This window comes from Tamandua tetradactyla, chromosome 10 (assembly GCF_023851605.1).
Source record: "Tamandua tetradactyla isolate mTamTet1 chromosome 10, mTamTet1.pri, whole genome shotgun sequence".
NCBI classification, from domain to species: domain Eukaryota; kingdom Metazoa; phylum Chordata; class Mammalia; order Pilosa; family Myrmecophagidae; genus Tamandua; species Tamandua tetradactyla.
Window position 1 is genome coordinate 37616408 of NC_135336.1, and position 72089 is coordinate 37688496.

At 37.2% G+C, this 72089-nt stretch overlaps 1 long non-coding RNA gene and 2 pseudogenes across 4 annotated transcripts; 2 read left to right on the forward strand and 1 right to left on the reverse strand.

The window, feature by feature from the left end:
* The first annotated feature begins 5499 nt into the window (after positions 1 to 5499).
* LOC143647876 (uncharacterized) lies at positions 5500 to 58854 on the forward strand. Of its 4 annotated transcripts, XR_013158233.1 has the most exons (5): positions 5515 to 5568; positions 14753 to 14820; positions 14900 to 14989; positions 54171 to 54334; positions 58480 to 58854. It is a non-coding gene; the product is annotated as an uncharacterized LOC143647876 (long non-coding RNA). The 4 variants fall into 4 exon arrangements; XR_013158232.1 differs by lacking the exon at positions 14753 to 14820 and having other exon boundaries at positions 5506 to 5568; XR_013158235.1 differs by lacking the exon at positions 14900 to 14989.
* On the reverse strand, positions 25767 to 26335 carry LOC143648840 (ubiquitin-conjugating enzyme E2 C pseudogene; annotated as a pseudogene).
* LOC143648841 (transcription factor Dp-1 pseudogene) lies at positions 28410 to 29131 on the forward strand (annotated as a pseudogene).
* Positions 58855 to 72089: the final 13235 nt, after the last annotated feature.

The window sequence follows — 72089 nt, forward strand, 5'->3', positions numbered from 1 at the left end:
TTTTTTTTTTTGAGAACCCTGACTGATACACGAGTCTAGGATTAGAGTTGTTGTATTTTAATCTAGAGTAATAAGTGCATACTCATTCAGGAAGGAGATTTACAATCTCATGAAAACAAAATATGACTGCTCTCTGTCATCTATTATATGGAGTCTTCTTAATGGATATTTGGCCCACATTATTTCAAAGTAATTTTAGATTTAAGAAGAGAGTCTTTCTAAAGAAGCCCTCAGGCATTTTCCTGTTAGCAAAATATATTTCCAACCTTCAAATATAACTACTAAATGTTCCATAGAGTTAAGGTTTATTCCTTTTTTTTTTTTTCTTAATTGAATTTACTCTTCAAGTTAGACAATGGTGTACAATTTTTTAAAATGTTTAGTGCATGTGAGGTAATGAAACATAAAGTTGTTTACACCTTTATTTGAATTTCATTGGCATATCTCATAAGCCTTTTCCATCTTTGCTGTGGATATTAATCTCCCCCATGGCTAGCAAATAGTGGCTACTCAACAATTTCTTTAATGAGTGAATAAATAGCCTAGAAATAAAAAAATCAAAGGTGGTGCTTAAGGAGGCTAGATCTCTTAGCTTTCATTTCCACATTCACCAGATATAACTGAACAGTGAAAGAAGTGGGTATCAGGAAGAAGCTCAACACTGAAATGTATCCATTCATAGACTACTCACAAGTCGCCAAATTCCAGAAAAGCAAAGCTCTTAAAATCACTTGTCTCCTTCAGTCTCCCTTAACTTTTAAGTAATGGTGAAAAGTATATTGACCTTAAATAGCTAAATAGAGAAGAGGTTAAAATCCCTTAAGAGCTAGAACAAACAGAAGTGCTCTTTACCTTTCCTGAGCCTTTTTGCTTGTCATTAAAAGGACAGTGCTATTTTTTACCAGACTGGGTGATTTTTTTTTGTGATGCAGTCTGTAATCTCCTAGGAGAAAACAGGTCCTTAGTAATGCTAGCTATTATTGTTATTATCAGTAGACAGGTGCAAATGTGGGAAAGGCAGGAGATATTATCCCAATATGAGGCTGGAACTTTGGAAAATTATGAAAGACTTATGGGAGGAGCTGAGATAACACTTTGTCTCATATCTCCAGTAGTAATTTCCTCCAATCTATCCTGCACGCCGATCGTTCTCCGCCTGCCAGAAGCCTGGGAGCACTGAAGCGATGGGGCACCAGACCCTCCCTGGGCTTCCCTGACCCTGCGTTGTCATCACCGCCGCGGCGGCCGGGGTTTGGGTCTTGGGCGAGTCCTGAGGCTCAGCTCCCCTCGCGCGGTCCCTGCCCCTGGCTGACTGCTGCAGACCTTTGTGACGCAGGGGATGACGTCCCTGTGGTGTTGGAGAAGGTCTCATACTCATCCACTTCTAAGCTTAGTTCCAGCTGCCCTCCCACTTTGCCCTATTCTCTCCACTCACCTATCCCTCTCCTACCTTTTCAAATAAAATGACCAAGAAGCAAGAGTATGAAAAGTTGGGAAAATGGATATTGGCGATAGTAGTGCAATATTGTGAATACGATTAATACCACTAAATTGCACACTTGAAGGTGGCTGAAATAGGAAATTTTGAGTTGTATGCATGTTACTACAATAAAAAGATTTGAAAAATTACCAGGTATAGATAGATAGATGAATGGGTAGATACAGCAAATATGGCAAAATGTTAAAAGATGGTGAATCTAGATATGGGGGGTAGGGCAGTGTTATGTTCTCTGTATGGGTTTTGTATTATTTTTGCAACTTGTAAGTTTAAAATTAATTCAAAATAATTTTTTTTTTGTAAAGAATGAACCTTCTGGTCCTCCCCCATATCAGTTGAGAGCTGCTTTCCTTGCTTTTTAATTCTTATTGTATCTACTATTTTATGTTGTTATTAGGAGTATTATTTGTCTTTTCAATAGTGTTTCCTTAAGACCAAGGTCCAACAAAGATACCAGCATCTGTAATGCATATTCTTTAGGGCATTCTACAGAAGGGTTCTGTGTGTCTGATTACTTCTGCGCTGGTAATTATCATAATCCATCTAAGTAATTAGGGCTTTCTTTTCCAAAAACTACTTGGGTCTGCGCTATTTCTGCCTAAAGTACCATTTTTTCCAAGTGATTATTCCACTGTAAAGAATCCTATTTCAGGAGTGCCCCCTATTGGGAAAGCAGCTTCTAGGTTATGTATGCCACCTGAAATTTAGGAATCACACATGTTTTTTGTACCAAAGTTTGAGCCGACAAGCAAATGCAGGATGCTTGAGGCAAATGGTGCAACTATAATGTAAATTAGTGTTTTGTTTTTCTTTTAATCCCACTGTGTCCTGATGGCTCGTGATGATTTTTAAATAGAACACTATTCAAATGATATCTTTAAAATCCATGCGTTCCTATACTTGTTTAATTTTCTTGGCTTCACAAGTTGACTAAAGTAAAACCAGGATTCCATTCATTTGCTACTTCTCTTAATCCCCTAGGGCTCTAGACTCAAATTAAGATTCTAAAAATGCTAAATATTCATTAACATTATTAATCATTTTTAAAGTAGCACTATTCTTAGTTCCTCTAGAATATGCTTTCGAGTGTTACTCATACCAAGTCTACTACATAAACATTTGCTCAGCCAATATCCTTTAGCTCTATTGCCAAATGTGCCAAATCTCAAACTTTACTATTGACAAAATGATGACCTTATGTTTTAGATAAAGTTTTGTGACTTTATAAATAACTTGAGATTCAACATCTGATTAAGGTTTCTCTTCAAATAAAATTATTTCAATTATAGCTGAGCATAAAAATATTCAGTCACTAGAAACAGATTGTCTGAAAATGATATACTATTTCTAATAGCAGCATATACTCATAATAGTCCTTCATGTGCATTAACTAATTTGATATTCACAACAATCTTATAAGGTAAGTATTATTCTGACCCTCATTTTACTGAAAAGGAAACTGAGGTTTGGAGAAGTTACAGAGTTTACCTTAAGTCACCCAGCCATAAATGGCAGAGCAATATTTCAACCTCTAAGTGCTGTAGACTCAGGATTATTTTTTTAAATGTTATATTACTACAAGGTTAGAATATGTTACTTCAAGGCAAATTCTTGAAATTAAGATACTTCTGTGATTTAGTGTATACCACACAAAGGTTGAAGCTATAGGTACCTTCTCATCTGCTGAGCAGCTATTTTGGAGTAGTTATTTCTCTAAGGGAACTATTCTAATTCAAAAATCTCTTTTGCTACTCTGAAATCTCTGCAAATAGATCCTTTTGGATATGCAGTCAACTGTGTTAGGTGTAAAAATTTCTTGAACTTACACTTAGCCAAAGACGAAGTTGGTAATTGCATAACTCTTTCCCCTCCTCTTCATTTAACCTCAAGTTAACGTAAGCTTCTCAGTTCTCACTCTAATGTTCTTATTCACATTTTTGGACATATGGAGTTTCATAGTTAATTTGTTCTTTGCTGCATCTATTTCTGTGGCTTTTTAAAAAAATTTTTTAAACATAACAACATACAAAAACGAACATTCTTACCACATCATCATTCCATTCTTGGTATATAATCAATAACTCACAATATCATCACATAGTTGTATATTTGTCACCATGATCATTTCTTAGAACATTCACATCAATTCAGAAAAATAAATAAAAAGAAAAAAGAAAAAAGAAAAAACCTCATACATACCATACCCCTTACCCTTCCCTCTCATTGATTGCTAGTATTTTCATCTATGCAATATATTTTAGCCTTTGTTTCCCCTATTTTTCTATACCTCTTATCATTTCTTTGTCACTAATATTTCAATCTACTAAATTTATTTTAACATTTGTTCCCCCTATTATTTATTTATTTATTTTTAATCCCTATGTTTTACTCAACTGTCCATACCATAGATAAAAGGAGCATCAGACATAAGGTTTTCACAATCACACAGTCACATTACAAAAGCTATATTAATTTCTGTGTTTTTAAAATTACATTATTTTATGGGACTATGGTATCTTTAAGTTATTTATTGTTCCTTCCATAAGGGAATGTTTTAAAAATATGCTACACTGTAATAATATGATACAATTGTGTTATTCAGAGTTTTTCAGAAAAACAGAACTGAAAGAATATATACATATGTAAATACTAAGAGATTTAATATAGGAATTGGTTCATGCATCCATAGGGGTGGGCAGATCCAAATTTCTTAGGGTAGGTTGCAAATTGAAAACTCCAAAGAAGGTGATGTTGAATACTCCAGGAGAAGGTGATTGGCTGAAGTAGAGACAAGAATTTTTCTTTCTAATTTCTGATATTCTCAGTTCTGGATTTAAGACCTACAACTGATTGAATACGGATACTTTCATCATTGCTAAGAGTAATCTAATTTGTTGATTGTAGCTGCAATCAGTTGTAGATGCATGAATTGTTGATGCAAACCTATCTAAGAAATATCCTCACAGTAACAATCAGACCAATGCTTATTTGACAAATAACAAGAACACTATAACCTAGCCAAGTTGACACATTAACTTAACTAATCATCACAGTCATACAATCATCAAAAAACATTGAAGTAGATATATACTACTGTTACTACTATTACTACTACTGCTGCTAGTACCCCCAGCACTACTACCACTGCTACTGCTACATCATTATTAATAAGAACACTTATATGGCATTTGGTATGAGTCAGTTAATGTTCTATGCACTTTGCATATATTAACTCATTTAATCTATAGGCATATCTCTGAAAGGATATCTAAGAAACTGATAATTGTGGTGGCCTCTGGAAAGGGAGTATAATGCCAATGGAGTCTAGCCTAGAGACATTAGTTTTCACTTTATCCATTTAAATTATTTTGAAATCATTAACATACACATGAATTCCTTCTAAAATAGTAAAATAATATGAAAATAAAAATCAAGTTTAGGTAAGTGTGAAATAACAAAGAATACATCTTCATTCTGCAAATTTATTAGAAAGAGAGAGAAAGAGAAGGCAGGACGGCAGGAAGGTAGTAAGCAGGAAGGTAGAAGCAAAAAGAAAGAAAGAAAGGAAGGAAGGATAGAAGGAAGGAAGGAAGGAATGAACAAAGGAAGGTAGGAAAAAAGGAAGGAAGGCAGTAAGGAAGGTAGGAAGGAAGGAAGGAAGGGAGGGAGGGAGGGAGGAAAGGAACGGAGGGAGGAAGAAATGATACTGTGGGCAATACTGAGAGGTGCAGCTCAAATCCCACTTCAATATAGGACTCATTTCCCTACTGCAAAGAGTTCCAGCTCTTAGCTTCTACAGGGTTCCTCTCAACATTCAAGTCAAGCCTATTCTCAGACTCTATTGGCTTAGCCAGTTACCACCACTACCCCACCCCCACTCACACCCACACCCACAACTTTAATCTTTACTCCAGAGCTTCCCACTGGGTTGGAGAGACAATTGTGAGGTCAGTAGCTACCCCTGTCCAATCCTGTGTCTTCCCTTTTCCTTATCTCTGTCTCAGTTTCTGCTTTCCAAAGAACTGAACCAGCACATACATTTGTGAAGACAGGACTGGAAACAAATATTGGTGATTCCCCCATCCTTAAAATTTCTTTAAAATTTTCTTTTCTTCTATTTTGATTTTAATCATGCATCTTTAAAGTAAATGCATGTCTATTCTTTAACAGTGTATACGTAGTTCAAAAGGTCAGACAGTTCCTAAAGACTGAAAAACAGAAATTCTTAGTCTCTCTACTCATTTTTCTTTCCCCAGAGCCCAACACTTTCAGTACTTCATCAGTTTTGATTTTTATCTTTATTTTGCTAGTTAAAATATTCATATCGCTATTTATTGATTTTTTCATTTTAGACTTTATTGATTTTCTATAAGGAAAGATACGGATTTAGCTGTCTTTACTTTCCCTATCCAGGCTGTGTATGAGAACCCCTTAAATCTCCCTATATATTTTTTTATTTTATTTTATTTTTTATTTTTATTAATTAAAAAAAGAATTAATAAAACAATTAGAAATCATTCCAATCTACATGTACAATCAGTAATTCTTAATAACATCACATAGTTGCATATTCATCATTTCTTAGTACATTTGCATCGATTTAGAAAAAGAAATAAAAAGACAACAGAATAAGAATTAAAACAATAATAGAAAGAAAAAAAAATCTAAACATCCAGAGGTGAAAGTCTCCCTGGCGATGTGGGAGATGACTCCCAGGATGAATCCAGACCTGGCACCATGGGATCAACAATTCCATCCTATCAGTGACAGAGATAGTTCAAATAGAGTCAAGAGGCTACTTTGGAGGTTGGTCTTATGCAAGCTTCAAGTAGACCTTGCTACCTATCAAAACCTGCCAACCCCCAATGGGACCATTCCAGACAATCTTAAGGCATGATATAAGATTCCACAAGGTTTCCAGACACTAGAATGAATTTCCAGAAACCTACAACCTCCAGATGGGTCCCTGGTCCAGATAAGTCCTGAAACCTAGCCCAGCTTCTCCAGAACATCAGATAGTTCCATCTCCCTGCCCTATATTAGTGACAGACCCTTCTAATAGCAAACATTTAGAATCGTCATAGCCCAAATAACCCCAAATAGAAGTATGGAAAGATTAAAGGTGATGGTGGAATTATACATAGAAGATAGGACTTAACAAATGAGTACGAATGTTAAATCATTAAATTGATAAATTCTTTTAGTCTCCAATATTTTAGAGTAGCTAGAAATAAAAACCTAAAATTGTGAAATTGTAACCCATGTCAAAGATTGAAATATGTTCTACAATTAATTGTGGTGCTGTGCTTGGAAATTTATAGCTTGTTTGTGTATGGTATTATTCATAAAAAAAGAAGGAAAAACAGTCGATTGTGATGATAAAAAAGTATTTAAGTCCTCTAGTCTCCTATATTCTGGGGCAGCTAGAAGGAAAAATAGGAAAAGATTGTATGATAGCCCATGACAAACTCTGGGATCTATCCTGTAACCACTTTTTGAAGAGTGCTTTGCAAACTATTTCTTTGTTTAGTATATATCTTATACTATACAATAAAAAATGTTAAACTAAAAAATATTTTAAAAAAAGAGATTCAGGGGAGGTGCCAAGATGGTGGTTTAGCAAGGTGTGCAATTCAGTTCATCCTCCAGAATAGCTATTAAATAACCAGAAACAGTACAGAACAGCTCCTCGGGCCACATCAGAGACCGGACACACAGCGTACCCCAGTGTGAACCAACTGGACCAGCTGCGAGTTCCCCCAGAAACGTGAGTTCCCTAAGCCATGGCGGGCAGTGCCCCTCCCCCACAGGCTGCTTCCCAGTGGGGAAAGGAAAGAGATTTACCAGCAGTAGGGGCTGAGTGCAACCAAATGCCAATTGTGTAATTAATTAACAAATTCTGACAATTAAAAATAGGCCCCCAGCTCAGGTGAACCTGGTAAAAGCAGAGGTCACTCATTTTTGCCCCAGCACCAAGGGGTTAGGGGGCTGACAGAAAAAGAAAAAAAAAAAAGAAACAGAGGTTTTTGTGGCTGTATTTCTACAAAGGCTTGACTGCCTTTGGATACAGTGGCAGGACTTCTCAGGCTGCAACTGCCAGGCATACAAGAAATAAGCTTGTTTGAGACCTTGTCTGGAGCTTGTGCCTTCCCAGGGGAGGGGTGAAGCCTAACTCAGGTGGAATACCTCCCTTAAGAAATTCAGACACCAGGGTTTAGTAATTTGAAACCATTAAAACCAGCCTACAGATAGAAATAGGGTAAGATACTGGGTAACTGGAGCTGAAGGGATACAGACTGTGCAACAGGACTGAATACAAAAACTCAGAAATGGACAGCACAATACTACCTAACTGTAATACAATTATGTTAAAACACTGAATGAAGCTGCATGTGAGAATGATAGAGGGAGGAGGGCTGGGGACATAAATGAAATGAGAAAGAAAGATAGAGGTTAAAGATTGAGATGGTATAATCTAGGAATGCCTAGAGTGTATAACAATAGTGACTAAATGTACAAATTTTAAAAATATTTTTGCATGAGGAAGAACAAAGGAATGTCATTATTGCAGGGTGCTGAAAATAGATGGTAATTAATATTTTAAAATGTCACCTTATGTGTGAGACTAAAGCAAAAAATGTTTGTTACAAAATTTATGTTTTGACTAGTGCATTTCCTAATATAACTTATGTAGATAGTTTGACTGAACACCATAAGTACTTGAAATCTCAGGTAGGGCATGAGATTTTGTTGGTTTGTCCAGAGTGATTCGATCAGTGAGTGGAAAAGTATTTGCAAATGTTTATAGCGGCATTATTTACAATTGCCAAGAGATGGAAACAGCCAAAATGTCCATCAACAGATGAGTGACTAGACAAACTGTGGTATATACAAATGATGGAATATTATACAGCTGTAAAACAAAATAAAGTTATGAAGTATGTAACAACATGGATGGACCATAAGGACATTATACTGAGTGAGATTAGTCAGAAACAAAAGGACAAATACTGTATGGCCTCACTGATATGAACTGACATTAGGAAATAAACTTGCAATATTTCATTGGTAGCAGAGACCATCAGGAGATAGAAATAGGGTAGGATATTGGGTGATTGGAACTGAAGGGATAGATTGTGCAACAGAACTGAATGTAAAAACTCAGATATGGACAGCACAATACTACCTAACTGTAATACAATTATGTTAAAACACTGAATGAAGCTGAATGTGAGAACATAGAAGGAGGAGGGCTGGGGGTACAAATGAAATCAGAAAGGAAGATAGACATTAAATATTGAGATGGTATAATCTAGGAATGCCTAGAGTGTATAATGAAAATGACTAAATGTACAAATTTAAAAAATTTTTTTGCATGAGGAAGACTATAGGAATGCCATTACCACAGGGTGCTGAAAATAGATGGTAATTAATATTTTAAAATTTCAACTTATGTGTGAGATTAAAGCAAAAAATGTTTATTTGGTACAAAATTTATATTTTGACTAGTGCATTTCCTAATATAATTAATGTAGACAGCTTAATTGAACACAGTGAGTACATGGAACTTTGAGTAGGACATGAGATTTTGTTGGCTTGTCCAGAGGGATGACCCAATAAATCCCAGAGTGATTTGAACAATGAATAAAAAAATATTTGCAAAGTCCCCTTAGGGGAATGGTGAGAACGGGGGAAAATTCATCTTCCCCAAGTTGAATTCTTGATATTCTCACAAGCAGTGGGGACAACCAGAGCTATTGGCTGAGCCCCCAGTCTTGGGGTTTTTTCATATGAAACAACCCCACAAAGGATAGGTCAAGCCTACTTAAAATTAGGCCTAAGAGTCATTCCCAAGAGAACTTCTTTTGTTGCTCAGATGTGGTCTCTCTCTCTAGCCAACACAACTAGCAAACTCACCACCCTACCCCTGTCTATGTGGGACATGACTCCCAAGGGTGTAGACCTTCCTGGCAACCTGGGACAGAAATCCTAGAATGAGCTGAGACTGTGCATCAAGGGATTGAGAAAACCTTCTCGACTAAAAGGGGAATGAGGGAAATGAGACAAAATGTCAATGGCTGAGAGATTCCAAATAGAGTCGAGAAGTTATCGTGGAGGTTCTTCTTACGCATTAAGTAGATATCACCTTGTTTATTCAAGATGTAATGGAGAGGCTGGAGGGAACAGGCTGAAAATGTAGAGCTGTGTTCCAGTAGCCATGTTTCTTGATGATGATTGAATAATGATACAGCTTTCACAATGTGACTGTGTGATTATGAAAACCTTGTGTCTGATGCTCCTTTTATCTACCTTGTCAACAGATGAGTAGAACATATGGAATAAAAATAAATAATAGGGGGAACAAATGTTAAAATAAATTTAGTTTGAAATGCTAGTGATTAATGAAAGGGAGGTGTAAGGGATACGATATGTATAAATTTTTTTTCTGTTTTTGTTTTATTTCTTTTTCTGAACAGATGCAAATGTTCCTTAAGACATGATCATGATGATGAATTGCAACCATGTGATGATATTGTGAATTACTGATTATATATGTAGAACGGAATGATCATAATAGGAATGTTTGCTTTTGTTTGGTGTTTTCTGGTATTTAAAAAAAATAATTAATTAAAAAAAGAGATTCAGACAATTGATGGAGGACTTGGTTTGACTTACTGATCAGTAATAAAAAATAGTTATGATTCACTTATTTTTCACCATTCTTTTTTAATTTTAATTGAGAAATCTTCACATACGCATACATTGTATACATGGTGTACAGTCATAGTTCACGATATCATCATATAGCTGTGTGTTCATCACCATGATTATTTTTTAGAACATTTACATCATTCTAGAAAAGGAAATAAAAAGAAATAACTCATGCATACCATGCACCTTACCCCTCCCTCTTCATTGACCACTAGTGTTCCCATGTACCCAATTTATTTTACCACTTATCCCCCCTATTATTTATTTATTTATTTGTTAGTCATATTTTTCACTCATCTGACCATACCCTGGATATAAGGAACATCAGACACAAGGTTTTTATAGACACACAGTCACCTTGTAAAAGCTATATACTTATACAATCGTCTTCAAGAATCAAGGCTACAGGACTACTGTTTGGTTGTTTCAGGTACTTACCTCTAGCCACTCCAATACACCATAAACTAAAGAGGGATATCTATATAATGCATAAGAACAACCTCCAGGATATCCTCTCAACTCTGGAATCTCTCAGCCACTGAAACTTAATTTTGTCTCATTTTTCTCTTCCCCTTTTGGTCAAGAAGGCTTTCTCAATCCCTTGATTCCAGGAACTGGTTCATCCCAGAATTTCTGTCCCATGTTTCCAGGGAGATTTACACCCCTGGGAGTCATATCACATGAAGGAGGGAGGGCAGTGAGTTCATTTGCTGAGTTTCCCAGACATTCTTCTAAGCACTCTACATATAACCCTTATGCAGTGGTTGTATTCATTACCTCTATTTAACAGATAAAAAAAATGGAAGGAAAAGAAGATTAACCAGCTAGCCCAAGATCACACAAGTAAGGTATTACACTAAGGCTCAAACCCAGGTAATCTGATTGCAGAGGCTTTCTTGTAATACTTATTCTGCACCGCCTCCCTGTGGACATAGAAATGCAGGCAATTGAGGGGGAAAAAAAGTTAAGAGCAATTAACTTTAGGAAAACAGAAAATTATGTAGGGAAGGAAAGCAATCTTAATTTTCTACATGGTTATGCTGTGAATGGCATTTTCATAGTCATAATATGAATATGAAATATTGCTCTAACCAATATCACAGAAAAGCAATCTTAAAAATATAGGGAACAACTTATTTTTCAGAAATAGAAAAACCAATAAGCAAATTTATCTGGAAGGGCAGGGTGCCCCGAATTGCTAAAAACATCTTGAGGAAAAAAAACGAAGCTGGAGGTCTCGTGCTGCCTGACTTTAAGGCATATTATGAAGCCACAGTGGTCAAAACAGCATGGTATTGGCATAAAGATAGATATATCGACCAATGGAATCGAATAGAGTGCTCAGATATAGACCCTCTCATCTATGGACATTTGATCTTTGATAAGGCAGTCAAGCCAACTCACCTGGGACAGAGCAGTCTCTTCAATAAATGGTGCCTAGAGAACTGGATATCCATATGCAAAAGAATGAAAGAAGACCCATCTCTCACACCCTATACAAAAGTTAACTCAAAATGGATCAAAGATCTGAACATTAGGTCTAAGACCATAAAACAGTTAGAGGAAAATGTTGGGAGATATCTTATGGATCTTACAACTGGAGGCGGTTTTATGGACCTTAAACCTAAAGCAAGAGCACTGAAGAAGGAAATAAATAAATGGGAACTGCTCAAAATTAAACACTTTTGTGCATCAAAGAACTTCATCAAGAAAGTAGAAAGACAGCCTTCACAATGGGAGACAATATTTGGAAATGATATATCAGATAAAGGTCTAGTATCCAGAATTTATAAAGAGATTGTTCATCTCAACAACAAAAAGACAGCCAACCCAATTACAAAATGGGAAAAAGACTTGAACAGACACCTCTCAGAAGAGGAAATACGGATGGCCAAGAGGCACATGAAGAGATGCTCAATGTCCCTGGCCATTAGAGAAATGCAAATCAAAACCACAATGAGATATCATCTCACACCCACCAGAATGGCCATTATCAACAAAACAGAAAATGACAAGTGCTGGAGAGGATGCGGAGAAAGAGGCACACTTATCCACTGTTGGTGGGAATGTCAAAGGGTGCAACCACTGTGGAAGGCAGTTTGGCGGTTCCTCAAAAAGCTGAATATAGAATTGCCATACGACCCAGCAATACCATTGCTAGGTATCTACTCAAAGGACTTAAGGGCAAAGACACAAACGGACATTTGCACACCAATGTTTATAGCAGCATTATTTACAATTGCAAAGAGATGGAAACAGCCAAAATCTCCATCAACAGAAGAGTGGCTAAACAAACTGTGGTATATACATACGATGGAATATTATGCAGCTTTAAGACAAGATAAACTTATGAACCATGTAATAACATGGATGGACCTAGAGAATATTATGCTGAGTGAATCCAGCCAAAAACTAAAGGACAAATACTGTATGGTCCCACTGATGTGAACGGACATTCGAGAATAAACTTGAAATATGTCATTGGTAACAGAGTTCAGCAGGAGTTAGAAACAGGGTAAGACAATGGGTAATTGAAGCTGAAGGGATACAGACTGTGCAACAGGACTAGATACAAAAACTCAAAAATGGACAGCACAATAATACCTAATTGTAAAGTAATCATGTTAAAACACTGAATGAAGCTGCATCTGAGCTATAGGTTTTTGTTTTGTTTTGTTTTGATTTTACTATTATTACTTTTATTTTTTTCTCTATATTAACATTCTATATCTTTTTCGGTTATGTTGCTAGTTCTTCTAAACCAATGCAAATGTACTAAGAAATGATGATCATGCATCTATGTGATGATGTTAAGAATTAATGATTGCATGTGTAGAATGGTATGATCTCTAAATGTTGGGTTAATTTCTTTTTTTCCGTTAATTAAAAAAAAAAAAAAGAGAAGGGATAATTGGAGATGAAGGGATACAGACTGTACAACGGGACTGGATATAAAAACTCAGAAATGGACAGCACAATACTACCCAATTGTAATGCAATTATGTTAAAACACTGAATGAAGCTGCATGTGAGGTATAGGTTTTTTGTTTTTGTTTTTTTTGTTTTTTTTTCTTTCTATTATTGTTTTAATTCTTATTCTGTTGTCTTTTTATTTCTTTTTCTAAATCGATGCAAATGTACTAAGAAATGATGAATATGCAACTATGTGATGTTATTAAGAATTACTGATTGTACATGTAGATTGGAATGATTTCTAATTGTTTTGTTAATTACTGTGTAGTGGGAAGGGCAATGATTTCACTTGCAGAGTTGAGCTTAGAGAGAGTGAGGCCACATCTGAACAACAAAAGAGGTTCTCCAGATGTAACTCTTAGGCATGCCTATAGGTAGTCTAAACTTCTCCACTACCTACATAAGCTTTACAAGAGTAAGTCTCATGATCAAGGGCATGGCCTATTGATTTGTGTATCCCTAAGATTTGATACAGTATTAGAGAATTCCCTGATGGTAAGGTTTAATAGTTTCATAGTCTTTCTCCCCTCCTTCAGGGGGCTTTGACAACATTTTTTGATTATCTGCTTCATCTGCTTTTGATTATCTGCTTAATTTTTGACTATCTATTCTAGGATGTTTCCAAGCATTACAATAATCTATACAGGATTAAAGGACCTCTTTCTTAGTCTGTGCTTCCTGTGCTTCAGTTGTTCAAATGAGCAATCCAGATAGGTTGAATTAGATTATGCACTACAGAAAATTTCAGTTCCAGATCAAGCAAACCTTTCTTTCATTGGTTTCAAAGAGTATGGGTGGTTCTAAAATATAGACATGTCTTCCTTACCCCTATGTTCTGAATTACTTTAGCCCCACCCTGTTCAGCTTCATTCTTAACTCTATCAGATTATATATAAAAAGCAGCCTCCCAAAATCCAGAAACATTAATCACCATTCCAGACAATGTGTCTGCTCTAAAAGCTTACAATCTAGGCCCCTGTTTTCTTATAAGCTTGCCTGCATCTCTTAATATGATCATTCACATCATAGTTCTGTCAATTTCACCTTTGAGGAAATATTTCTAACTTGCCCCACTCTGGAAAGTTCACCCACTGTACGTAGTACAAAATCCTCATCCAGTATTTTCTTCTATGTTCATCCTTGTGAATACTTTTCCTTATTCCTGGTTTTGATCACTGTTTTCTGGAATCCTTGTCTTCCACTTTGTTGGTTTATACCTTCATTTCTTTCTTTCTTTCTTTTTTTTTTTTTTACATGGGCAGGCATCGGGAATAGAACCCAGGTCCTCTGGCATTGCAGGCAAGCATTCCTGCCTGCTGAGCCACTGTGGCCCACCCTATACCTTCATTTTAATGAAGTATATCTGTAACTTCCTGAGAGAGAGTATTTAGGGAAGTAATTTTTTTATTTTTTGAGAACTAAATATCTAAAAATGCCTGCAGTCTATCCTTACACTAATTAATAGAATGGTAGAATTCTAGAAAAGAAAATTGCTTTCAGGATTACGTTTTTATTTATAGTTGTTTTAACTCTTGATCCTTAAATATTGATATTTTTCATTTTCTCTAGATGTTTGCAGGTCCTTCTCTCTGACCCCAGTGTTCTGAAAGTTCATGATGATATGTCTTCTAAAAAATGTGAGTTCCTTTCTTCTATTAAATAAAATTCACTTTATGCACTGACTGTCTTTACTTTGTTCATTAAATATATCCTCAGCTCTCAGCATATCGCTTGTTCTTGTTGGAAGATCTGCCTCAAAGAGCACACTATGGAGAGATGGCAGCATACACTCAGGGCAAGTTCATTGTGGGTGATTTTTATTTTCTTTTTTGGTAGCTTTATATAAGAAAAATAATTTTAAGAATATTTTTAAAAAGATACAATAATGAAAATATTCATATATTTATAGCGAATATGAATCCTTCTTTCAAGTAAACTTCCAATCATTTAGATATTTTGGTCTTACTTCAGGTCAGACTTGATTTGGTCATCACTGCTTTTGTCTTGAATGTGACCATCAAAGCCTGTACAGGACTAGAGGTGTCCATCATTTTGCCTTTTTGTTGGTGTTGCTCTCCGGTCCTATACTTGGATTATCTTTAACCTGCATTTTCCTTTCAAGAATCTTTTGAAGTATTTGTACATTTAGTAACATTCACTTAAGAAGCCACATGCAAACCGAAGAAAATTGCAATAAGCTCAGAGTGTTACTACTAATCACATGGACTCTAAAGCATGACTGAGTGTAGATATCAATGTAAATATTAATATTAAATATTAGCATATCTTTTTTGTAGGAGATAGGATTAAAATAAGAACTGCGGAACTAGCTGGGAGTAGATGGCATTAGGGTGGTGTCGGCAGTAAACTGTGGAGATTGTAATCTGCTTTATGTTATCTGATTTGTGTTAAACAGTCTGGGAGGAAGAGAATGTTTGTTTACCCCAAATAGTTATCCTAAGTATAAAGGAAGGGCACTGAAAGATAACTACTCTGTTCCCTTAGGAAATGCATGCATGCCTTCTGTCATTCTGCAGTATATAAGCAGGATCTTGTTGTCTGTTATTGCTGATCTTCAGACCCACTGATCCCATCTCTTTCTCATCGTTCCTTAGTATCCTTTGAGCTCTGGTCCCGTAGGAGGCAACATCTGGCACCCAACTAGTTCCACAGGTCTTATTTTAATCCTATCTCCTACATTTTTTATCTATTAAAAAAATTAGAATGCAAATAAAAATTCCAATGTTTTCCCCCTGTAATCCATAGACTTGTCTTACATGCATCCATAGATATACACCTTACTTTGAAGAAAGTTGCTCTAATATAACCCATTCTTTGGCACAAATGATAATTGGATTCCAAAAGTAAATTCAGTATCCCTGATGGTGTGTGTTACTAGTGTGCCTGCTCCACTCCCAATCCCCTTTGCTTTACAGGTTATTAATATATTTTTTATCTCCCCAGCCTATACACCTGGCTTGTTCACAATTTATTAAGTCTTGGCTTTTCAAGTGTAATCAACACATTTATTAAATCCTCTTGTGCAAAAGGCACTATACCAGCACTGTAGAGTAATAATTTTTAAACTTTAATTTGCATTCAGATCACTTGGAGATTTGTCAAGCTATAGATTTGTATTCAGTATGTCTGGGGTAAGGTTTGTGATTCTGCATTTCTAATAAGTTCCTAAGTGATAAGGATACTGTTGCGCAGTGAAGTGTTCTTTAAGCTGAAAGACTGTGTTATAAAGGTATATGCAACTTGATCTCTGCCCCTAAGGGAATAAACACGAACTTCAATAATAAACACCTCAAAATTATGTAATTGTGTTATAGCTTCTTTTTTAAAGTGCTTCTATGGCTCCATTCCACACACCACTGTGCTCTTGAACAGTTGCAACATTAGCCATGTGTTTTAAAACTCACTTGCACTCCCTTGGTCCTCTGTTCTTTGAGATTTATTACATTAGCTTATTGCTTTCCAATGGGTTAATGCCTACTAATGCCTTATCCCTTTCAGATATAATATTGAAAGTTGTATTAAGTTTTTTCTGATGACACAAGATAAAGTATGTCTCTAATAGGATAAATTATGAGGACAGGGTACATACTGGAAGGTAGCAGAGTTTTCAGAGTTAGGACAAATCTACCATGCAGTTAGAAGATAAAATACTCAGGGGCTATATACATAAGAGAGCCCTAGAAAGTGAGTATTTCCTGAATGAACAAGACTGTGGTTCTCTGATATGCAAAGGATGCAAGAAAAGAACTCCATTAACCTCAAAATGGACTCATGAAAGTATTAATCATCAGTGATAAATGTTCCTGGTCCCCAAAGAGCTGAATGTGTTGTGCTATTTTAGGCAAATCCTATCCATCACTGCTGATCCATAATAGCTATTAATCTATTATGCTGACTGGTGAGACTGTGCACCTGATGAAGTCAGCTTTATGACTTGCTTGGTTCCAAATTACCACAGTGGCTATTGCACTCCTTGCTATCACCATTCAACCGTCCTTTCTCCATAACTGCTAACACACACCAACATACACTCACCTCTTTATTCTAAAGCAAGAAAAAGAAATACAGTGCCATGGTCCTTTCTCTACAAATCTGGCTGCCTTTAACTGACTAAAAAACATCAGCTTTCAAGCCAAACAAATTTTTAAAAATAGATTACTAACTTTGCAAATGCCCTCCATTAGGCCCTTTGGGTACTATAAAGAGCTGTTTCCCATTTTACATTCCAGTTGTTCTGATAACACATAACCCTTTTAAAACTTTAATATTCACGATTAACCATGTCTTATTCACCGACATAATCTTGGTACATAGGAAAAGAGACTGGCATATAGTAGGTGACCAACATGTTTACTGAGAAATAACTTTTTAAAACTTTTTATTGTATAGCATAACATACATACAAAACAAAGAAATAAAAAAGCAATGGTTTTCAAAGCATTCTTCAACAAGTAGTTACAGGACAGATCCCAGAATTTGTCATGGACCACTATATGATCCTCTCACATTTTTCCTTCTAGCTGCTCTGAAATATAGGAGGCTAGAAGGCTTAAATATTTTTTTATCACCAAAATCGACTTTTTTGTGAAAAATAACATATATACAAAAAAGCAATAAATTTCAAAGCACAGCACCACAATTAGCTGTAGAACATATTTCAGATTTTGACATGGGCTACAATTCCACAATTTTTTTTTTAATTTTTTTATTAATCAAAAAAAAGAAAAGAAATTAACACAACATTTAGAAATCATTCCATTCTACAAATGCACTCAGTAATTCTTAGTATCATCACATAGATGTATGATCATCATTTCTTAGTACATTTGCATCGATTTAGGAAAAGAACTAGCAAAACAGCAGAAAAAAATATAGAATGTTAATATAGAGAAGAGAATTAAAATAATAATACTAATAATATATATATATATATAAAAAGGAAAAAGAAAAAAAACAAAAACAAAAGATACAAACACACAAACAAACAAACAAAAAACCATATTTCAGGTGCAGCTTCATTCAGTGTTCCAACCTAGTTACATTACACTTAGGTATTATTGTGCTGTCCATTTTTGAGTTTTTGTATCTAGTCCTGTTGCACAGTCTGTATCCCTTCAGCTCCAATTGCCCATTATCTTACCCTGTTTCTAACTCCTGCTGGTCTCTGTTACCAATGATATATTCCAAGCTGATTCTCGAATGTCGGTTCACATCAGTGGGACCTTACAGTATTTGTCCTTTAGTTTTGGGCTAGACTCACTCAGCATAATGTTCTCTAGTCCATCCATGTTATTACATGCTTCATAAGTTTAGTCTGTCTTAAAGCTGCATAATATTCCATCGTAGGTATACGCCACAGTTTGTTTAGCCACTCGTCTGTTGATGAACATTTTGGCTGTTTCCATCTCTTTGCAATTGTAGATAATGCTGCTATAAACACTGGTGTGCAAATGTCCGTCTGTGTCTTTGCCCTTAAGTCCCTTGAGTAGATACCTAGCAGTGCTATTGCTGGGTCATAATCCATTCTGCCATTCTATGTCTTTTGATTGGGAAATTCAGTCCATTAACTTTTAGTATTATTACTGTTTGGATAATATTTTCCTCTACCATTTTGGCTTTTGTATTATATATATCATATCTGATTTTCCTTCTTTCTACACTTTACTCCATACCTCTCTCTTCTGTCTTTTCATATCTGACTCTAGTGCTCCCTTTAGTATTTCTTGCAGAGCTGGTCTCTTGGTCACAAATTCTCTCAGTGACTTTTTGTCTATAAATGTTTTAATTTCTCCTTCATTTTTGAAGGACAATTTTGCTGGATATAGGAGTCTTGGTTGGCAGTTTTTCTCTTTTAGTAATTTAAATATATCATCCCACTGTCTTCTAGCTTCCATGGTTTCTGCTGAGAAATCTACACATAGTCTTATTGGGTTTCCCTTGTATGTGACAGATTGTTTTTCTCTTGCTGCTTTCAAGATCCTCTCTTTCTCTTTGACCTCTGACATTCTAACTAGTAAGTGTCTTGGAGAACACCTATTTGGGTCTATTCTCTTTGGGGTGCGCTGCACTTCTTGGATCTGCAAATTTAGGTCTTTCATAAGAGTTGGGAAATTTTCAGTGATAATTTCTTCCATTAGTTTTTCTCCTCCTTTTCCCTTCTCTTCTCCTTCTGGGACACCCACAACACGTATATTTGTGCACTTCATATTGTCCTTCAGTTCCCTGATCCCCTGCTCATGTTTTTCCATTCTTTTCCCTATAGTTTCTGTTTCTTTTTGGAATTCAGATGTTCCATCCTCCAGTTCACTAATTGTAGCTTCTGTCTCTTTAGATCTACCATTTAGGTATCCATTGTTTTTTCCATTTTTTCTTCTTTGTCCTTCACTCCCATAAGTTCTGTGATTTGTTTTTTCAGATTTTCTATTTCTTCTTTTTGTTCAGCCCATGTCTTCTTCATGTCCTCCCTCAATTTATTGATTTGGTTTTTGAAGAATTTTTCCATTTCTGTTCGTATATTCAGCATTAGTTGTCTCAGCTCCTGTATCTCATTTGAACTATTGGTTTGTTCCTTTGACTGGGCCATCTCTTCAATTTTCCGAGCGTCATCCATTATTTTCTGCTGGTGTCTGGGCATTTGATCAGATTTCCCTGGGTGTGGGACCCAGCTGGTTGAAAGCTTTTTCTGTGAAATCTCTGGGCTCTGTTTTTCTTTTCCTGCCCAGTAGGTGGCGCTCGTGGCGCTCGTCTGTCTGCACGGCAGTCGGCCCGGGAAATCGCGCGTGGAGGTGGGGGTCGCTGGCCGCCGCGGCTTGGGAGAGTGCCGGTCCTAATTGCCCAGCTGGCCCGAAACGCCAAGCGTGACGGGAGGGCCCCGCTATCCAACGTTCCCAGTCAGACCGGGGAGCCACGTGCGTGGAGGGGACCCCAGTCACCAGCCGCCCCGGCCGGGAAACCGCACGCCCCTTGGGTATCTCACCGCAGCAGATTCTCCCTGCCTGTTCAGCTGTTCCAGAATGGGGTACGCTGTCTTTTTGGTATCTGTCGTGACTCCGGGAGCTGTTTCATATTGTTTCTGTTTCTTTAGTTGCTTTTCTGGAGGAGGAACTAAGACCCGCGCGTCTTACTAAGCCGCCATCTTCTCCCAGTCCAATTCCACAATTTTACGTTTTTACTTTTAGCTGCTCTAAGATACTGGAGACTAAAAGAGGTATCAATTTAATGATTCAGCAATCACATTCATTTGTTAAATCTTATCTTCTCTGTATAATTCCACTGTCACCTTTGATCTTTCTGTGCCTCTCTTTAAGGGTGTTTAGGCTATAGCCATTCTAACTTTTTCATATTGGAAGGGTCTGTCACTAATATGGAGTAGGGAGATGGAACTATCTACTGTTCTGGAGAGGCTGGGTCCTCTAGATGTCAGGATTTATCTGATCCAGGGACCCATCTGGAGGTTGTAGGTTTCTGGAAAGTTACACTGGTGCATGGAACCCTTGTGGAATCTTGTATGTTGCCCTAGGTGTTCTTTAGGATTGACTGGAAAGGTCCTGGTTGGGGTTTGGCAGGTTATGATAGGTAACAATGTCTAACTGTAGCTTGTGTAAGAGCAACCTCCAGAATAGCCTCTCTACTCTATTTGAACTCTCTCTACCACGGATACTTTGTAGTTACACTTCTTTTCCCCCTTTTGGTCAGGATGGGATCATTGATCTCATGGTGCCAGGGCTGGATTCATCCCTGGGAGTCATGCCTCATGTACGGGGGAGGGCAATGATTTCAGTTGCAGAGTTGAGCTCAGAGAGAGTGAGGCCACATCTGAGAAACAAAACAGGTCCTCCAGAAGTAACTCTTAGGCATACCTATAGGTAGGCTAAGCTTTTCCACTACCTTCATAAGCTGCACAAGAGTAAGCCTCAAGATCAAGGACATGGCCTATTGATTTGGGTGTCTGTGGTAGTTAGATTTAGTTGTCAACTTGGCCAGGTGAAGATGCCTAGTTCTGTTGCTGTGGACATGAGCTAATGGTATATAACGTCATCTGTTGCTCATTACATCTGCAGTCAGCTAAGAGGCGTGCCTGCTGTAATGAATGATGTTTGCTTTAATTGACTGGTGCTTAAATGAGAGAGCTCAACGTAGCACAGCCCAAGCAGTTCAGCGTACCTCATCTCAGCACTCTCAGCTCAACCCAGGCCTTTGGAGATGCAGAAAGAAAAAACCCTGGGGAAGGTTGTTGGAACCCAGAGGCCTGGAGAGAAGGCCAGCAGAGATCATCCTGTGCCTTCCCATGTAAGAAAGAACCTCAGTTGAAAGTTAGCTGCCTTTCCTCTGAAGAACTGATGAAATAAATCTCCTTTTATTAAAAGCCAATTCAGAGGGCGGGGCCACGATGGAGGCTTAGTAAGGTACGTGCGTCTTAGTTCCTCCTCCAGAGCAACTAATAGGTGAACAGAAACAGTGCAGAACAGCTCCCAGGGCCACGGCAGGGAATGGACACACAGCGTACCCCAGTCTGGACTGGCTAGTCTGACTGCGAGACTCGGCTGCGGTGAGATCCCTGAGCGGCGCGCGATTTCCCGAGCAGCGGCAGCTGTGGCGGCCGGAGCTCCTCCCTCCCTCCTTCCCGGGCCGGCTGAGAGTCTCGGAGAGGCAAGTTTCCCAAGCCGCGGCGGAAGGTGCCCCTCTTTTGTGGGCGGCTTCCTGGACCGCCTACAAGTCTCGGATCAGAGGGCTACCCAAGCCGCGGTGGCCCTCCCCCGTGGGCAGCTTCCTGGTCCGGTGGGGAATTCCCCAGGCCGCGGCGGCCGATGACCAACGCCCCTCCCCCACGGGCGACTTCCTGGTCCGGTGGCGAATTCCCTGGGCCCGCTGCGGCCGGCGACTGACACCCCTCCAGGGAGAGGAGGGAATTTCCGACAGTGGCAGGGACTGGGTCCAACCAAACACCAATAGGGGAATTAATAAAGGAGCCAAAGGGTCCCCTCAAGCCGCGGCATGGATGGACCTAGAGAACATTATGCTGAGTGAGTCTAACCAAAAACTAAAAGACAAATACTGTATGGTCCCAATGATGTGAATCGACATTCGAGAATAAACTTGGAATATGTCATTGGTAACAGAGTTCAGCAGGAGTTAGAAACAGGGTAAGATAATGGGTAATTGGAGCTGATGGGATACAGACTGTGCAATAGGACTAGATACAAAAACTCAAAAATGGACAGCACGATAATACCTAATTGTAAAGAAATCATGTTAAAACACTGAATGAAGCTGCATCCGAGCTATAGGTTTTTGCTTTGTTTTGTTTTGTTTTTACTATTATTACTTTTATTTTTTCCTCTATATTAACATTCTATATCTTTTTTGGTTGTGTTACTAGTTCTTCTAAACCGATGCAAATGTACTAAGAAACGATGATCATGCATCTATGTGATGATGTTAAGAATTACTGATTGCATATGTAGAATGGTATGATTTCTAAATGTTGGGTTAATTCCTTTTTTCCGTTAATTAATTAAAAAAAAAAGTCAATTCATCTCTGGTGTGTTACGTTCCGGCAGCTGACAAACTAGGACAGTGTCCCTAAAGTTTGACACAGTATCAGGGAATTTCCTGATGGTGAAGTTTAATAGTTACATATTGTTTCTCCCATCCCTCAAGGGACTTTGCCAATACTTTTTACCTGCTTAATATACTCTAGGATGTATCCAGGCATTAAATTAGGCTATGCAGGATTGCAGGACTTCTTTCTTATTCTGGGCTCCCTGTGTTTTAATTGTTCAAATGAGTGATACAGATAGGTTGAGTTAGATTGTGTACTACAGAAAATTTCAGTTCCAGACCAAAAAACACCCTTCTTATTTGGTCTCAAAGAATATGTGTGATTCTAAAATATAGGCATTGTCTGCCTTACCCCTGTGTTCTGAATTACTTAACCCTAAACTGATTGACTTTGTTCTTATCTCTAAATATTAGGATATATATATATATATAAAACAGCCTCTTGAAATCCAGAAATAATAATTATCACTCTGGACTAAATGTATCTGCTATAAAAGCTTACAATCTAGGCCACTGTTTTCTTGTAAGAATTTTCTAAAGGAGACCATTTACCATTATGTTCTTTTATTTCTGGCTTATTTTGCCTCACCAAGTGTTCCACATGTTCATTCTCATTGTTGTTTGCCTCATGACTTCATTCCTTTTTTGTATCAGCACAACATTCATTCTTAAGTAGACACCAATTCACCATCTTTCACTGATCTACTTCTCAGTCAGTGCATCCCCTCAACATTCATCAGGGATTATGTATAGTTTTCAAAGTCCACAGTCCACCAACACTCTCAATTTTAGATAATTTCATTGTTGTCAAGAGAAAGAAAACCAGTAAACATACCCTCGCCAAATAGGAGATCTAAACTTCCTCTTAACTCTTGTCCCTCCCCACATTATTTGCCTCTGTTGTTGCTGTGGCAATGCTGATGATTTCCTGTTAAACATAGCCCATAGCATGCAATAGCAGTTTTCCTCCTGTACCCTGGACTTAAACACTCTTTATACATGAATCAAACCTTTGAAGTAGTTCTTACAAGAACTAATTTATAGATCTAGTGTTAATCAGTGGAACATGTAGGTCTATACAACCCCTTTCAATATTGTTCATCTTCAATATGGCAATATTACTTATAGACCCACTGGAGAAATAACTTTAAAAAATGCTTTTATTGATAAAACAGCATACAAATATACCAACATTCTTAACATACAAACATCCCATACAAGGTATACAAGTAATGGCTCATAATATCATCACATAGTTGTGTATTCATCACCATGACCATTTATTTGAACATTTGAATCACTCCAGAACAAGAAAGAAAAAAGAAAAATCTCATACATACCATACCCCTCATCCCTCCCTCTCATTGAATATTTCCATCTACCCAGTTTATTTTAAGTTTTGTTCCCCCAATTATGTGTTTATTTTTTATCCATATTTTTCACTCATCTGTCTATACTCTAGTTAAAAGGAGCATCAGATACAATGTTTTTACTATCACAGAGTCACATTTTAAAAGCTATATCATTGTAGAATCATCCTCAAGAAACAAGGTTACTGGAACACAGTTATTCAGTTTCAGGTACTTTCCTCCAGTCACTCCAATACATCATAAGCTAAAAAAGTTTATGTATATAATGTGCAAGAATAACCTCCAGGATAACCTCTCAACTCTGTTCAAAATTTCTCAGTAATTGACACTTTATTTTGACTCATTTCTTTCTTCCCCCTTTTGGTCCAGAAGGTTTTCTCAGTCCCTTGATGCTGGGTCTCATCTTATCTCAAGATTTCTGTCCTACATTGCCAGGAAGGTTTACACCCTTGAAAGTCATGTGTCATGTAGAGAGGGTCTGGCAATGAGTTCGCTTGATTGTGTCAGCCACATCTTAGCAATAAAAGAGGTTCTCTGGGGGTGACTCTTAGGCCTAATTTTGAGTAGGCTTAGCCTATCCTTTGCAGGAATAAGCTTCATAAGGGTGAATCCCAAGATTGAGGGCCCGGCCTATTGATTTGGTTGTCCCCACTGCTTGTTAGAGTATCAGAAATTCTCCAAATGTAGAAGATGAATATTGACCTTTTCTCCCCATTCCCCCCAAAGGGGACTTTGCAAATACTTCTTTATTCACTGTCCAAATTACTCTGGGATTTATTGGGACATCACACTAACCTGGACAAACCAACAAAATCTCATGCCCTATTCAAGATTACATGTACTTAAGGTGTTAACTAAACTGATCATACAAATTAAATTAGGAAATGCCCTACCCAAAATATAAATTTTGCACCAAATAAACATCTCTTCCTTTAGTTTCACATAGAAGTTGAAGTTTTAAAACATGAACGATATCATCTTTTACCCAGTCTTCTCATATACCTTAGTCTTATTCAGATCAGCTTCATTCATATCTTTCCTCAAAGTTTAGTCACTCTTTCAACTTTTTAAACAATTTCTGTATGGAGTACTGCTGACCTTCATAGCTTCAGAGCTCTAACTGTATCTCAGGTGTTCCATAAATACCTGAAGTTCTGGAAATGATCAGGATATGTACAAACAGCTCAGTTTCTCAGAATTTAAAAATAATAGTTACAACTCTTGAATACATGCGACTGCTGTAAAAGCTTACAGTCTCAGACCCTTTACAATATGTCCCAACCTGATAACCCATGCTCTTGGCTTCAGTTCACTAAGTTTTTATATTATAACTAGTCCATATGATTGAGGCATGATATTTATCCTTAACATTTCATTCTACATACAGTCCTTAAGTTTCATTCACCTAGTTGCATGCCTCACAACTTCATTCCTTCTTGCAGCTGTTCAGTACTCCATTGTATGCACGCATCACAGCTCCCCTTTCCATTCCTCAGCCATTGTATCCTTAGGTCACCTCTATCCATTGTGAATCAGGAATATTGACTGCCATAAACACAAGTGTGCAAATTTTCATTCATGACCCTACACTCAGTTCCTCCAGGTATATACTAAGCAATGGGGCTTCAGGATCATATGGCAACCTCACCACTAGCCTCCTGTGGAACCACCACACTGTCCTCCAAGGTGCTGCACTCTTGCAGTTACTTCTTCAAGGATGTAGATTTTTTCCAGAGCTTGACAGCATGTGTGTTCAAATGGCTTTGGATGCTGGGTTCTCCTAGAAAGCTCTGGACAGAGAGGAAGATGGTCCTGACATCATATAAGGCAGACCATTCATCCTTCAGAATGTCCAGGCAGATGCCACCCTGGGTGTTCACCCTGGGGTGGTAGCAGGGTGTAAGTATTGTCACCATAGGTGCTCTTTATGGGTTAGCCACTGGGGAACTCTAGGGAGAGCTTACAACTCAGGTGTTCACATACTGAGCCAGCTGCTCCATGGATGGTCCCCACCCACTTGAAAACATTGTCTGATTCAGGGAAGGTGGAAATTCTTTTGTCACCAGACATCTTGAGGGTTATCAACTCCTGCTGTAACTTCTTGCCCAAGGAGGCCCTAGTGGTGCCCCCACTGAGCTCAGTCCCCCTTGCAAGTGGTGGCTATGCAGGCAGTGGCTGGATTGCGGTTCTGAAAGGCCATCCGGGTGGCATTGGCAGGATGATAGGAGCCTGGAGACCACAACTGCAACCTCCTAGGTCATGTTTTTTAAGGATTTTTTATATTTATATACATTGTTAAACTTGTTGGTATAAAGTTTTTCATAATATCCCATCATTATCCACTTAACATATGTTAACTCTTTTTTACTCATGATATTACTACTGTGCATTTTCTCTCTTTTTTCTTAATCTGTGTAGGATTTATCTGCTTTTATTCTTTCTAAAAAAGTTTACAATGTTTATTTAACTTTGTTTATTTATCTTATTGTGGTAAGATATTTATTTATCAGATTGGGATAAGATGCATACAACACAGATGTTCCCATTTCAACCAATATCATGCGTAAAGTATGTTAATCACATTCACAATACTATACTGCCACCACCACCCTTCACCACCAAAACATTTTCATCAACCTAAGCAGAAACCCTGTGCTCATCAACCAATACCTCCCTATTCCTACCCCCAAGTCCCTGTAACCTCTAATCCACTCTCTGTTTCTTTATTTTTGCTTATTCTAATTAGTTCATGTCCATGAAATCATACAATATTTGTCCTTTTGTGTGTTTGGCTTATTTCTCTCAACATAATATCTTTAAGATTCATCAGTGTTGTCACATGGTATCAGAATATCATTTCTTTTTTGGCTGAATAATATTCCACTGTGTGTATTAGCCACATTTTATTTATCCATTCATCAGTTGATGGACATTTGGGTTGCTTCCATCTTTTAACAAATTTGAATAATGCCACTATGAACGTCAGCATGCAAATATCTGAGTCCCTGCTTTCAATCATTTTGGGTACATACTTAGGAGTGGAATTGTGGGGTTATATGGTAATTCTATATTTTATTAAGTTGTGTGTATTATAAGAGCCATTTAACACTAAATTTCTACTAATACCACATACCCTTTATAGAATTGTTGCCATATATTTAAACTCCTTATATGTTATAATCCCCAAAATACAATATTACTTTTTTTTCCCATTAAACAACTTGTAGTCTTTTTAAAAAGAGCATTTCCAGTGTTCTTTTCTTCTGATCCAACTAAGTTTCTGTCTGGTGTCCTTTCCCTTCAGTCTGAAAAACTTCCTTTAGCATTTCTGATAGTATGGACCTGGTTGAAATAACTTTTCTCAATTTCTTTTTTTGTTGTTAATTCTTCAACTATATACTGAGCACTAAATATGAGGAAGGGCCTAAGTAATTGTCTAATGCACTCTTCAGAAAGGAAGTGATTGTTTTGTGATTCTATTTTGAAATGCTTTGCTTTTAATATAGATGAACAATTTATCAACAGCAAGTCAGGATCAACTAAAAGGGCTTGAAAACTGAAATTGCAGTGATTTCATGGAAAAACAGTGATTCATCAAAAGAAATGCAAATGAAGAAAAAGTCTGTTAGGTATTATTATTATCATTATCTTTGTACTTAGGCTTTGTGATTTAGAAGTATTAAAATTGTTTTAACAGGGTGGCAAGGGGGCAGCCAGGACCATTCTAGTCCCCAGCAGACCAGCCCCTTTGCCTTGACTGCACCTCGCCTGTGTACAGGCACTGTGCACATGACTCCATGTCTACTTGGTGCTCTTTCCTGGTGCTCTCTGTGTGCTGCACATGTGCAGTCAATAAATCATTGTTTCTTCTTTGGAGGGTAAACATTTATAGAACTGATTTCATGGATCTGGTAACATGGCAAAAAATGCTGTCTAATTGAAGCCAATGGAGAACTAAAGGCCTTTATAGACCAGAATCTTAGTCCTAGAAAAGGTGTGGTATCATTAGTAGCTGTTCATCCTTCTATAGTAAATACCCTTGGAAAGCAACTCTTGCCAAAAAGCTTTGGACCATTCAATGTCAACATGGCACAGCAAGTGGTAATTGGTACACCTCAAAGGAATGCAGCGCCAAATACAATCCTGGTAGGAAGTCCACACACCCCTAACACACACTTTCTATCACAGAACCATACTTCGGACTCTCCACTTTGGTCAGCTGGGAAATGCAACAGAAAAGGAGAGAAGAATGGCAAGGGTCTGCAGCATTTTCGATGAAGGTTTGTGAGAAGGTTCAGAGGAAAGGAACCACTTCATACAACAAAGTGGCAAATGAGTGGGTCAGGGAGTTTGGTGCTGGCAATAATCACACTTTACCAAATGAATCTGCTTATGACCAGAAGAATATAAGACCATGAGTCTACAGTGCATTACGTGTCATAATGGCCATGAGCACTAACTCCAAGGAGAAGAAGAAAATCAAATGAATTGCTCTGCCTAGCAAGTTGACTCAGGAATGTCAGAATTTAGAGGTAGAGGGACAGAAAAGACTTGAAAGAATGAAACAGAACAGTCTCAATTTCAAAGAATTATTCTACAGCAACTTGCCTTCAAGACTTTGGTGCAGAGAAATCACCAAGCAGAGCAGCAAGCCAGCCGGCTGCCTCCTTTCAACTCCATCATCCACCTCCCGTTCATCATAGAGAACACCAGCAAGAAGACAGTGATAAACTGCAGTGTTTCTAATGACAAATTTGAGTGTGTTTAATTTCAAAAAACATTTAAAATTCACGATGACATAGAAGTATTAAAGTGAATGAGAATGACTTGTGGACTAGAATCAGGAAGCTGTTTGGCTCAAGACCTTAAAATGGCAAGAAGTTTGGTACCTAAAGCTCTGAAATCTTATGACAGAAATGGCTCAGGGATCAATCAGTGGTATATTTGTCACATCATCAGGTTCAACTTTAAATGGCACAAGGCTTTCTGCCAGTGACTCGATCAGTGGTCCATATGGGACATTGGCTATGAGTTACTGCAGATCTCAGTAGAGCGGTTCCAGGATGGAGATGCCCATGTGTCCTGAGTTGCAAAGATGATGGTGATGATCATGATGACTTTAATGGAAATGAAGATGAACACTGATTTTCTTGGCTTGTAGACTCTGCCTCCTGCTGCAAATTAAGCTTTAGGAAAAAATTGTACGGGAAGAGAAACTTTTTTTTTTAAACGTGGGTTTTTATTTTTTCTTTTTTGCCCACTCCCAAAAAGATATTGGTAAGGTATTGAATTTAGATACACACCTCCAATAAGTAAGCAAGGATGTTTTTTGTAGGATTTTAAAAAATGTGGCATGGGTGTGCATCAGTGTGCCGATGCAGTCTTTATTTACTCCTTAGGATTTTTTTAAACTTTTTTTATCGTATAGTATAACATATATACAAAGCAAAGAAATAAAAAAGCAATAGTTTTCAAAGCACTCTTCAACAAGCAGTGACAAGACAGATCCCAGAGTTGTCATGGTCTGCCATACAATCCTCTTATCTTTTTCCTTCTAGCTGCTCCAGAATATAGGAGGCTAGAGGGCTTAAACATTTTTTTTATCATCACAATCAACTGCTTTTACTTCTTTTTTAGTGAACAATAACATACATACAAAAAAGCTATAAATTTCAAAGCACAGACTACAATTAGTTGTATAACATATTTCAGAGTTTGACATGGGTTACAATTTCACAATTTTAGGTTTTTACTTCTAGCTGCTCTAAAATACTGGAGACTAAAAGAGATATCAATTTAAGAATTCTGCATTCATATTCATTTGTTAAATCCTATCTTCTCTGTATAACTCCACCATCACCTTTGATATTTCCATCCCTCTCTTTAGGGGTGGTTGGCCTATAGCAAGTCTAAATATTTCATATTGGAAGGGTCCATCACTAATATGGGGTAGGGAGATGGAACTATCTGATGTTCTGGAGAGGCTGGGCTAGGTTTCAGGACTTATCTGGACCAGGGACTCATCTGGAGTTTGTAGGTTTCTGGAAAATTACTCTAGTGCCTGGAAACCTTGTGGAATATTATATACTGCCTTAGGTATTCTGTAGGATTGTCTGGAATGGTCCTGGTTTGGGGTTGCCAGGTTATGATAGGTAGGAAGGTCTACCTGAAGCTTGCCTAAGAGCAACCCACAGAATAGCCTCTTAACTCTATTTGAACTCTCCCTCTGTCACTGATACTTTGTTAATTACACTTCTATTCCCCCTTTTGGTCAGGATGGAATTGTTGATCCCACAGTGCCAGGTCAGGTTTCATCCCTGCGAGTCAGTCATCTCCCATGTCACCAGGGAGACTTTCACCCTGGATGTCATGTCCCATGTAGGGGAGAGGGCAATGATTTCACTTGCAAAGTTAAGCTTAGAGAGACTGAGGCCACACCTGAGCAACAAAAGAGGTCCTCCAGATGTAACTCTTAGGCATACCTATAGATGGTGTAAGCTTTCCACTATTTACATAAGCTTCACAAGAGTAAGCCTCCTGATTGAGAGCATGGTCTATTGATTTGGGTGTCCCTAAAGTTTGACACAGAATCAGGGGATTCCCTGACAGTAAGTTTTAATAGTTCCATTTTTCTCCTTTCCCTCAGGGGACTTTGCCAATACTTTTTGATTATCTGCTTAATATACTCTAGGATGTATCATGGCATTACAATAATCTATACAGGATTAAAGGACCTCTTTCTAATTCTGGGTTCCCTGTGTTTCAATTATTCCAATGAGCTAAAAAGATAGGTTGAATTAGATTATGCACTACAGAAATTTTCAGTTCCAGGTGAAATAAACCTTGCTTCCATTGCCTCAAAGAGTATGTTTTGTTCTAAAATATAGACACTGTCTTCCATACTCCTATATTCTGAATTATTTTAACCCCAACTTGTTTGGCTTCATTCTTATCTCTAAATATCAGGTTATATATATAAAGCAGCCTCTCAAAATCCAGAAATAATAATCACCACTCCAGACTTAATATGTCTTCTGTAAAAGCTTACAGTCTAGGCCCCTGTTTTCTTATAAGCATTTTCTAAAGGTGACCATATCGTTCTTGTTCTTTTGTTTCTGGCTTATTTTGTTTCACCAAATGTCCCACATGTTTATTCACATCGTTGCATGCCTCACAACTTTGTTCCTTTTTTGTAGCAGCATAGCCTTCTTTCATGAATATACACCATCGTTCGCCATTCTACTTCTCCATCAGTGCATCCTTCAGCCACCTGCATTCATTGGGCATCATGTAGAGAGCCCAAAGTTCACAGTCCATCAACATTCTCAATTTTAGATGATTTCATCGTTTCCAAGAGAAAGAAAAGCAGTAAAACATACCCTTGCCAAATAGGAGATCTATACCTCCTCTTAGAACTTGTCCCTCCCCCCATTATTTACCTCCGCTTTTGCTGTGGTAGTGCTGATGGTTTCCTTTTGAATATAGCTCACAGCATGCAATAGCAGTTTCCCCCTGTACCCGGGACTTAAACACTCTTTAGACAAGAATCATATCTTTGAAGTAATTCTTGTAAGAACTAATTCATATTTCTAGTGTTAATCAGTGGGGCATGTAGGTTCATACAACCCCTTTCAATCTTGTTCATCTTCAATATGTTAATATTACTTATAGACCCACTAGAAAACCACCTTCACTCCTATGTATTCCTTTACATTGGAGCTCAACCTCTTTAGCTAACGGTTCACCCATCTCTAGCTTCTATGTATCTCTAAGTCCCTTATATTCTGTATTATAAGCCTCAGATTGTACTTTTATGCTGGTCATAAAACTGGAATCATACAGTATTTATCCTTTTGTGTCTGATTGCTTCACTCAGCATTATGTCCTTGTATTAGTTAAGGTTCTCTAGAGAAACAGAATCAACAGGGAACACTTGCAAATATAAAATTTATGAAAGTGTCTTACGTGACCGTAGGAATGCAGAGTCCAAAATCCACAGGGCAGGCTGTGAAGCCGATGACTCCAATGGATGGCCTGGATGAACTCCACAGGAGAGGCTCACCAGCCAAAGCAGGAATGCAACCTGTCTCCTCTGAGTCCTCCTTAAAAGGCTTCCCATGATTGGATTTAGCATCACTAATTGCAGAAGACACTCCCCTTTGGCTGATTATAAATGGAATCAGCTGTGGATGTAGCTGACGTGATCATGACCTAATCCTATGAAATGTCCTCATTGCAACAGACAGGCCAGCGCTTGCCCAATCAGATGAACAGGTACCACAACTTGGCCAAGTTGACACCTGTCCCTAACCATGACAGTCCTCAAGGCTCATCCATCTTGTCATGTGTTTTAGGACGTCATTTTGTCTTTCTGCTGCATAATATTCCATTGTATGTATATGACACATTTTGTTGTTCCACTAGTCTTTTTAGGGTGTGTGTGTGCATGGTCTGGAAATCAAACTCAGGTCACCTGTATGGAAGGTGGGCATTCTAACCACTGATCTACCCATGTACCCTCCACACGTCTTTGGATGGGCATTTGGTTTGCTTCCATCTTTTGGTGATTGTGAATAATGCTGCTGTAAACATTGGTGTGCAAATGTCTGTTTGTGTCATTGCTTTCAGTTCTTCTGGGCATATACCAAGTAGAGCTATTGCTGGGTCATAGGGCAACTCAATATTTTGTTTCCTAAGGAACTACCTAACAGTTTTCCATAGTGGCTGCACCATTGCATATTTCCACCAGGAGTGCATAAGTGCCCTAGTTTCTCCATATCCTCTCCAACATTCAGTTCCCTGTTTGTTTAATAGCAGCCATTCTTATAGGTGTGAGGTGGTATCTCATTGTAGTCTTGATTTGAATTTCCCTTATAGACAATAAAAATGAGCATCTTTTGAGCCATCTGTATTTGCTCTTCAGAAAAATGCCTATTCATGTCTTTAGCCCATTTTATAATTGGGTTGTTTGCTTTTTTGTTGTTGTTGAGTTGTGTGATTTCTTTGTATATACAGGAAATTAAACCTTTATCTGATATGTGATTTCCAAATATTTTCTCCCATTGAGTTGGCTGTCTCTTCACCTTTTTGACAAAGTCTTTTGAAGTGCAGAATCATTTTATTTTAAGGAGTTCCCATTTATCTATTTTTTCTTTTGTTGCTAGTGCTTTGGGTATAAAGTGTAGGAAGCTACCTCCTATTACTAGGTCTTGAAGATGTGTCCCTACATTTTCTCCTAGAAGCTTTATGGTGCTAGTTGTTATATTTAAGTGTTTGATCCACTTTGAGTTAATTTTTATGTAGGGCATAAGATAGGGGTCCTCTTTCATTCTTTTGTCTATTGATATCCAGTTCCAATTATTGAAAAGACTGCTTTTTTCCCATTCAGAGGATTTGGGGGCCTTGCCAAAAATCAGTTGATCATAGATTTGGTTGTCTATTTCTGCACTCTCGATTCAATTCCATTGGTTATTGCTTATATCTTTGTGCCAGTACCATGCTGTTTTGACCACTGTGGATTTATAATGGGTTTTAAAGTCAGGGAATGTTAATCCTCCTACTTTGTTCTTCTTTTTTTATGATGCTTTTAACTATTCAGGGTCTCATTCCCTTCCAGATGAATTTGGTAGTTAGGTTTTCCAAATCTTCAAAGTTGATTGTTGGAATTTTGATTGGTACTGTGTTGAATCTATAGATCAATTTGGGGAGAATTGACATCTTAACTATATTTAGCCTTCCTATCCTTGAGCAGGGAATGTCTTTCCACCTATTTAGATCTCCTTTGATTTCTTTTAGCAATGTCATGAAGTTTTCTGTGTATGAGTCCTTTACGTCCCTAGTTAAGTTCATTCCTAAGTATTTGAATCTTTTAGTTGCTATTTTGAATGGAATTTTCTCCTTAACTGACTCCTCAGCTAAGTCATTGTTTGTGTATAGAAATTTTACTTATTTTTGCACATTAATTTTATATCCAGACCTTGCTGAATTTGTTTACTAACCCAAGTAACTTTGCTATAGATTTCTCAGGATCATCCAAGTATAATATCATATCAGCAAATAATTAGAGTTTTACTTCATCCTGTCCAATTTGGATGCCTTTTATTTCTTTGTCCTGCCTGATTGCTCTAGCTAGAACTTCCAGCACAATGTTGAATAGTAGTGCTGACAATGAACATCGTTGTTTTGTACCTGATCTTAGTTGGAAGGCTTTCAATCTTTCTCCATTGAGTAAAAATGCTGGCCATCATTTTTTCATGTAATCCCTTTATCATACTGAGGTAGCTACCTTTGATTCCTATCTTTTGCAGTGCTTTTTTTTTTTATCAGAAAAGGATGCTTAACTTTGTCGAATGCTTTTTCAGCATCAATTGAGATGATCATGTGATTTTTCCCTTTTGATTTGTTAATGTGCTATACTACCTTAATTGATTATCTTGTGTTGAACCATCCTTCCATTCTGGTATAATCCCCACTTGGTCATGTGTTGTTGGATTCAATTTGCTAATATTTTAGTGAGAATCTTTTTCATCTATGTTCATTAGACAGATTGGCCTATAGTTTTCCTTATAACATCTTTACCCGGTTTTGGTATTAACATGATATTAGCTTCATAAAATGAGTTAAGTAGAGTTTCTTTTTCCTCATTTCTTTGGAGAAGTTTGAAGGGAATTGGTGTTAGTTCTTCATGGAATGTTTGATAAAATTCCCCTGTGAAGCCATCTGGCCATGGGTTTTCTTGGAAGGAAGATTTTTGATGACTGATTGAATTTCTTTCCTTGTGATTGGTTTGTTGAGATCTTTGATTTCTTCATGAGTCAGTGTAGCTTGCTTTTGTGTCTCCAGGAATTTGTCTTTTTCATCTAAGTTGTCTAGTTTGTTGGCATATAGTTGTGCATAGTATCCTCTTATGATTTCTTTTATTTCTTCAGGGTCTGTGGTAACACACGCCTTTTCATTTCTGATTTTATTTGCATACTCTCTCTTATTTATTTATTTTTGTCAGTCTTGCTAGTGGCCCATCAATTGTATTCATTTTCTCAATGAACCAACTTTCAGTTTTATTGAATCTTTCTATTGTTCTTTTTTCTCCTATTCTTTTATCTCTGCTTTAATCTTTATTATTTCTCTTCTTCTATTTGTTTTTGGGTTAATTTGCTGTTCTTTCTCACATTCCTCTGGGTGTGCTGTTAAGTCCTTGATTTTTGCTCTTTCTTTTTTTTTTCATATAGGCATTTAGGGCAACAAATTTCCTTCTCATCACAGTTTTTGCTGCATCTTATAAGATCTGATAAGTTGTATTCTCATTTTCATTCATCTTCAGATAGCTACTGATTTCTTTAACAATTTCTTCTTTGACCTAATGGTTGTTTAAGAGTTTGTTACTTAATCTCCATAGATTTATGAATGTTGTCATTCTTTGGTGGTTATTTAGATCCAGCTTTATCCCATTATGGTCAGAAAAAGTTTTTTGAATAATTTCAAAATTTTTTTGAAAAATTATTTGAATAGTTTCAAAGTTTTAAAATTTATAAAGACCTATTTTGTGCCCCAGCATATGATCTATCCTGGAGAATATCCCATGAGCACTAGAGAAGAATGTATATCCTTGTACTTTGAGGTGCAATGACCTATATATATCTGCTAGGTTAATTCATTTATCAAGTTATTTAATTTCTCTGTTTCTTTGTTGATCTTATATATGGTTGTTCTATCTATAGAAGGGAGTGATGTATTAAAGTCTCCTACTATTTTTTAATTTAATTTTTTTAAACATAACAACATACAAGCACAAACACTCTTACCATATGATCATGCCTTTCTTAGTATATAATCAATAACTCACAATATCATCACACAGTTGTATATTCATCACCATAATCACTTCTTAGAACATTTGCAGCAATCCAGAAAAAGAAATAAAAAGAAAAAAAATTCATACATACCATAACCCCTTCCCCTCCCTCTCACCAGTCACAAGCATTTCAATCTACTAAATTTATTTTAATATTTGTTCCCCCCATTATTTATTTATTTTTAATCCACATGTTTTACTCATCTGTCCATAAGGTAGATAAAAGGAGCATCAGACACAATGTTTTCACAATCACATAGTCACATTGCAAAAGCTGTATCATTATGTGGTCATCTTCAAGAAACATGGCTACTGGAACACAGCTCTACATTTTCAGGTACTTTCTCCAGCCTCTCCATTATACCTTATCTAAAAAAGTGATATCTATATAATGTGTAAGAATAACTTCCAGGGTAACCTCTTGACTGTGTTTGAAATCTCTCTTCCCCCTTTTGATCAAGCAATTTTTCTCAATCCCTTGATAAGGAGTCCCAGCTCATTCTTGTATTTCTGTCCACCAGGTTTGCACCCCTGGAGTCATGTCCCACATAGAGAGGAGGAGGACAGTGAGTTTGCTTGTCATGTTGGCTGAGAGAGAGAGGCCACATCTGAGCAACAAAAGAAGTTCTCTGGGGGTGAAAGTCTCCTACTACTGTTTTTGAACATCTATCGCTCCCTTCAGTTTTGCCAATGTCTGTCTCATGTACTTTGGAGCTCCTTGATTCAATCATAAAAATTTATGATTGTTATATCTTATTGGTGAATTGACCCTTTAATTAGTATATAGTGTCCTTCTTTATCTTTTATGATGTCTTTATATTTAAAGTCTATTTTGTCTGATATTAGTATAGCTATTCCTGCTTTCTTTTTGTTATAACTTGCATGGAAATTTTTTTCTATCCTTTCACTTTCAACCTATTCATATCCTTGTGTTATGATGAGTCTCTTGTAAGCATCATATAGCTGGATTATGCTTCTCAATCCATTATGCCAATCTGTATCTTTTAATTGGTACATTTAGTCCACTAACATTCAAAATTATTAATGAAAATATATTTCTTGAATCCATCATGTTACCTTTTTTTTTTTTAATTTGTCAGATCCATATATATTTTTTCCCTCTTTCTCTTTGCATTCTTTAAATTACCTTTAGTGGTACTCTTCAATTCTGTGCCCTCCTCCAGACCTCTCTCTCCTTTCTTTTTTTTCAGCTGGCAGAACTCCTTTTAAAATTTCTTGTAGGGCTGGTCTCTTGCTGACAAATTCTTTCAGGAATTCTTTGGCTGTGAAAATTTTAATTTCTCCCTCAATTGTGAAAGACAATTTCGCTGGGTACAGAATTCTTGGCTGGAAGTCTTTCCCTTTCTGGATCCTGAATATATCATACCACTGCTTTCTTGCCTCCAGGGTGCTAGTTGTGTAGTATGAACTCAGTCTTATTTGGTTTTCCTTGTATGTAGTAGATTGTTTTTCTCTTGTTGCTTTAAAGATTTTTTTTATTTCTCTTCAACATTTGACAGACTGATTAGTGCATGCCTTGGGGAAAGCCTATTCAAATTTATTCTGTTTGGAGTTTGTTGAGCTTCTTTGACTTGTATATTCATGTTCTTTTTGAGGGTTGGGAAGTTTTCCTCCACTATATCCTCAACTACTCTTCCTAGCCCTTTACTCCTTTCTTCTCCATCTGGGACATTGATGATTTTTATATTTGTGCACTTTGTTTTGTCTATCAATTCCCCGAGATCCAGTTCAATGTTTTCAATCTTTTTTTGCCATTTGCTCTTTTGAGTCTTTGAAGTCAATTATCCTGTCCTCTATATCACTTATTCTTTCTTCTGTCTCTTTAAATCTACTGTTGTGTGGTGTTGTGTATGTTTTTTATTTGGTCAACAGAGTCTTTAATCTCTGTGTATCTACTATTTTTCTATTTATTCTTTCAAATTCCTCTTTATGCTATTCTACTGTCTTCTTGATCTCCTTTATGCTATTTGCTATCCCAGTTATTTTATTAAGTAGAGTTGTATGAACATCTTTGATTACTTGTTTCAATGTCTATGTCTCTTGTAGTGTTTTAATTTGGTCCTTAGGCAGAGCTATTTGTGTTTGCATCATGATATGCTTAACGATCTTCTGCTATCTTCATGGCATCTAAATATCTTGATTGATTTACTTTGGGTGTTGATTTCTTTCAGTAGTCTGAAGCCTTGTGCTTGCAGGATGATTGTACAATGGGGAGCAGGGCACAGGGTGCAGCACTCAGTGAGGTAATTTGTTAGAGGGCAAGTATAGGTGCAGATTGGGGATGTTACACTGATGCTTGTGAATGTAGGCACCCAGTGGCCAGGGAGGATGTAGCTGTGCGGGTGCACTGGTCTGGGGGGTGTAATCTTGGTGTGCACTAGTCTAAAGCATGGGGCCCTTTGAGTCATGCATAGAGCTGTGGCAGCAGGTCAATATTATGCCTTCAATTGGGGGTGGATGTGACCCTGCTGCACAGTTTGACACTTTCTTAGAGCTGGGAAGTGTGGCTGAGGGCCATGCACATGCAAGTCTCTAGGACTGCTGCAAAATGTGGTTCCCAGAGCTGAATGACCTGATTGGGGTCCCATGCACATGCATGAGCCTAGGAGTGCCATAAATGGATGCACAGAGCTGGAGGGTCTGGGGCAGACTGAAGCTGTGTGACACTATGGGCATGGGAGCAGGGGTACCTAGGTATGGAGGTTAGTGCCCACAACCTTTATGTACTGGCAACAACCTACAGGGAATAGGGAGGAGGAGGCAGTGCTTGGGAGGGATGCAGGAGAGGTAGGTTGGGCTACATTTGGGGTGGAGGTGTGGGGCAGGTACATGCACTGGGGGCTGGGGCAGGTACATGCACTGGGGGCTGGTGGGGTGCGGTGCCTGGAGTGCTAGGTATGGCAGAAGGTAACTGTGTAGGGTGTGGGGTCAGTCGCCCGTTACAGGGCTGTGCTATTGACCATAGCCCGCCCAAGGAAAGTGGCCTGGTTTACTTCCCAGTCCCGGGCTACCTTCCCTTCACTCCTGCAGGCTCCATAGCTCAGTGCCTCCTCCCCAGGCTCTAGCCTTCTGCCTCTCAGTTCCTTGGCCTCTGCAACTAAAGCTGCCCCATGTGTACAGAAGACTCTCCCAGGTCAACTGCACTCCCGAATTGCCCCCTAGTCCCCCTCCTGTCCCTTTTCTAACTTTTCTGAGGAGAAGGGCTAATCTCCAGCTACTCTATTCGGTCATCTTCCTGGAAGTCCTACTTCTTGGGATTTTTTTTTCCTTACGATTTTATGTTTTCATTTTCTAATTTTTTTTTCAAATTCAGAGTTCATTTTTGCTGTTTTAACAATTCTTGCTGAGTTTGCTGAAGAAATTGTACTTCATCCACATCAATGAAAATAAAATGCTGTCCTTTTGTAGAAAATGGTACACTGAATGGTCATTTATCTGCAGTGTGCTTTGAATGGTGCCAATAACCGATGGATAGCAAGATTACATAGCAAGTTTTTATTTTGTTAAATCATGCAGTATCTAAATAACCAAGGAAAATAGCAAAGCTCTACTTTTTTAAACATTAAAACACTATAACTTTTACTATGTCTTTATTTTCCCTTAAATTATATTAACTATTATGGTTCCATCAAGCTTACATATATATTTTTTGCATTATTTTGCAGCAAACAAATTACAAAGGTTTTTTTTTGTTTGTTTGTTTGTCTGCTTTTGTTTGTTTGGTATACGTTTATTGCCATGCTGGTGCAGCTATATAAACTATCTTGAAGGCTTGGAATGGGGAATGGTTTATTGTTAACGGAAAAATTTGCCTGATTTCTTACAGGCAACATTTGGAAATGTTTTAATATATAGTTGTTTACATACTTATAAGTCTATCATTTAAAGACAACAAATGTATTTGTTTCATAAGCATCTTCTTATAATCTATTACGAAGTTTGAAATTAAATATAGAGATGTTTTAACAGTTTTACTCAAAATTTGTCAATCATTTTTAATAGTTCTTTTTTTTATAAAAGAAAAAGGAATTTCAGTTCAGGCCATAGTCTGTTTTAAAACTTATTCACAAAACAATTAATGTTACTGTTAGCTGCCTGTCCTAAAACAATATTTTTTTTATTGAAACCCAAATAAACTTTTGTGTAATATTTTATGGACTATAAAGAGACTTTAATTGTTTGACTTGGCACTGTTTGTTTTTATTAATAAAATGTGCATGGGCATTTAAAAATTGTTTTAACAAAGTTATTTTCAAAAGGAAGCAGTAAGTGGCTACTGGTTTATGGCTAAAATGACAGGTATAACTTCAATGGTTTCACAATTTTTGAACTTCCTCAGTCAAACAGGTGCACATAGATAAGAGACAAGTAGGAATCTCAAATTTCTGTGTGTGTGTGTGTGTGTGTGTGTGTGTGTGTGTGTATGACTGTTTGTGAAAGAGAGTAAGAGAAAGAGATGTTGATTTATCTTCAGATTTGAATGGGTTAAAGAAAAATCCCTATAGTTCCTTATTTCTGGCACAAAAATGCTTTTTGTTCAACAAATTGATTTTTGTAAATGTTTAGCTTTTGTTCCCTTCTAGCTTCTGCAGAAAATGAACAAGCATGTAAGAGCCATAACAATCACTATCAATCTTTCTAGCCTAATTAGTTTTTTTCTTAAAGCATAAAGCATGACACTGTCTGCTACTTTATCTAGACAGATATACTCCAGTTTGAGGTGAAATGCAAAAGGTCTATGATGTAAAAGTTCTGTGATACATCATCCCAATAATGCTGACTGCTTGCTACTATGGAAAATTTAGGGATGAGGAGTGTCTGGCCTAAAATTATGGCTAATGAAATTGTCACCTAAATTTATCAGACATCCAATAACCACAGACATATGATGTTTTATCTATTTATTTATTTGTTTCCTTATTTACAACAAAGTAATTTTAGAAGTTGCTCTGAAATTTCTTTTATCTTCATTTTTATGATCATCCAATTATCTATTCCATTATTTTTGTGGAACAAATCTGTTGACTTCTGATTTATTTTTCACATAAAGACTAATCTTAAGTATTTAAATAAATGTTCTTTTTGGCATGACGATAAATTATGCCACACAGTGACTGAACATAGTACTAACCTAAGAAGCAGTTTTAACCTAAGATTTCATTTTGTTCTGGAGATTTTTCAGAATTAACTCACTCCTGGGCATATGGGGATAAGGTAAAACAACCCTAGGGGAGCCAAATTTTGTAGTGGGTTAATTCTGAAGTATTGAGATAAATTAATTATAAGCAAAATCCTTGAATAGCAAATCAGGTTTTTAAATCAACAAATATTTAATGAACATCTCCTTTTTGCCTAGCACTGTGTCAAATATAAATAAATCTGTAAGACAAATAGAGGACCTATGATTATGCTGGGGAAAAAATGCAATTGTTAAGGAAAGTTAAATGCTAAATTTTGTGGCAATATCTGACTTTGGATTCAATGAAGAGAGAGTCTCTGTTGATCGGTATAATTTAAGAGGTTTCATCAGATGAAACAACAAGGGTTTGAAGGATCAACTGAAGGCTGAATCTTGGTTCCATTCTAGGTACGATGACTAGGAAGCAACGCCCCCCCCCCCCCCACAACAGTTGTTGGTATAAAAAATTTATAGAATCTAAGTAATTATGTACATAGGGTCAGCACTAAGCCTTCAAGACTTCAACCAATACAGTTATGAGTTAAATCTCAAAAGGATCTCATTTCTATTGAGTTTAATATACAAGAGAAATGGTGTTTAACAGATTAAATTTGAGTCTCTGCTGAGCTATTAGTTTTCTACTGTTGCATAACAAATTTCACAAATTTTTTGGCTTAAAGCAACCCATATTTATTAGCTTACAGTTTCCATGGTTCAAGCAGGATTCTGGTCTTAGCTTTGCTAAGTCCTTGGCTGAGGGTCTCAAAAGACTACAGATATGATGTTGGCTTGACTGCATTCTCATTTAGAGGCTCCACTAGGGAAGAATCTTCTTCCAAGTTCATGCAGGTTGTTGACAAAATTCATATCTTTATATGTATATAACTGAGGGCCTAGCTTCTTACTGGTTGTTGAATGTCCTAGCACCCTTCAGGTTGTAGAAGCCACCCATAGTTCCTTGCCTCATGGCCCTTTAGAGAGGGATTCACAGTATGGTAGCTTGCTTCTTTTTTTTTTTTTTTCTTTTTTTTTTATTAATTAAAAAAAGAATTAACAAAACAATTAGAAATCATTACAATCTACATGTACAATCAGTAATTCTTAATAACATCACATAGTTGCATATTCATCATTTCTTAGTACATTTGCATCGATTTAGAAAAAGAAATAAAAAGAACAGAATAAGAATTAAAACAATAATAGAAAGAAAAAAACACAAAAAAAACAAAAAAAAAAAACCCTATACCTCACATGCAGCTTCATTCAGTGTTTTAACATAATTGCATTACAATTGGGTAGTATTGTGCTGTCCATTTCTGAGTTTTTATATCCAGTCCCGTTGTACAGTCTGTATCCCTTCAGCTCCAATTACCCCTTCTCTCTTTTTTTTTTTTTAATTAACGGAAAAAAAGAAATTAACCCAACATTTAGAAATCATACCATTCTACATATGCAATCATTAATTCTTAACATCATCACATAGATGCATGATCATCATTTCTTAGTACATTTGCATTGGTTTAGAAGAACTAGCAACATAACCGAAAAAGATATAGAATGTTAATATAGAGAAAAAAATAAAAGTAATAATAGTAAAATCAAAACAAAACAACACAAAACAAAACAAAAACCTATAGCTCAGATGCAGCTTCATTCAGTGTTTTAACATGATTACTTTACAATTAGGTATTATTGTGCTGTCCATTTTTGAGTTTTTGTATCTAGTCCTGTTGCACAGTCTGTATCCCTTCAGCTTCAATTACCCATTGTCTTACCCTGTTTCTAACTCCTGCTGAACTCTGTTACCAATGACATATTTCAAGTTTATTCTCGAATGTCCGTTCACATCAGTGGGACCATACAGTATTTGTCCTTTAGTTTTTGGCTGGATTCACTCAGCATAATATTCTCTAGGTCCATCCATGTTATTACATGGTTCATAAGTTTATCTTGTCTTAAAGCTGCATAATATTCCATCGTATGTATATACCACAGTTTGTTTAGCCACTCTTCTGTTGATGGAGATTTTGGCTGTTTCCATCTCTTTGCAATTGTAAATAATGCTGCTACAAACATTGGTGTGCAAATGTCCGTTTGTGTCTTTGCCCTTAAGTCCTTTGAGTAGATACCTAGCAATGGTATTGCTGGGTCGTATGGCAATTCTATATTCAGCTTTTTGAGGAACCGCCAAACTGCCTTCCACAGTGGTTGCACCCTTTGACATTCCCACCAACAGTGGATAAGTGTGCCTCTTTCTCCGCATCCTCTCCAGCACTTGTCATTTTCTGTTTTGTTGATAATGGCCATTCTGGTGGGTGTGAGATGATATCTCATTGTGGTTTTGATTTGCATTTCTCTAATGGCCAGGGACATTGAGCATCTCTTCATGTGCCTCTTGGCCATCCGTACTTCCTCTTCTGATAGGTGTCTGTTCAAGTCTTTTTCCCATTTTGTAATTGGGTTGGCTGTCTTTTTGTTGTTGAGATGAACAATCTCTTTATAAATTCTGGATACTATACCTTTATCTGACATATCATTTCCAAATATTGTCTCCCATTGTGAAGGCTGTCTTTCTACTTTCTTGCTGAAGTTCTTTGATGCACAAAAGTGTTTAATTTTGAGGAGTTCCCATTTATTTATTTCCTTCTTCAGTGCTCTTGCTTTAGGTTTAAGGTCCATAAAACCGCCTCCAGTTGTAAGATCCATAAGATATTTCCCAACATTTTCCTCTAACTGTTTTATGGTCTTAGACCTAATGTTTAGATCTTTGATCCATTTTGAGTTAACTTTTGTATAGGGTGTGAGAGATGGGTCTTCTTTCATTCTTTTGCATATGGATATCCAGTTCTCGAGGCACCATTTATTGAAGAGACTGCTCTGTCCCAGGTGAGTTGGTTTGACTGCCTTATCAAAGATCAAATGTCCATAGATGAGAGGGTCTATATCTGAGCACTCTATTCGATTCCATTGGTCGATATATCTATCTTTATGCCAATACCATGCTGTTTTGACCACTGTGGCTTCATAATATGCCTTAAAGTCAGGCAGCGCGAGACCTCCAGCTTCGTTTTTTTTCCTCAAGATGTTTTTAGCAATTCGGGGCACCCTGCCCTTCCAGATAAATTTGCTTATTGGTTTTTCTATTTCTGAAAAATAAGTTGTTGGGATTTTGATTGGTATTGCATTGAATCTATAAATCAATTTAGGTAGGATTGACATCTTAACTATATTTAATCTTCCAATCCATGAACACGGTATGCCCTTCCATCTATTTAGGTCTTCTGTGATTTCTTTTAGCAATTTTTTGTAGTTTTCTTTATATAGGTTTTTTGTCTCTTTAGTTAAATTTATTCCTAGGTATTTTATTCTTTTAGTTGCAATTGTAAATGGGATTCGTTTCTTGATTTCCCCCTCAGCTTGTTCATTACTAGTGTATAGAAATGCTACAGATTTTTGAATGTTGATCTTGTAACATGCTACTTTGCTGTACTCATTTATTAGCTCTAGTAGTTTTGTGGTGGATTTTTCCGGGTTTTCGACGTATAGTATCATATCGTCTGCAAACAGTGATAGTTTTACTTCTTCCTTTCCAATTTTGATACGTTGTATTTCTTTTTCTTGTCTAATTGCTCTGGCTAGAACCTCCAACACAATGTTGAATAATAGTGGTGATAGTGGACATCCTTGTCTTGTTCCTGATCTTAGGGGGAAAGTTTTCAATTTTTCCCCATTGAGGATGATATTAGCTGTGGGTTTTTCATATATTCCCTCTATCATTTTAAGGAAGTTCCCTTGTATTCCTATCTTTTGAAGTGTTTTCAACAGGAAAGGATGTTGAATCTTGTCGAATGCCTTCTCTGCATCAATTGAGATGATCATGTGATTTTTCTGCTTTGATTTGTTGATATGGTGTATTACATTAATTGATTTTCTTATGTTGAACCATCCTTGCATACCTGGGATGAATCCTACTTGGTCATGATGTATAATTCTTTTAATGTGTTATTGGATATGATTTGCTAGAATTTTATTGAGGATTTTTGTATCTGTATTCATTAGAGAGATTGGTCTGTAGTTTTCTTTTTTTGTAATATCTTTGCCTGGTTTTGGTATGAGGGTGATGTTGGCTTCATAGAATGAATTAGGTAGTTTTCCCTCCACTTCGATTTTTTTGAAGAGTTTGAAGAGAATTGGTACTAATTCTTTCTGGAACGTTTGGTAGAATTCACATGTGAAGCCATCTGGTCCTGGACTTTTCTTTTTAGGAAGCTTTTGAATGACTAATTCAATTTCTTTACTTGTGATTGGTTTGTTGAGGTCATCTATGTCTTCTTGAGTCAAAGTTGGTTGTTCATGTCTTTCCAGGAACCCGTCCATTTCCTCTAAATTTTTGTATTTATTAGCGTAAAGTTGTTCATAGTATCCTGTTATTACCTCCTTTATTTCTGTGAGGTCAGTAGTTATGTCTCCTCTTCCATTTCTGATCTTATTTATTTGCATCCTCTCTCTTCTTCTTTTTGTCAATCTTGCTAAGGGCCCATCAATCTTATTGATTTTCTCATAGAACCAACTTCTGGTCTTATTGATTTTCTCTACTGTTTTCATATTTTCAATTTCATTTATTTCTGCTCTGATCTTTGTTATTTCTTTCCTTTTGCTTGCTTTGGGATTAGTTTGCTGTTCTTTCTCCAGTTCTTCCAAGTGGACAGTCAATTCCTGCATTTTTGCCTTTTCTTCTTTTCTGATATAGGCATTTAGGGCAATAAATTTCCCTCTTAGCACTGCCTTTGCTGCATCCCATAAGTTTTGATATGTTGTGTTTTCATTTTCATTTGCCTCGAGGTATTTATTAATTTCTCTTGCAATTTCTTCTTTGACCCACTCGTTGTTTAAGAGTGTGTTGTTGAGCCTCCAGGTATTTGTGAATTTTCTGGCATTCTGCCTATTATTGATTTCCAACTTCATTCCTTTATGATCCAAGAAAGTGTTGTGTATGATTTCAATCTTTTTAAATTTGTTAAGACTTGCTTTGTGACTCAGAATATGGTCTATCTTTGAGAATGATCCATGAGCACTTGAGAAAAAGGTGTATCCTGCTGTTGTGGGATGTAATGTCCTATAAATGTCTGTTAAGTCTAGCTCATTTATGGTAATATTCAGATTCTCTATTTCTTTATTGATCCTCTGTCTAGATGTTCTGTCCATTGATGAGAGTGGGGAATTGAAGTCTCCAACTATTATGGCATTTGTGTCTATTTCCCTTTTCAGTGTTTGCAGTGTATTCCTCACATATTTTGGGGCATTCTGGTTTGGTGCGTAAATATTTATGATTGTTATGTCTTCTTGTTTAATTGTTCCTTTTATTAGTATATAGTGTCCTTCTTTGTCTCTTTTAACTGTTTTGCATTTGAAGTCTAACTTGTTGGATATTAGTATAGCCACTCCTGCTATTTTCTGGTTGTTATTTGCATGAAATATCTTTTCCCAACCTTTCACTTTCAACCTATGTTTATCTTTGGGTCTAAGATGTGTTTCCTGTAGACAGCATATAGAAGGATCCTGTTTTTTAATCCATTCTGCCAATCTATGTCTTTTGATTGGGGAATTCAGTCCATTAACATTTAGTGTTATTATTGTTTAGATAATATTTTCCTCTGCCATTTTGCCTTTTGTATTATATATATATCATATCTGACTTTCTTCTTTCTACACTCTTCTCCATACCTCTCTCTTCTGTCTTTTTGGTTCTGACTCTAGTGCTCCCTTTAGTATTTCTTGCAGAGCTGGTCTCTTGGTCACAAATTCTCTCAGTGACTTTTTGTCTGAGAATGTTTTAATTTCTCCCTCATTTTTGAAGGACAATTTTGCTGGATATAGGAGTCTTGGTTGGCAGTTTTTCTCTTTTAGTAATTTAAATATATCATCCCACTGTCTTCTAGCCTCCATGGTTTCTGCTGAGAAATCTACACATAGTCTTATTGGGTTTCCCTTGTATGTGATGGATTGTTTTTCTCTTGCTGCTTTAAGATCCTCTCTTTCTCTTTGACCTCTGACATTCTAACTAGTAAGTGTCTTGGAGAACGCCTATTTGGGTCTAATCTCTTTGGGGTGCGCTGCACTTCTTGGATCTGTAATTTTAGGTTTCATAAGAGTTGGGAAATTTTCAGTGAAAATTTCTTCCATTAGTTTTTCTCCTCCTTTTCCCTTCTCTTCTCCTTCTGGGACACCCACAACACGTATATTTGTGCGGTTCATATTGTCTTTGAGTTCCCTGATACCCTGTTCAAATTTTTCCATTCTTTTCCCGATAGTTTCTGTTTCTTTTTGGAATTCAGATGTTCCATCCTCCAAATCACTAATTCTATCTTCTGTCTCTTTGAATCTATCATTGTAGGTATCCATTGTTTTTTCTATCTTTTCTACTTTGTCCTTCACTTCCATAAGTTCTGTGATTTGCTTTTTCAGTTTTTCTATTTCTTCTTTATGCTCAGCCCATGTCTTCTTTTTTTTTTTCTTTTTTTTTTTTTTTTTTTTTTTAGAGAGAGGGAGGAAGGGAAGGAAAGACAGAGAAGGAAGGAAGGATGAAAGGAAGGAAGGGAGGAAGAAAGGGAAACATCTTTACACGTTTTCTTATTTTTTATTATATTTTGTTTGTTTGTTTGTTTTTTACATGGGCTGGGGCCAGGAATCGAACCGGGGTCCTCCGGCATGGCAGGCAAGCACTCTTGCCCGCTGAGCCACCGCGGCCCGCCCAGCCCATGTCTTCTTCATGTCCTCCCTCAATTTATCGATTTCGTTTTTGAAGAGGTTTTCCATTTCTGTTCGTATATTTAGCATTAGTTGTCTCAGCTCCTGTATCTCATTTGAACTATTGGTTTGTTCCTTTGACTGGACCATATTTTCAATTATTTGAGCGTGATCCGTTATCTTCTGTTGGCATCTGCGCATTTAGACAGATTTCCCTGGGTATTGGATCCAAAAGTTTGGAAGATTTTTCTGTGAAATCTCTGGGTTCTGTTTTTCTTATCCTGCCCAGTAGGTTGCGCTCGTGGCACACGTTTGTCTGCCGGTCCCACCAGTAAAAGGTGCTGTGGGACCTTAAACTTTGGAAAACTCTCGCCGTCCTGGGGGTTCGCTAGCCGAAGCGGCTTGAGCCGGCCCGGGGTCCGAACGCAGGGAGGGTTGCTGGTTGCCACAGCCAGGGAAAGAGCCCGTCCGAATTTCCTAGTTGGCCCTGGGCAACAAGCGTGGCGGGAGGGCGCCAGCGGCAGCGGCCCGCCCGAGAGAGTGCACGTTCCCCGGGAGTCACGGGTTTGGAAGGGGCCTCCCCCACCCGTCACCGTTCTCCGCGGCCTGGGGGTTTCCGATCCAATTCTCTCAGTTGGTCCGGGGGCTGCGCGTGGTGTGGGCACCAGCCGCCTTGGTTTCAGGGGACCACCTCTCCAAATCTCCCAGCCGGCCCGGGAAGGGGGAAGGGAGTAACTCCGGCCGCTTGCCACCCCGCCCGGTAAGGCCCGCGCGCCTCGGCGATCTCACCCGAGCTGCTTCTCTCAGCCAGCCAGCCATTCCAGGATGGGGTACGCTGTCTTTTTTATCTCTGTTGTGGCTTTGGGCGCTTTCTGTATCGTTTCTACTCCCCTAGTAGGTGTCCTGGAGAAGAAACTAAGATCCGCGCGTCTTACTAAGCCGCCATCTTCCAGGAAGTCCCCGTAGCTTGCTTCTTTAAGACCAACAGAAGAATCTCTCTTTCCAGTCTTCTAAGAGTTATACATGTGTGTGTATGTATGTATATGTGTGTGTGTTTATCATGGGAGTGATATTCCATCTTCTTTGCCATATTCTATTTATCAGAAGCAAGTCACAGATTACTCCTGCATTTCTACATTTTAAAGTTAATGTCTTCCTGTAGGGCAAATGACAGATTTGCTCCTTGACTAGGAGGAAAGAGTCTTGGAAAGAGGCTAGGCAGGTTTGCTAGCATCTACCCAGTAAGATCGAGGATTTCCTAAGCTCAGCTCTTCAACTGTGGCACAGTTTGCCATGTGTGCAGCATCCATCTGGGTCTGCCACCATATTACTCCCATGGGACTTGGGAAGCAACGTAAATTAATGTGAACATGAAGCTCACGTTGATTGTTATGCCATGGGTAATAAAGTCCTTTGTCTCTGACCCCTGGGTCTTACGTCTTCTGCCAGCATCTATGAAACTGTGGACAGGATAACATGGAGCTCACATGCTGGGTAAAAATCTCAATCCCTTCAAAATTTCTGAACCTCATTTTAAGAGATTAAGGTGAGATGTCTTGTCTCATCTGTGATCTTCTAATATTCTAATTAGTTCTGTCATTTTCATCATTGTTACAGATGAACTTAACCATTTTTGTACTTGCTTAAAGTGCCCTTAATTAAACACTGCACAATAATTTGGAGATAGTCAAGAATATTTACCACCCCCTTTTGCAGATGAGGAAATTAACTTGATTTTAATTGTCTGGTACTGCTAAAGTGATGCACTGATTATTTGGGAAACAAATCTGTCAGAATGCTGATCTGACTGTCAGGTGCTCAGTCCTTAGCCTAAGTTTTTGCTGTAATATCTTTTATCTTTGGCAAAATTATAAAATTGCTTCCTTTGCATTTCTTTGTCATATTTAAATATGTCAACGAAATACCCATGTCTTAGATTTTGATCTAACTTTACTTCTCTTGCATTATAAAACATTAAATTGTCTGTTGTTTTTAACTGGCATTTTTATTTTTATTTTTGCTTTTCACTTCATGAAAAAAATGAAATGAATTGACAGGAGATAGGATTTCAGTGACCCATAGAACAGGGCTGGGAGCATGAAACAAAGATCTTGAAAAAAGGCATACAGCTTGCCTACCTGTGCAGATGTGACAAAGCAGCTTTTCCACAAAGTCAACAAAAGACCACACTACTGCAAGGCACCTTTGCTGTGTTTTCCTCAGCTATAATTAAAAGTAATAAACTTGAATGTAAATTTAAATTGTTTTGTAAACTTTGTAGAGACTTCAGAAGCAGTTAATAAATATTTCCATAGAAAATTATATTTAGCCTAACTCTAAAAGAAAAACTCTGGCATAGATAAAGCTAACATTACAATATGAGTATGAGCTAAACATCATCATCCTGTTAAGTGTTTCCGTAAGAGACACCTGCCTAAAATCACAATGTGCCCCTACCTCCACTCAGAAGACTGGGCTTTAGGGAAAATGCCATTTATTTGGAGCCACCTGCTTTCCTCAAATGATAATGATGACAACAGCCACAATAACAGCTAACATTTATTAAATCCCTAACGAGTACCAGGCATTGTTTTAAGTGCCTTATTAGCATTTAATTTAACCCTTAAAAAGTACTATGAGTTGAGAATTACTATTAAAGTCATTTTAATGATATTATGGCACAAAAACCTCATGTAACTTGCCCAAGATTTTATGCAAGGGATAGGCAGTATCACAGAGGACTGAGAATTTGTTTTCCAGTGAGAAGATACACAAGGGAGAGAAAAAAAATCAAGTGTCAAAACAGGAAAAAGAAACCATTTTTAAATGAATGTATCAAATATTCTACTCATTAATTTAGAAAAATGAACAAAATAAGAAAATATTTTCATGAGAACTGAGACAGAGATGGTTTGAATGGAGAGTGACAGAGACCAAAAGCTAGAGACAACAAGAAGGGATTTTTTTGGTTCCCCTCTTTCCTGCATCTCAGCCTCCCCATCTCTGCTGGATCAGCCTCAGCAAATATAACATGCTGTAGCTCCTTCTATGAATTGAAGCTTTCTCTCAACTACACATCCATCTGCAATACCATCAAATTTCTCTGTTCCATTTGTCTGCCAAAACTCTCCAAAGAACTGCCTATGCTCATTATCTCCAATTTGTTGCTATCTTCTTTTCGTCTCACTCCGGACAGGTTTATGGTCCAATACGCCACAGAACTTGCCTTTGCCAAAGTCACCAATGATGTCGGGGTTGTCATCTTTCAAAAGGTTGTTCCTTATCAACCTAGATCTCTCAGCACCATTTGACACAGATGATTATCTTTTTCCTCACCAGACACTTCTTGTCTTTGTGCATCACACTCATCTGACCATTCTCCTTTCTCACATCTCTTTCTCGGTCTTTTTCCCTGGACTCTCCTCCACACTGCCTTTAAACATGGAAGCTCTTGGATTTCATCAGGGCACTATTGTCTCCACACATGACCCTCTCACCCTAGCGGAAGTGGTCTCAGGCATACCCCTGACAATATTTACCTTTTATATTTCAACAACTTCCTCATTTTTTTCCCAGCCCAGATTTCTTTTGAGCTCTAGACTCATACATAGAACTGCTTACTAATTTGCCTATTTGAATGCCTCATGGGCGTTTTGGTATATCTTATCTAAGGGAAGTTTTTGCTCTTTTCCCAAACCAACTAAGTCCTCTGGGGTTTTCATTTCAGTAAATGGCATCTCAGTACAATAGTCAGTAAATAATCTGGGGGTCTTTTCCTCTCTCTGCAATTCCCAAAATAAATGATCACCAGATTCTGTCAGTTCTTATTCACTATTTCCCAATCAGCCCACTTCTGCCCACCTCCACTATCCCAGACTAGTTTACATCACCAGTCTCTCAAGTCAGGAAGATTGAAAGAATTTCCTTTCTGGCTCACCATCTCCACCCTAACTTCATTTAAGGACATAGATAGATCATGTCATGCCCTGCTGAAATCTCTTCAATAATTTTCATTACACTGAGAATAAAAGGCTACCTTAGCATGTTCTTGCCTCACCTAGCCTCTGCCTTTAGTCCTTATCACCCACCTCTCTCCTCCACATTCACTGTGCTACAGCTATCATGGCCTTATTTTAGAATGTTTGGAGATTTTTCCACTTCTGGCTTAATCTCAAGTTCTTTCCCTCCCTTGCATATTCTTTGCCTATTTTCAAACTGGTTAACTCTTTTTTTCCTTCCTTATTAATATTTGTTTCTTTTTATTATATTTAACCTAAAAATAATTCCAGTCCTTTCGTCATAACTACTGGGTACTTGAATAAATTTGTATACTGTCAGTTTACCCAACAAATCCAAACTACAGGTTTTTAATTTGGGGTTCAGGTAAACTATCAAGACTAAGTCCATCATATAATAACTTTACCTTAATTCCTTCTACTTGACCTCCTTGTTTAATTTATAGGCCCTTATTCTCTTCTAGTATTCTTTTTTTTTGATAAACTTTTTTTATTGCATAGTATAACATATATAAATAGCAAAGAAATAAAAAAGCAATAGTTTTCAAAACATGGTTACAAGACAGATCCCAGAGTTTGTCATGGACTACCATATGATCCTCTCATATTTTTCCTTCTAGCTACTCCAGCATATAGTAGACTAGAGGGCTTAAATACTTTTTTTATCATCACATCTGATATTTTTTATCATTACATTTGATTTAGCATTTTTAGTTTCATGTAAATATAAAAATTAGAAATAAATTTCATGTTTCTGCTTATTATAGCACTAGATTCAAATACCATGAACAAACTCAAATCATTTCTGTTCCTTCGCCTTTGTACGTAGCACAGTGCCTGACCTATGAGAGTACTCAATAAATACTTGCTAAATGTGTGAATGAATGAGTGAAGTATAATAGAAGCAAAGAGGTAGGAAGGCTTACTTTGCTTGGGGAAGTCAGTAAGTTCTTTTTCTAAAGAAGGTGAAATTGTCCTGTCTTGAGAGATGAGTCTAGATTTGTCTGTTGAGAAAGATAGACAATAAAGACTGAGATGGTATAATCTAAGAATACCTAAAGTCTACAATGATAGCAACTAAATGTCCAATTAAAAAAATATTTTTGCATGAGGTAGAACAAAAGAATGTCAATATTGCAGGGTGTTGAGAATAGATGGTAATTCATATTTTAAAACTTTAGCTTATGTGTGAAACTAAGGCAAAAAATATTCATTCGTAACAAAATTTATATTTTGACTAGTGCATTTCCTAATATAACCTATATGAACAGTTTAATGAACACCATAAGTACATGGAACCTTGAATAGGGCATGAGATTTTGTAGGTTTGTCCAAAGGGATGCCCTGATATATCCCAGAATGATTTGAACAGCGAATAAAAAGTATTCGCATAGTCTCCTTGGGAGAATGGTGAGAAAGGGGAAAAATTCAACTTCCCCATATGGAGAAGGCCTGATATTCTCACAAGCAGTGAGAACAAGCAAATCAATAAACCAAGCCCTCAATCTTGGGGTTTGTTCATACTTAACTCTACAAAGGATAGGTCAAGCCTTCTTAAAATTAGGCCTGAGAGTCACCCCCAAGAGAACCTCTTTTGTTGTTCAGATGTGGTCTCTCTCTCCAGCTAATATAACAAGCAAACTCACCACCCTGCCCCTGCCTGCATGGGACATGACTCCCAGGGGTGTGGACCTTCCTGGCAATGTGGGACAGAAATCCTAGAATGAGCTGAGACCTAGCATCAAGGGATCGAGAAAAACCCTAGAATGAGCTGAGACTCAGCATCAAGAGATTGAGAAAAACTTCTCGACCAAAAGGGGGAAGAGTGAAATGAGACAAAGTATCAATGGCTGAGAAATTCCAAACAGAGTCAAGAGGTTATCCTGGAGGTTATTTTTACACATTAAATGGATATCATTTTGTTATTCAAGATGTAAGGGAGAGGCTGGAGGGAACTGCCTGAAAATGTAGAGCTGTGTTCCAGTAGCCACATCTCTTGAAGATGATTGTATAATGATATAGCTTTTTCAATGTGACTGTGTGATTGTGAAAAACTTGTTCTGATGCTCTTTTCTTCTACTGTATGGACAGATGAGTAAAAAGTATGGATTAAAAATAAATAAATAAAAATAAAAGATTGGTCTGTTGAATGCATAAGGCATTCATTTTCGGAAATAAATGTTTTCATAGAATTAACTTACAGTTAATTCTCATTTCTCAGGAATCTGCTGGAGAATGTGTTATTTTAAAAGAAAAAAGTAAACTTGGAAAGAGAAAAATGTGGGATCCAAGAGATTCAACACTAGTGAGAGGGGAATGGAATCCTTTGGAAGATGAAAAAAGGAGCTGCTATAGTGATGGCTGAGCAGAAAACCTAGAGAACAGGTAATCATATTGAATCAGGAGGACAGGGTGCTAGAAGAAGATAAATTGATAGAATATACTTGTGCCAGGGAAATTAAGCTTGATAGATATATAGGGATACAAGTTAATTAAAAAGGGATGTTTATTAAATATATATGTTGTGAATGGACTCATATCCCCCACAAAGACATGTTCAAATCCTATTACCTCATTTTGTGGATATAAACCTATTTATAACTTTGAGATCTTTGGAGATGTTACTAGTTAAGGTTAGGATGAAATGAATCAGGGTGGGCCTTAATGCAATCTGACTCGGGTCATCATAAGCGGAGGAAATCTGGACATAGTAGGAGTCAGAGGGGGGAGAGACAGCTATGTGACAGAGTCAGAGTTTAATTGCCACCAAGTCACGACCAGCATGCTACAGACTTCAGAGAAAGCATGTTCATGCTGACACCTTGATTTTTGATTTCTAATTTCCAAAACAGAGAAACAATAAATGAAATCAGGCAGAAGAGAAATTAAACAATGTAAACCAACCAGTGTGTAGTACTTTGTAACAGCAGCCTTGGCAAACTAAGACAATGGGCAAAATAAAAAATTATGGAAAATATAGCATCTTGGCTCATGTGCGGAAAATAGTGTTTGTAGAATCATTGCAATACAAATACTGAATATTTATTTGATTAAAATTGTATTTTATCTTTATTGGAAGAATGATAAAAAAGGAAAAGTCCACTGTCCTTTGGGGAAGTATAAATAATAAAGGGAGCTAAATCCTTATGTTCCATTGTAGAGATGCAAAATTAATAAGTAAAATGGGAAAATTATTCAGTAGCATTATAAACTTATACATACAGAGATAAGAAGTTAAATGCTAAAAGAAAAACCAAAATAGTTGGAAATGATTGCCTGTTATGGAAGCAATGGTGGGGATTAGGGGTAGGTGATTGCTACTTTTCGTAATAAATCCTGTTTAAGTATTTGGCTTAAAACTACATATTGCAAAGAATGAAATTAGGCAGAAGAGAGATTAAACAATGCAATTAAAACTAACAATCCAAACTTTGGCACTGGTTTCTCAGTGTTGGTTCCAAAAGACTTGCTTAAATGTAGAAAAGTTCTAAAATGAAATGGTGAAAAGAATGAGGGCCCTCAATTTAATTAATCTTTATAAAAATAATCTTATCAATTGAGCTAATCTCAGAGCTGCTTTTTAGAAGGTGATGATGTGATGACAGGAAGACCTAACTGGGTGAACATGGCACCTGGGCCATGATAAATTATAGTCAATGAACTTCCTAATATAGCTTTCAGGGTGATTTGTCTTTGTCTCTTGTGAGTAAACTCAGAGACCATATTCTTAATTCATTTGGATTCATAACAAATATGTGTTATGGGTTACAGTAAAATTTGTTGCAGAACAATGTTTTTCTTTTAATAAAATACCTTTGTGAAAAAAATCAGTCTTTCTTTGAGGAATTTTGTAGTTTTATAGCTTTTGTTACAGAATTCAATTTTAATGAGGGAAAAGCCATCCATCATAAATTAGAGCTGCCATAGATAATGAATCCTTTGATAGATTTGGGCAAAGTGAATTGAAAACCTTTTAGAAAGAATTCACCATTCTAGATGCCATTTAATAACATTTGTGATTCATGGGAGGGAGTAAAAATATCAACATTAACAGGTGTTTAGAAGAAGTTGATTCCAACCCTCATGGATGACTTTAAGGGATTCAAGACTTTAGGTGAGGCAGTAAATGCAGATGTGGTGGAAATAGCAAGAGATCAAGAATTAAAATTGGAGCCTGAAGATGTGACTGAATGCAACAATCTCATGATAAAACTTCTACTGATCAGAAGTTGCTTCTTATGGATGAGCAAAGAAATTGATTTCTTTTTTTAATTTTTCTTTATTCTTTTTTTATTATGATCATTCCATTCTACATATATAACCAGTAATTCACAATATCATCACATAACTGCATATTCATCATGATCATTTCTTAGAATATTTGCTCCCTTTATTATTTATACTTCCCCAAAGGACAGTGGACTTTTCCTTTTTTATCATTCTTCCAATAGAGATAATTCAGAAAAAGAAATTAAAAGACAACAGAAAAAAGTTCATACATACCATACCCATTACCCCTCCCTTTCATTGACCACTAGCATTTCAATCCAAGTTTATTTTAACATTTGTTCCCTCTATTATTTATTTTTATTCAATATGTTTTACTCATCTGTTGATAAGGTAAATAAAAGGAGCATCAGACACAAGGTTTTCACATTCACACAGTCACATTGTGGAAGCTATATCATTATATAATCATCTTCAAGAGACATGGCTACTGGAACACAGCTCTACATTTTCAGGCAATTCCCTCCAGTCTCTCCATTACATCTTGACTAACAAGGTGATATCTATTTAATGCTGAAGAATAACCTCCAGGATAACCTTTCAGCTCTGTTTGGAATCTCTCAGCCATTGACACTTTATTTTGTCTCTTTTCACTCTTCCCCCTTTTGGTGGAGAAGGTTTTCTCAATCCTTTGAAGCTGAGTCTCAGCTCATTTTAGGATTTCTGTCCCATGTTGCCAGGAAGGTCCACACCCCTGGGAATCATGTCCCACGCAGAGAGGGGGAGGGCGGTGAGACTGCTTGTCGTGTTGGCTGGAGAGATAGGCCACATCTGAGCAACAAAAGAGGCTCTCTCGGGGGTGACTCAGGCCTAAATTTTAGGTAGACTTGACCTATCCTTTGTGGGGTTAAGTTTCATATGAACAAACCCCAAGACTGGGGGCTCAATCTTAGGCCTAATTTTTTTTTTTATTAATTAAAAAAATAAAAAAAAACATTTGGAAATCATTCCATTCTACATATATAATCAGTAATTCTTAATATCATCACATAGTTGCATATTCATCATTTCTTAGTACATTTGCATCGATTTAGAAAAAGAAATAAAAAGACAACGGAAAAATAAATAAAATGATAATAGAGAAAAAAAAAAGAACTATACGTACCATACCCCTTACCCCTCACTTTCATTTATCACTATTTCAAACTGAATTTATTTTAACATTTGTTCCCCATATTATTTATTTTTATTCCATATGTTCTACTCTTCTGTTGATATAGTAGCTAAAAGGAGCATCAGACATAAGGTTTTCACATTCACAGAGTCTCATTGTGAAAGCTATATCATTGTTCAATCATCATCAACATGGCTACTGGAACACAGCACTACATTTTCAGGCAATTCCCTCCAGCCTCTCCACTACATCTTGAACAACAAGGTGATATCTACTTAATGCGTAAGAATAACCTCCAAGATAACCTCTCGACTCTGTTTGGAATCTCTCAGCCATTGACACTTTGCCTCATTTTACTCTTCCCGCTTTTGGTCGAGAAGGTTCTCTCAGTCTCTTGATGTTAATTCTCAGCTCATTCTAGGGTTTTTCTCAGTCCTTTGATGCTGAGTCTCAGCCCATTCCAGGATCTTTGTCCCACGTTGCCAGGAAGGTCCACACCCCTGGGAGTCATGTCCCACGCAGAGAGGGGGAGGCTGGTGAGACTGCTCATCATATTGGCTGGAGAGAGAGGCTTAAGTCTAATTTTAAGTAGGCTTGACCTATCCTTTGTGGGGTTAAGTTTCATATGAACAACCCCCAAGATTGGGGGCTCAGCCTATTTCTTTGGTTGTCCCCACTGCTTGTGAGAATATCAAGAATTCAACTTGGGAAAGTTGAATTTTCCCTCTTTCTCACCATTCCCTGAAGGGAACTTTGCAAATACTTTTTTATTCACTGTTCAAATCACTCTGGAATTTATCGGGGCATCCCTCTGGACAAACCAACAAAATCTCATGTCCTACTCAAGGTTCCATGTACTTATGATGCTCAACTTATGTCTACATAAGTTATATTAGGAAATGCACTAGTTGAAATACAAATTTTGTACCAAATAAACATTTTAGTCTCACACATAAGTTAAAATTTTTAAATATTAATTACTATCTATTTTCAACATCCTGCTGTAATGACATTCCTATGGTTTTCCTCATGCAAAAACATTTTTTAAATTTGTACATTTAGTCACTATCATTATACACTCTAGGCTTCCTAGATTATACCATCTCGGTCTTTATCGTCTATCTTTCAGAAACTGATTTCTTGTGATGGAATTTACTCCTGGTGAAAATACTATTGAACCATTGTTGAAATGAGAACGAGTACTTAGAATATTACATAAACTTAGTTGATAATGGAGTGGCAAGATTTAAGAGAATTGACTTCAGTTTTGAAAGAAGACATACTGTGGGTAAAATGCTAAGCATCACATGCTACAGAGAAATGTTTTGTGAAATGAAGTGTCAACTCATGTGGCAAACAGTTACCCTAACCTTCAGCAACCACTACTCTGAGCAGTCAGCAGCCATCAACATCAAGGCAAGACCCTCCACCAGCAAAAAAGATTATGACTTATTGAAGGCTCAGATGACAGTTAGCATTTTTTTAGTAATATATATTTTTTGTTTGTTTGTACCAAAATATTTAATGAATATGTTTGTTAAAATAAAACAAATAAAAGAAACAGTAATACTATTTTACTGGTTTATATTAAAATTGGCACACTGAAACTGCCATAATACAATACCCATACACTTGGTATTACATGGATTTATAGCTGCTTTGGTAACTGAACAAGAAAGACACAGAAAGCAGCAGAGGGGATGGTTTAGGGGAGAGGGCTACATTTGTTACCTCCCTTATCACTAATGACCTCAGCAAGCATTTGTACAAAAGAACTCAGATGTCTGTATACAAACCATGCCTCTTGTAACAGCTACCTCCACACTGCATGCAGAAAAGACAACAAAATTAACCATGAGGCAGCTTAAGTCAGCATATCAGTATGTAAATTAAAAGTCAAAGATTTTTTTTGTTTTCTTTTTAGAAAAGGTACTACAATTTCCATTCCATAGCTTTGGAATGAGAACTTGCAACCCATCAGAACCATAAGAGCCACCCAGCCACATTTTGGGGAGGGTCCAGAGGCTCAGGGAGAACAGGAGGGGCTGGGCAGGCAAGGAGACGACATAGGCCAGGAGGACGGTGGCCTTGCAGTATGTGCATTCTGCATGTATGCACATTTACACAAACACACACATGCAGAGTTCAGTGTCTTTCTCACTTATATGGCCTGTTGCATGCAAAACACTAGGAAACTTGTGTAAGGGACCTCTTCATAGCTCCCATGACAACAGAGAGGAAAGTAGAACCCAATAACTTTGAGTGAAGTTAAGTTTTATAACCTAATAACTATATAATTAAATTGTGCAGATCCTAGTCTGGGTTTAAACATTGTCAAGTGGGTATATTGTGAAAAGAATATATATATAAATGACACATTAAGCAAAATAAGATTTGTCCACATTACAATTAATACAGTCTCACAGTCAAGTCATTCATCTCGGTACTGTGAAGTCATTTTAGCAGCTAATGCTAAACAAAAACAAAAACAAACAAACAAAAAACCCCAACAACAATGAGAGTTGCATAGAATTGACAAGAAATCTGAATAGTGCTAAATCAAAAATTGTGCATTATATAATTTAACAAGAATGTAAACTTCAGCTACAACCGTGAACTCTTCCTATTAAAAACAAAGTGCTTCTCCATGTCTACCTGAGGGACTGCTGGCACTGAAGTGATAAGAATTATTTGATTTACTGATCCTCAGTTCCCCCTAAATAAATAGCAATGAGTTATTTTTAAATTAATGTATGTGCATTTTTCAGACATAATGCTATTGTACACTTAATAGACTACAATATGGTGTAAACATAACTGTTATATAGTTATATAACTTTAAAGTTATATTAAGTTTTATGTAACTTTTTTATAGTCATGTGATTTGCTTTATTGCAGTAGTCTGGAACTGAACCCACAATATGTGGGTTCTCCACGGTACGCCTATAGTCTATTTATTTTTGTGGAGTTCAGCTGGGAGGTGAAATAAATTTGGAGTACAGTGATGAGTTGATATTGGTCTGGAAAGAATCTTGTGTTGTTTCTCTGCAGATGAGATATGGTAGTTCCAAATTAGTTCTATTATTTTGTTGCATCCAACGACACTCTTAGATGCTCCATCAAGAGCCCTTGAAACATGATTACATGATGTCAGAAACTTCCTTTTCCAGGCAGTCATGTAAATCCTTTTGTAGGGGAAGAGAGAGCCACAAGTGAGCTGTTCCAGCTTTGACTTCTCCCAATACAATGCCCACACAGGTGGATTCTCCTTGCCCTCTGACCAATTTTCTCCAGGAGTGATTGTAGGCAGCAAACAGGCAAAACTTTTCTGAACATGTGTGTGGACATAAAAAGTCTTAAAAAAAATCAACCATATTTTATTACCAAATTTACGCAGGGTTAACTCTTTAACCCAGTTAACAGCAAAACAATATTTCTCACAAGATCAAGGATGGAGTTGCAGAACTTTGTATATATACTCAGAAAGAACCCTCTGTACCCAACAAAGAGGGAGAGATGAGCCATCGGCTGCATGTGGTGGCACTCCCTATAGATGGCACTGCCCTTTTCGTGAGCCTAAGATCCCCAGAGTAAGAATACAGGGCCGTTCAAGCTCTGATTTAGTACGCCACTGTATCAGTACATTGCTCCCAACCCTTTTCCTTGAGAGAGTTGGCTTGGTGTGACCTTTATGATACAAGGTTACCCGACCTCTCTTTAATAAGCTTCTTCCAACTCTCACCAAAACCCATGAGCAAGCTGTGAGCTGCGAGTCTCAGCAGGGCAGTAGCCTCTTTCCTCTGGAATCTGTTCAACTGCTTGGGACTCTGCAGCCAGGAGGCGGTGTGTCCGGCTCCCTGCCCTCTTGTGGGGTTGACCGTTGCATCCCCCTCTCCTCTGCTACTGCTCTTGTGGCCACACCAGTGGCCTTTGGGTTGGCTGTCACTGGGCTGCTGACATGTCCCTTCCTAGAGGCCTCCGGGAGAAGAAGGGGTGAAGGAGTAAAAGTATCTTCTGGTGGATCATCGCATAGTCGAGGAAGGAGCCAGCAGGAGCCATCTGTTGAGACCTCCGTATCGAAGGAATAAGCCAGACACCAGGAGAGATGAGGCTAAGGCACTGGGAATCTAAAGACAAAAGAAAAGAGCATTAATCTTATTCAATTAACATTTACTGTCATCTACTATGTACAAAGCACCATGGTAGGATGTGAAGTCGAGGCAGGTGTAGTCCCTGCCCTAAAGCCTGGTAAAGGAGGTGGGAGATTTAGAATCTTAAATAACCTGCAGAGCAGCAAGGGACAGACTCTAGCAACAAATAAATTGCTGTAGTAAAGATATTTTCTGACTGAAGTTGTTTCAAGTCTGCTTTGTAGAAGAGGCAACATTTAAGGTAGGAAGTGAAGAATAGAGATTAAAAAAAAATTCATCTGATTCTCTTAAAGAGTAAGATCAGCCACGATCTCCTCTGAGAAGCCGTCTCTGACTCCCCTGGTGCTGACCATCTGATCGGTCTATGACATGAGACTTTGAGATTCCTCCAAGTCCTCATTATGAGTATTTATTTTCACACCTTACTTCCCTCACATCAACTTGCCCAAGTCGTGTGTGTGTGTGTGTGCATACATGCACATGTGATAATTCTAACAGCACAGTCATACAATTGCTACATAAACAAATAAATGATGCCCATCAGCAGAGATGGTAGGAGGAAAGGGCAATCCAGATGGAAGAAATGGCAAGAATGGAGGCACAGAGGGAGAGAGAGGATATGGGTGTTCACATCGAATGCTACCTCCTCAAAAATTTTTGTCAGAAGCCAATTCCTCTTAAAGATATATGATAAAGGATGTCCTTCGGCTGCAGGTAATTCTTAGAAACCCAGCTACAGTGGTTTAAAATAAAAACAGGGGACACATTTTAAATAGATAATTTAGATATAAATGGCTAAAGGCTGGGCCATCAGTAGCCCAATTTCCATTGCTCATTTTATTTTACCATCCTTAGTAAGTAACATTATCCCCATCATTGCTGTTGAGTCAAAATTTAACTTCACACCTGCATTCTAGGTAGGGCAAAGAAGCAAAAGTGAGCAACAAGGAGGAAGGAGAAATGTTTATGTCAGAAAAAGAAAACGTTCTCAGAAATCCCCAACAGATTTCTGCCTCTGTTATCATTGACCAAAACTGTACAAGATCAAGGATGGAGTTGCAGAACTTTGTATATATACTCAGAAAGAACCCTCTGTACCCAACAAAGAGGGAGAGATGATCCTACACTGGCACAAGGGAAGCTGGGAAATACAGATATTTTAGTGGTATGTTTTGCTGTCATAAACATTACATAGTGTTTAATAGAAGTCCTAGAGTCCCCCTAGTCCTAACTATTACTAAAACCTATCTCCCTCTTACTCCCTTCAGCAAACATACCATATGGTGCCAATTTCTGCTTCAGATTATATCAGGACTTACTAGAATAGACTTTCCTATGTAGTCCCATAAATTTGGGAAAATTTACAGGGAAAAGAGAAATTAACATATTAGTCAAAGTCCAACTGTGAAGGAGTCCAAGAGATGATTCTTGTCTTCAATGTTAGAGAAAGAAGATTTAGATAACTGTATAATCTAGGTGTGTTCCAGTTATAAATATCAGAACACACAGCTAACAGTGGCTTAGACAATACTGATCTTTCTTTATCTTATATAATCAGAAGTCTTGGAGGTAGATGGTTCCCAGTTAAATGCAGAGGTAAGGTAATCAAGGTACCAGATGCTCCCTCTACTCTGCTGCTCTTGTCATGTTGGCTTTGGTTTGTTGCAAGATGGTGACAATATGGCTTCTGAAATTCTAAACATCATATTCCTACCCTTGGCATTACAAGCAGTAAAAAAGGGGACAAGTGGGGGAGAAAAAATAGTGTTTTTCTTATTTGGAAGGAAAAATTTCCCTGGGAACTTCACAGTAGACATTGTTTTAAATTTAATTGGCAGAGAAAGAAGGATACGGACACTGCTAGATTTATGGGGAAGTATATGGCAAAGTGGAGCATGATTGGCTTAGTTAAATGGGAGTGGATTGACACAACATCATCACAACACTGCAGGGTGAGAACTATTACAGAGAAATTCCATATAGCACTCATGGGGATACCATTCAATATCTGAATCTGGACTATATGGTATCTTATATATCATATAGGTTTCTTAAATACCAGCAAAGGGCCAGGGAAATATTTTTCCCAAAATCCTACACTGGCAATTACCATTTGCTTCAGAAGTTATGAAAAGTCTCTGGCATAATTTTTGCAGACTATTATTCAAACAATTGTTGGTCTTGTCCTCTAAGGCTGCAGAGATGTTTAAACTGAACTTCATAGGCTAAAGGATCCCCACCAGTCCTGACTCACTGCTGAACTTTTATCATTTTTTTTATCTCCACCAGTTTTTTTGTAGGCAGTCACTTACCATAAAATCTGCATTTTAACATCTGTTGTGAAATTCTGCCCTGATGGTTTGCAGCATCTCTAACACTATCAATTTGCTTGTCGTTTATCAGCTGTTAAGCATTCAAACTGCTCAACAAAACATGAAATAATGTCAGAAAGAAAGATCATGACAGAGTAAGCAAATAAATTGCCTGGGAGCATATGATATTGCTTACCTTGTGTGCTGGTTGATGGGTCAGGGGAAAATATATATTAATTTTACTGCTCAGTGGAGTAATAAATACGTTCTTCTCTAAAAATATTAAAAACTATTTGGGAGACAAACAGCCTATTACAAACCAGCAGTTTATAGGAATTGTGTCCTATAGGAGATATAACTAAGTCAGAGAAGCTGGTAACTGGCCCAAGGCCACTTTCCCAGAAATCAGTAGAGCCAAGAGACCCTAATCTGCCTTGCTCTGCAGTAGATGTCTGTTCACTACACCATACTATCTCAAGGCTATAGCACTTGACACATGCAATTGTAACCATTATTGATTTTTTTTTATATTGTTCTCTCCCTTTGGAGTTGACTTCAGAAATTTTGAAAATCAGTTTCTTTATGGAACCAAAAGATGTACTTTTTAACGTCTGACCACTCTGTTCTTGTTAAAAGAATATGTTAATGTACATGATCATCCCACTGTGTTTTTCTGAACGTATTCTAGAAAAACATGTTCTTATACTTAATCCATTCCTGTGAGTGTGAACTTATTGTAAGTAAGATCTTTTGAGGAGTTTACTTCAGCTAAGGCGCAGCTCACCTCAATCAGGATGGGACTTAATCCTATGACTAGAATCCTTTATAAGCATATGAAACTTGGACAGATGGAGAGAGAAAGTCATAGAGAAAACAGAAGCTGAACATCAATGGAATCTGGAAAAGGAGAGAGACCAGGAGACGCTGCTGTGTACCTTACATGTGGCAAGCTAAAGACAAAGGCTCAGCAGAAGCAAACCCCAGAACGCCACATTCTTTTGGGAGAAAGCATCGCCTTGACGATGCTTTGATTCGAACTTCCATTTTAGCTTCAAAACCATGAACTGATAAAACCCCACTGCTTAACACGACCCATTTCATGGTATTTGCTTGAACAACCAAGGAAACTAAAATACTGTACCTATATTTTATTGGTATAGACTTAATTAAAGAGGCTGTCTCAAACGAGTCCTGGAAATAGAACTGTGACCCAGAGGAGAAGGATTTTGTATTTTGGGCTACTTGAGAGCTGAACTGTCAATTAAATCTTCCAGGCACAACAGATATATTGAACCTGCATAGCTTGCAGGATATAATAACAAAGCCATTAATTTATTTTCAGTTCTCCCTTAAATTTATTCGTTGGAGCTATGCCTTTCCTTTCCCTGAGTGAAATCTTGGTTGTGCTAATATATTTCTGGTAATATAGCCTAGAAATTAAAATGTCTGGTTCCATTTAACAGCACAAATTCCAAACTTGGTTTAAAATTGAGGAGTCTCCTCTTCTAGCTAAGGTTTGTTTCAGGCAGGTGACCTGAAGCCAGGAAGAGGTACATGGTTGGCTGATGTTATCTTTGTGCATCTACTGTCACAACCCTTTCATCACCCAGCTATCTAACTGAGATTTTAGACCCATAGGAGCTGATACACAGGTTGGGAAAAGCAAAGGAGAAAGAAGAGATTTTGACTAAGACTTTCAAAGGTGGACTTTGAAGTTTCCAGAGCCAGCATTTATTTTATTTTTCAAATTTTAAGTAACAATTAATTCAAATACCTTAAAATTCATCCTTTTATAGTGTAAAACTCAGTGGTTTTAAAAAATTTTTTAAACTTTTTTTATTAATTAAAAAAATTAACAAATAAACCATTAAGATATCATTCCATTCTACATATACAATCAGTAATTCTTAATATCATCACATAGTTGCATATTCATCATTTCTTAGAACATTTGCATCGATTTAGAAAAAGAAATAAAAAGATAACAGAAAAAGAAATAAAATGATAACAGAGAAAAAAATGATTATACGTACCATACCCCTTACCCCTCGTTTTCATTTAACTCAGTGGTTTTTAATAAATTCATGGAGTTGTGTAAGCATCACCACTATCTAATTCCAGAATATTTTATTCACTCCCAAAAGAATCTTGTACAAATCAACAGCCATTTATTCACTAGAGTAACTTCATTCTTTTCATCTTTTTGCAAGTTATTCACTCCAACCTGAAATCTCCCAAGTGGCACTCCTGGTCTAGCAGGCTGGTTCTCCTATCACAGGATTCATAGAATGGAGGATGTCCTGTCCTGCTGTGGTTGCCCCACCTGGTTAAGAAACTTTCTGATCAGGTTTCCTCTAGATTTTTAACAATGTGTTCAATGGGCTCCCATTCTCTTTGACTTCTTTTTCATTTGCTTTGATTTAATTTTTAATTTTTGTCCTTGTTCTTACTTTTGAAAAGATTGGTATCAATATGTTGATTATCGTGTATCCTTCCTAGTCTGCTAGGTGTTTCTCCATGTCATTGCCTTTTGAGTTCTGTTTTTGCAAAATTTCCATGAATTCCATGCTCTACTTCAGACTCTGAATGCTTTGAATAAGGATTTTTATCCTTACCTGCAGTAGCATCTTGCCACTTTATGGTAAATTGTCTCTGGATGGTTGTAAACTAAGCATTAGCACACATTAATTTGATGTTATCCTTTAGTTCCTCTGAGTTGCCGTTCTTGATCTTCTGTTTCTTGGCAATAAAATGTAGTGGGTATTTCATAATCATGGAGTAATTGGGAGCAATAAAATCAGTCACAGGAAATGAACAGAAAGTAGGGTGCTTTCTGCCCAGTGGACTCATCAGTTAATTCAAGGCTTCTAGAAAGGGATTTCATTCTCACTTCTCTGCCAAGAGGCTCCTGAGAGGCTTCTCAGAATCATCTATCCTTAGGAACCTACCACAGGAGATTTCTCCCTGCCTCTTGCCCTCATAGCCTTCCTTTTGTGCTCATGTATTTTCTCCATCTCCAAGTTCTTTTCTTCCCTTTGAGCCTCCCCCCCCCCACATTTTTCTGTCTGTATGTGTGTCATGAACAGTTTTATTTTTGTTATGATAAATTTTATCATCAAAGAAGCTTGGATTACACTCACAGCTGCCCATTTATCTTCTTTTCTACAAGCTATCAGCAACTGTACATTGCCATGCTCCAAGAGAGAGGGGTTTATATTTTAATCATAAACTCATTGCTACATTTTCGATTCATTTTGAATTATGAAATTTTTTCCTTACCTAACTCTTTTGATTTTATAATTGTGTCTCTTTTTCTGACATTGTAAATCTTAGTTTCTAATTATACTTTTCATACTACAATTTCTTTTATACTACAATGTCTAAAAATCGGATAAAATTGCAATACCAACATTCATAACTAATAACAAGACTATTCAATGAAGTTTAAGATTTATTTCCAGTTCTGTTTGTCATTAAGCTGAATTCCTTTGGGAAGTAAAGACAGAGCTTATTTACTTATTTATTTATTTGTTTATTTATTTATGGATCTATTTCCAAAATGACTTGTAATAATTATTTTCTCTGGGTGGTTATTTGATCAATTTGACATGCAGTTAGTTTCATTCATTTTACCTTGTTTTCAGTGTAGGATTTGTTTTTTAACTGTTTGATTTTTTGAATATGTAAAATTAATACATAATTGAAATTCAGAACTATATTGAAATATATCCTTAGAGAAATTTTGCTTCGCTATGATTGCCATCCTCAAATGTAAACATTTTAAATTTCAGTTCATCCTTCTGGTATTTGCTTTCTTCCCTCTTCAAATTTATCTAAATAATATACGTTCTTACTCCCCATCTGTTCTTATGCCAAAGACATTACACCATATGCTCTACTTTGCACCTTTAACAGAAATGTAAAACTTACTCTTTTTTTTAAAATTAAATTTCAGCTTAGAAAATTAAAAAAAAATGTATAGAAGTGGAATAGTTTATGAATCCCAATGTATTTTTCACTCACTTCAACCATTATCAATTAATGGCCAAATTTTGTTTCCTATATCTTCCCATCTAGCTTGGTTTCATATTCTCTTGAAGCAAATCCCACACATATCATTTCATCTATAAATATTTCAAAATGTGTTTGTAAAATTTAAGGGCTCCTTGAGAGGTCATTCTGGAGGTTACTCTTATACAGTATATTAGATATCCCCTTTCAGTTTTTGGTGTATTGTGGTAGCTAGAGGGAAATACCTGAAACTATTGAACTGCAATCCAATAGCCTTGATTCTTGAAGATGATTGAATAACTATAGAGATTTTTGGGGGGAGCAGGCAAGTGCATGGTCCAGGAATCGAACCTGGTTCTCCCATGTGGCAGGCAAGAATTCTATCACTGTTATAGAGATTTTAAGGTGTGACCATGTGATTGTGAAAACTTTGTGGCTAGACACTCCCTTTATCCAGTGCATGGGCAGATGACTAAGAAAAAAAGAAAAAAAGGGATAAGAGAAATTCTTTCACTGCTTCTTCAGTTAGCAAGCCTCTGTTGTGGAGTATGTCCAGACTTCACCAGAGCCACCAGCTTCACAGCCTGCCCTATGGGTTTTTTACCCTTCTTATTCCATGGTTGCATGAGACACCTTTATAATTTCATATTTAGAGATCTCTTCTGTTGGCTCTGTTTCCCTAGAGAACCCTGACTAACACACTGGTCATCTCTCACCTGAGTTCCCTTTATACGGACGGACAAATGTACTTCATTTCAGTGATGGATTTTGTCTTCTTTCAACTACATGGAATTTGCTGATACCTCTAGCTTCTCTTTGCTGTGTTCTGTTAGTCCCTCCGGAGACCATCATAAATTCTAAGATGAACCCATATTGGCTTTCTTGCACATGGTCTATATCAGGTCCACAGAAAACACTCTCACACATTTCACCCTGAAAATTCTGGGATTTTAGGCTACCCAATGCCATTGTCTCTCTTTTGGCTTTTCCACCAGCCTCTGGACAGTGTCCCTCTCAACCCTTAGATTTCTTAGGTGAGAGCCTAGCATTAGTCCCTGGGTTGCCCAAATTTCAGGAACACTTAATAGTCTCTCCAAGTGGTTCCATGGAGCTCTCTCACCAGCTTAGAAATGAGAGTACCTGTTTGTACTTTTCATGTAAGTCTGAGGTTTAGGGATTCTACCCAGATTTTATTCCTAGTTCTAGAGTATGTCCTGTTTCACATCTGTCTTTGTTGTCTGCTCTCTCTTATCTTAGTTATCAGCAGATGCTGCTGTTTAAAATCTTATTACATACTCAACCACCAATTGAGCAATACAGAGGTTTTTTTTGGTCGTGGGCAGGCACCGGAAATCGAACATGGGTCTCTGGCATGGCAGGCAAGAAAATTCAGAGATTATTTGTGTTGGATGAAGTGATATCTTTACTTTTCAAAATTGTGCATTGAAGTGGCCAAGGCTAAAGGTCAATAAATTTTTCAATTCCTTTAAGTTTTTACTTTATCCTATGCATGGTATATAAACTGTGTGAATTTGAAAAGAAAACACAGCACACATTAAAGCACCTTTTAGGGGGTGGGGTTTAGACTTGATTTTGCTATTCAACTAAACTTTTCTCTTTTTAAGTGAACTCAGAGCATAGTTGCAATCTGTTCAGATGCACTGGAATTTCAGTTCTTCCATCATGCACTTCATTCTTATATACTGAGTTTCTGACCTTGGCTTGCTAGAGTTTTCCATAGTAGGGGGTGGGATTTCATATTTTAACTATTTGCAACTAAATATATATATAATCTATTTTTATAAAATTATGATTACGCTGTACAAAAATACCTCCTAAATGCATGGTTTACTAGTAGTTCTACATGATTTGTGGGGCATCCATAATCGATGGGCCAACTCACTGGTTGCTTCCAGAGATTCGACATTCTGGTGGTGTTCAGTTTACAGCTTCCACAGTGCGTCATTACAAACACTTGTTAGACTTTCCTTTCCACTCACAGAAACCTTCCAATATTTGCATATCCTACAATGAGAATTAGTGATTGCTTAGAAGAGTTATTGCCTTTGAACAATTTTTTAACAGATCACTCACACGGCAAGAGATAAGTGATGGAAAGAGAACTGGGTAAAGACTCGGGAGACCGGATTAAAATTCAGGAATACTTTTGAGGAAATAGAGAACTGTGTTATGCTAATTTCTAATGCTATCATTTTTAATAGTTTAATTTTTTTATCCATAAACATATCCTCTTTTAGAGTGTCTCAAAAAATTTGTATTATTTATCATTAATGCAAATTGTCCCATAATTTGTGCAAAGTTTTTCAAAGAACTTTCATATATATAAAAACCCAAAAAAGTCAAATCTTTTTTGAAGGGCACAGTGCTTGTAAAAACACATAGCTGAACATGCTCTTTTTAAAAAATATGTATAGTCAAACATTACAGAAATATGTAACAGAGAAAATGAAAATTATCTGTAATTATTTTATTATCCACTGTTCTTAGTTTGGTTTTTATTTCCCTGATATATATTTATTTTAAAACATGTGATTTGGGGATACATACAGAGTATTTTTCTTAGCTTTTCAGAGTGCAATGTGGTATAATGGATGATATATGAGCAGGTGAATCAGGCAGTCTTTGGTATAAAAAATCTCGGTCCTACCAATTATCAGATCTTAGTATATCAATCTCTTCACATGTAAAATAGGGATAATTATGTTACCTTCCTTTACTTATTGAAATGACATTAATGATCTTGAATCCTAAAGATATCATTAAACACATTGAGGAAAAAAATCCCAAGTACTGTTGTGCTGGTTTGAAAGGATTTATGTACTCTAGAAAAACCATGTTTTAAGTAGAATCAATCTTGTAAGACAAGCAGTTTCTTCGAATCCCTATTTAGTACTTTAGGTTGGGAACGTAATTAAATTATCTCCATGGAGATTGTGATTTGATCAATTCTGGGTATTAAACTTGATTAGATAGAAACATGTCTCCACCCATTCTATGTGGGTCTTGATTAGTTTGCTGGAATCCTATAAAAGAGGAGACATTTTGAAGAGAGTGCCTTTTTTGAGAATGAAGAAAGAGCTGTAGAACCATGACAGAATAACCAGAGAACCACAGAGTCCACCAGCCAGTGACCTTTGTAGATGAAGAAGAGCACCGCTGGGGAGCTTCATGAAGTGAGAGGCCTGGAGAGGAAGCTAGCAGATGACGCCATGTTCGCCATGTGCCTTTCCAGTGGAGAGAAACCCTGAACTTCATCGGCCTTCCAGAACCAAGGTGTCATTCCCTGGATGCCTTAGATCGAACATTTCTATATCCTTCCTTTAATTTGGACATTTTCTCTGCCTCATAACTGTAAACTAACAACTGATTAAATTCCCCTTTTTAAAAGCCATTACATTTCTGGAATATTGCCTTCTGACAGCTAACAAACTAGAGCAACTGTAAACATGTTGACCACAAGTAGAATATAAACAAATTGAGAAAAATATAGTTTTGTAATACGTCAGACCAGACATTTGTGTAATGAGCATTTCTTATAAAAACCCAGTGTAATGCTGTTACAATGAATGTCAAGTTGAGGCAGATTGACACCTGCCTTTAACATCTGTGAAATGAGGTGAAGAAGCTCACTGTCACTCTCCTAGTAGCATTGTGACCAGCATCTCCTGCCATAAGCTTTGGAACCCCTGCCAAATGCTGCATCAGATGTGGCTCCCAAGAATCCTCATTAAATATGTCTGCTTGCAATCCATAGGCTATCAGGCTGATGGACTTTAGGGGATCTGGTATCCTCCACCTTGAAATGTACTCCATGCTCTTCAACTGGCTATTCTACATTGGTTGTATTGGCAGCTTGTGTTTAAGTAAGCAAATTAATTGCATTGAGTATTCAAACCAGAATAATGTTGGATCTGCTTTCAAGTGCAAAATTTACTTTAGATTTTGATCTGCTTTCAATTAGTTATAACTACATTTACTTGCCACCTACTAATGGAGATTATTGTGAGATTATTATAGAAATCAATGTTTGTTCATCCTAGAAGTTTCAATGTGGTCATCATCTCTCTGGGAAGCGTCTCTTGACCCTCTTCCCCCACAGGATAAGGTACGATACCTTGTCTCTGCATCTCCTCCAATTCCCACTCCACATCACTCCACCTTGTGCTATAGATATATTTCTCATTTTGTTAAAATCACATCTACATATCTCTGTAACTCCCACTAGACTGTGAGATTCTTAGAAC